Source organism: Ciconia boyciana, chromosome 6 (genome assembly GCF_034638445.1).
Source record: "Ciconia boyciana chromosome 6, ASM3463844v1, whole genome shotgun sequence".
In the NCBI taxonomy this organism is placed as follows: Eukaryota; Metazoa; Chordata; class Aves; order Ciconiiformes; family Ciconiidae; genus Ciconia; species Ciconia boyciana.
Genome location: NC_132939.1, coordinates 55,724,887 through 55,796,975, shown reverse-complemented (window position 1 = coordinate 55,796,975; position 72,089 = coordinate 55,724,887). Strand labels below are relative to the sequence as shown.

General features: G+C 40.8%; 1 protein-coding gene across 2 annotated transcripts; it reads right to left on the bottom strand.

Moving 5' to 3' along the window:
• Positions 1–16,315: 16,315 nt before the first annotated feature.
• TUNAR (transmembrane neural differentiation associated intracellular calcium regulator) lies at positions 16,316–45,306 on the bottom strand. 2 transcript variants are annotated; one of them, XM_072866259.1, is made up of 2 exons: positions 45,219–45,306; positions 16,316–16,531 (listed from the first exon to the last, which is right to left on the bottom strand). In XM_072866259.1, the coding sequence occupies exons 1-2, from the start codon at positions 45,255–45,257 to the stop codon at positions 16,346–16,348; spliced, it is 225 nt and encodes a 74-aa protein (XP_072722360.1). In that variant the 5' UTR covers positions 45,258–45,306; the 3' UTR covers positions 16,316–16,345. The 2 variants fall into 2 exon arrangements, with proteins under 2 accessions (XP_072722360.1, XP_072722361.1); XM_072866260.1 differs by lacking the exon at positions 45,219–45,306 and adding an exon at positions 17,674–17,700.
• Between the last annotated feature and the right edge of the window lie 26,783 nt (positions 45,307–72,089).

Here is a 72,089-nt window from a genome sequence, read left to right as displayed (position 1 = left end):
TATTAATAGCTGAAAGTAATGCTGTGGTTTACTGCAGGAGGATTTCCTCTCTCCCTCATGTCCCAGGCTCTACTACACAGGAAAGCCATGAGCTGCTTTCACCTTGCATGAGCAAACCGTATCTTCAGGGAACAGCTCTAATAACTTACCTTTCCAGAAGAGTCAGAGCCCTCTTCTCATGGGTAAACTGGGAAAAAATCCAGTGCCCTAAGATACAACTTTTCTCCTGATGAAAAAGCTAAATTCTATCAATTTTTTTCATCTGTTTGGACAAAATACATTGCTTTCTTCCTAATCCAAACAGCTCAATAGTCCTTTGTCTCAGATGTATCCCTGTGTAGATGAAGGAACAGGGAGGAACAGGGAAATTTCCCTTGCTCCCTCCTCAGCTGCCTCTGTAGACCTCCAGCTGCAAACCCCACATCACACTCCCAACCCTCCTGCTCCAAGACCACTCCTCTGTGTTTGTACATCATACAAGCTGGCTTTATACGTCTTGTTTTCCCCAGCACTCCTTACTGCCTCAGCATACAGGCTTCAACAGCATCTCAGCTCTGCCTCAGATGTAACTGCCCTTCCCCAGGATGCCCTTTCCAGGCAGGGTGTTTATGGGGCAGGTTCCCATTTCAGCAGTTGTCTCTCTGCAGCCAGGAGAGGGCCAGGGCCAGCACAGCAGGTCCCAAAGCTGAAGCATCTCTGGCTCTGCCCCAACCAGGAGCTTTGGCCTCGGACACGGGTGCAGGAGGGAGCTGTGCTACGGGACATATCATTTTCATTGCACAAAAGCTTCAGACTGTTGTCTCCAACTCGGACCACTTTTCAGGGCAGCCTCATTCACTGCAGTGTTCTTCAAAGGCTTCCCACTGCCAAAACAGTCATTGACATTGTAACAGCGTGACGCTATACCCAGCAAGGAGAATGACAAACAGATGTAGTCCCAGATGAAATACAAAGAAAAATTAAACGTGTATAAAAATAATTATGTGCTGCATAAAGACACGTGCAAACTGACATTCTACAGATGACTCATATTTCCCTGCTTTTTTCCAGTGTTTTTTTGAAGCCTGCTCTTAGTCATGTGAAGGAGAGCGTATTTGCTCACAGAGCCACGCTGCCTTCATTAAGAGCACTTGCCCTGATCCCAAATCCCCTTCACCACCAGCATGGCCACATCCGCTGTGACAGAGCACGTAAGATCTCAAGACCGCCTCACTAGATCTGCCTGTATCTTCCAGAGCTTTTCCAATCCCCTGAAACAAAAAACAGCTCAAAAAGCATACAGAATCACAAATAGGCAGATTTATTGGACAGCAGCTTCTTTACAGACTGCTGCAAATGTTCAATTAGATTAGCTGTGACCATGAAATCAGCTTGATCACCATCACTAGTTCTGTACGTAAAGACTAACACTGCTGGAAGAATGGGATTGTACCAGACAATAAACCAAAGTGATTTATTTTTTCTAAGCATCTTTACCAAAAAAATCTCAGAGGCCTCATTATAAGCGATACTGACACCCCCCACCCCTCAGCTCTTCCTCTATTGACCAAAGCATGTAAAGAAGGAATTTTAGACAGTCCTTGCAATGCAGCACTCATTGCAGTCACAGATCCGTGAATGCTGCTCTTCCTTTGGGGCTCACAGCAATTCACCCAGGGGCTCTGAGGGCTGCACTTCACTCCAAGAAGTCTTGGTAGCTATAGAGAGGGACAGCCCTCTCTATAGCTGTCCTGGTACTAAGTATCCCTCACTAGCCTTTTTGTTCCCAGCCAGAAAAGATCTACTAATAGGTAACTATATTATCATTGCATGGTGTGGATGTATTTCTGGCAAGCTTTAATAAAGGGAAGGAGCAGGACTGGTAGAAAGGGCAAGGCACGCCAAATATGCAATAGAAAACACCCCACAGCTGCTTTGACTGGGAAACGATGATGCTCAACAGCTGGGACCATTGGGGGCGCAAAAGGGACCAGAAGAGAAAATAGGACCCTGGGCAAGGAAGAGGTTTTCAATTTAAATCTGAGACACTTAAAGCATAGAGAGGTAGCAATGTTAAGCAAGACTGTTTAGCAGTGATTTTTGTAAGGAATTGACAGGGCTGATGTTATGAGCCAGGAAACCACGAGAAGGGAGTTGCAAAAAGGAGGAAGGGACTGAGAGGGAAATGAATGAGTGCTCAGGGACATTTGTTCCCTTCTTCTATTAGAGAGAAATACTTCTTTCAAGCAGTAATAACCTTCCTGCAAAGCAAATTGGACTGAACGCTTTAGTGCGGCTGCAGGATGCTGCCCTGCTCCAGAGAAGCACTTAAGCACATGCTTACTTTCAAGCTTATGGGCAGCCCAGAAAGCCAACAGGACCACACACTTTCTTGGAGAGAAACCTGAATATAAATGCTCTGCTGGATTCAGACCTGGGAGCTAGATTCTGCCTTCAGTTCCAGTCATGCAATTTCAGTAGGGGCTGGACTGACAGCTGGGAAACACCACCCTGCGTACATGTGAATATAATGAAACAAATTCTTATCAAAGGAAAGCCAATGAAGTGAACTAGTACATTTAACTTTTACATAATAAAGATATATTTTCCAAGGTAGTTTTCAAAGAGCCCCTGGATATAAGCTGTTCATCCTTCTGCTTCTGCCACTCCTTAGGAAATCATGGTTTCTAAAAAGTGCTTATTGCTTACAGGGATCTATACATTTTGTTCTGTGTAGCTTGAATTGATTGACACAAACTGACATATATTTTATTTGTACATCTGGACTTTTTCATTTCTTTTCTTAAAACTACTTCTTGGCAATGACATATCAACAACAACATTATCATGTAGGACTTGATGAATAAAAAGATGCACAGAAGGAAGAAACCATCTGGTTGAAAGTATATCCATCTTCTGTACAGGGGACAAGGACTATAAATAAAAACTTACTGATCTGAAAAGATATTGGAAAGTACTGGTCAGACTCTGTTTTACTGTTAGCCACACTTTGGTATATCCTCCTGCAAACCCAGCACAGGCTGATGGGGAAACAGTCTGCATGCTTATTGATTTCTTTATTTAGTTTCCAGGCAGTGGAATTACAGCACAACGATCATTGTTTTCAGACCCTTTGCTATATTCTGGGAAGGGACAAAAAGGCCTATAAAATTTTGCAGCTCATTTGGTCATTGCAGAGATGTCTCAGAACCAGAATGATTAGCTGGATCCCCTCTTTTCAAAGTAAGAAAAATTATAGTATTTTAATAACATAGGATTTTGATCCTCTTCAGGTTTTGTGACATCAAAGCAACACTACTTTTGCCATTGATTATGTTAGGACCTCTTTTTTTTCAGTACAAGCAATAACATTTGAATCAATTTAAATGACTAACCTCTTCTATTCTGATTATTCTTTTCATATATCATTATGTGTCTGAGATGATGGGAGTTTTCCAGCAATCACATGAAGAATTTGTGAGCAATCCAGCCACTGTGGGTGAAACACTCTATTATTGTAATTCGTACAATACCATGTCATGAAAGTGCTCACAAGTCAAATAAGATATAAGTGACTCCTGAAAGCTGAGCTGGACTTACAAATTATCCCTAAATGATGTGAGAACTCAAAACCAAACAGAAACAAATTTTAGTGAAGGGACGGCTCAGCTGGCTTCCCAGGCCTTTATCCTGTGGTCCTCCCACCCACACTGCCACATGGAGGTGGCAGGAGTCTGGGGAACACAAGGGTGCAGAAACCTGGTCCCTTTTCAAACTCTACCAAGGGGTAAGACAGCTCCTATGAGGGGCAGCTAAGGACTTTGGATTTGTCTAGTTTGGAGAAAAGGAGGCTGAGGGGCGACCTTATTGCTCTCTACAGCTTCCCAAGGAGGGGAAGCGGAGAGGGAGGTGCTGATCTCTTCTCCCTGGGATCCAGTGATAGGATGCGTGGGAATGGTTCAAAGCTGCGCGAGGGGAGGTTTAGACTGGACATTAGCAAGCATTTCTTTACCGAGAGGGTGGTCAAACACTGGAACAGGCTTCCTAGAGAGGTGGTTGATGCCCCAAGCTTGTCAGTGTTTAAGAGGCATTTGGACAATGCCCTTAATACCATGGTTTTGGACAGCCCTGAAGTGGTCAGGCAGTTGGACTAAATGATTGTTGTAGGTCCCTTCCAACTCAAGTGTTCTATTCCATTCCTATTCTATTCTATTCTATTCTATTCTATTCTATTCTATTCTATTCTATTCTATTCTATTCTATTCTATTCTATTCTATGTATAGGAAAATACACATACAGGAAAATATGGGGAGTGGGGGATTGCAGCATCACACAACAGCCTCAGAGGAGACAGCACGGTCCCCTTCAGGAAGACACTATTTCAGTCCACTTGAGTCAGAGCAGTGGTGACTGCTGGGGATGAGGGTGACACCAGATGCTGCCAAGGGCCCTTCAAAGCTACTGAGAGCCACTTCTCAAAAAAGATGTGTTTTGGGGAGGGACATTCAGGGGCACCTTAAGAAATCTCTGTCTGCTTTTCTGTTTTTTTTATTAGGCATTGGGGGTTTTTGCTTCTTCAGTATAACATTTAGAAAACACTGGCAAAGAAAGATGTGACATTTTTTTTCCTCTGAAATCATAACCCGGGCAGCATGAAATGGGAAGCTCCGGTACCAGTGGGTGACAGATAAGCTCCATGGAAGCATGAGGTGGCCACTGATCGCGGCAGGACTTTGGTGCTGAACAGAAGCCTTTCAAAGCCCAGATACACCCCAGCCATGGTCCCCTGATGCCCTGGCTTTTGCCATAGCCACTTGTACCACAGCAAAGCCAGATGAGCATGTAACTCAATTAGGATGGGAAAAATGTGCATGTTCCCCTCAGTCCCCGCGAGAGCACGAAGGACACCGTGGCCAACAGCTAGGGGCAGGGAAGAGGTGGCTGTGCGCTCGCAGGCTGAATTTTGTACCTCTGAAACTTTGTTACAGGGTTGTCAAAGACACACAGACATCTCACAGCCTCTTGCTTTCCACCTCACTTTAGTGCTTACAAAATATTTATGAGTGGGAAAAAAAAAAGCAAGCATTCATTGCTGAATACTCTGCTGATTCACATAGCAAGTTTTATAAGCCAAGCCTCAGCCTCCTGCAGCAGGCGCTCCCTGTTGCTGAGCAGTTTTGTTTGTCTGCAGGATGGCATCCCTAGGGTGGATCAAGGCTGCGGAGGGAGGCAGGGCTGAGGGCTCCAGCTGCCTGGACACAGGCTCTGGTTTGGACTCGGTATTTAGGGGTGGCCACCTCAGGAAGGAAACCGTGAAGCTGAGGTTAAAGCACAAGAGTTGTGGGGTTTGTGGCTGGCCCTGAGAGGTACCATCTCTCTTTGTGAAAGTAAGTGGAGAAATGGGAAAACATAACTGAAGAAATCAAAGAGCGTCAGGAATCTCTATTTGATACCTTCTACCACATACCCAAGGACTACTGATGATTGAGAGAGTTGGTCTGAACATTGTAATCCATTTAGTTTTCAGTGAGAAGGTGATAATTCAACAAAAAGGTTGGGGTTTTTTCTCCATAGAATTTATTTGATGCCTATGAAAATTCATTCAGGAAAAAGGTGGGCAAAGTATTTTTCATGGTTTAACCCCAGCCAGCAACTGAGCCCCACCCAGCCACTCACTCACTCCCCCCCCTGGTGGGATGGGGGAGAGAATCAGAAGAGTAAAAGTGAGAAAACTCATGGGCTGAGATAAAGACAGTTTAATAGGGAAAGCAAAAGCCACGCACGCAAGCAAAGCAAAACGAGGAATTCATTCACTCCTTCCCATGGGCAGGCAGGTGTTCAGCCATCTCCAGGAAAGCAGGGCTCCATCACACGTAACGGTTACTTGGGAAGACAAATGCCATCACTCTGAACATCCCCCGTTCCTTCTTCTTCCCCCAGCTTATATATTGCTGAGCATGACATATGGTATGGAATAGCCCTTTGGTCAGTTGGGGTCAGCTGTCCCGGCTGTGTCCCCTCCCAGCTCCTTGTGCCCCCCCAGCCCACTCGCTGGTGGGGTGGGGTGAGAAGCAGGAAAGGCCTTGATGCTGTGTAAGCACTGCTCAAGAATAATGGAAACATCCCTGTGTTATCAACACTGTTTCCAGCACAAATCCAAAACATAGCCCCATACTAGCTACTATGAAGAAAATTAACTCTATCCCAACCAAACCCAGCACATTCTCCACCCCTTATTCCATACCATTTACATCATGCTCAGGTCTCACACTATCCAGTACATTCTCATTACCCACACCACCCTTCCCATCCTTTGATATAATATGCAGATATCATTCCCTTAGTCTATGGACCACCCCTGTGAAATGTCTATAAAATGTCCATAAATGTCCACAAAATGTCCACAAAATTAGTTCATTTAGTCCATGGATTTGCACTCCGTCTGTTATGGTGGTCACTCAGGACAGGAGAGGTGGTGTGTTGCATAGAGTTACTGGGCACCAAAGCCAGCTCAGGTCAGGTCACTTCTGCACTTGCACTGCTTCTTGTAAGGCTTCTCCTCCATTGGTTCAGGTGGTTCCTGCTATAGTAATTCCTATAACATGCAACTCAAATAATGTGTTACAACAATTTAAAGGTATTTCCATTTTAATCTCCACCCCTGGTCCCTTTGGGCCAGGTTATAGGGTTTAAGATTGCAATGAACTCCTCCCCTTGCCCCTGCTTTGGCTTGGACTTATCCACAGACTGCAGTCCCTTAGGGGTGTACCTGCTCCAAGTGGAGACATCCATGAGACACAGTCTCTCCAGGGGTATACGTGCTGCAGCATAGACTTATCCATAGCCACAGTCGCTTTGAGGTGCACCTGTTCCAGCGTGGCCTTCTCCATGGGCCACAATGCCTTCAGAGATACACCTGCTCCTACGTGGCCTTACCCACAGCCACAGTCCCTTCAGAAGTAAACCTGCTCCAACACAGCCTCACCCATGGCTGCAGTCCCTCCAGTGGTGTACCTGCTCTGTCTTGGGCTTATCCATGGCCACACGCTTTGAGGTGCTCCAGCATGACTTAATGAACTGTCACTGATGCTTCAAGGTGTACCTGCTGCAGCATGGCCTTATCCATAGCCACAGATGCTTCGAGGTGTACCTTCTCCAGTGTGGACTTATACTTGGGCCACAATCTCTTCAGAGGTATACCTGCTGCGGCACAGACATAGCCATGGCCACAGATGCTTCAAGATGTACCTGCTCTGTCTTGGGCTTATCCATGGCCACAGATGCTTTGGGGTGTCCTGCTCTCGTGTGGACTCATCCGCAGGTCACAGTCCCTTTGACTCAAGTTCACACTGGAGTTCCAGCCTGTCCAGTACAGCAGCACAGAAACAGCAGTGGTGCCCTGGCCATCTGCCAACCCAGGCACATGGCCATTGCTGTTATCAAAATGTTCCCAGGCACAGCAGAGTAAGATGATAGGCAGTACAGCAAGCAGTGAAAACAAAAAGCAGCCACTAATGAGCACTAGACTTTAATATACAGTAAGGCAATATACAGAAGCCTGCCCATTAATAGCTAAACACCAGTAACAGCTATAAATTCAGTCTAGCACATTCCAATCAAATCTGTCATTATCTCGAGCACTTCGAGCCCCACGTTGGGTGCCAAAAAGGACTGTTGTGGTTTAACTCCAGCCAGTAACTGAGCCCCACCCAGCCACTCGCTCACTCCCCCCCCTGGTGGGATGGGGGAGAGAATCAGAAGAGTAAAAGTGAGAAAACTCATGGGCTGAGATAAAGACAGTTTAATAGGGAAAGCAAAAGCCACGCACGCAAGCAAAGCAAAACAAGGAATTCATTCACCACTTCCCATGGGCAGGCAGGTGTTCAGCCATCTCCAGGAGAGCAGGGCTCCATCACACCTAACAGTTACTTGGGAAGACAAACGCCATCACTCTGAACGTCCCCCCTTCCTTCTTCTTCCCCAGCTTTACATGTTGAGCATGACGTCATATGGTGTGGAACACCCCTTGGGTCAGTTGGGGTCAGCTGTCCCAGCTGTGTCCCCTCCCAGCTCCTTGTGCCCCCCCAGCCCACTCGCTGGTGGGGTGGGGTGAGAAGCAGGAAAGGCCTTGACCCTGTGTAAGCACTGCTCAGCAGTAACCAAAACACCCCTGTGTTATCAACACTGTTTCCAGCACAAATCCAAAACATAGCCCCATACTAGCTACTGTGAAGAAATTTAACTCTATCCCAACCAAAACCAGCACAGTATTATAGCTTTTTGGAACTGAGTTTTGATTTTAACCTGAAACAACTTTTCAGTCCGAAATTAATTTTCTGTTAAGAAAAGGAAAACAGCTAAAACAAAACATGTTTTAAACAAATTGCAACAAACAATTGTTTCTAAATGCCATTCTGTGACAATCTCTGAACTGCTGAGGGTCCTGCTTCAGCTCCGGTCGAAAACTATTTCAAAACATAACAAATACTCCATGGGTAGAAAAAGCATTTTCTCAGCACCTCTCATGATGAGCAGTCACAGCAGTGGGAGGAAAGCCCCAGGTTTGGGTGTTTGAACAGCCAAGGGTGGTGTTCTGTGTTGAGTCATGCTAGTGTTTGGCTACTACCTTGCTAATAGCTCTGGTGTTATTTTACGTCTTTACACCAATGGAACCAGGCGCATTAGTAATGGTGATATTTCAAATTTTGGAAAGTTAATTCCCTGACTATTATTGCCTTTCATCAAGTATAAAGTGCACCAGGCACTAGGTCTGTCAGGGTGCACCGAGGGCCTCTGTGCCATAGGAGAAGGTCAGCCAGGAGCTGAGCACCGTCTATGATCATCAGATTTTTTGGCTTGCTCTGTAAATTGCAAAGATGGTGCAATGCACTGCTTCAAGGAGCTTGACAGCTGAACTCTTTTTTCTAAAATCAAAAGAACCTAATCTTGTAGGACTGTCGTACTCAGCACAGTATCAGGGTCCCTTGGGACTGGCCATATGAACATGCTCGAGAAGTAAGACTGCCTGTTTTGTGTAAAAGGCCATATACTTCCTACCTAAACTTGTAGTGAGGTTTGCATAATTGTATGTTGCTCTAAGGATGTGGATATACTTCTCTTCTTGACCTTTAAAACAGGAGATCAGTATGTACTAGAAAGAGGCTTATAAAACTTGAAAAGCAACAAAGAGTGCAAAATCCATTTGCTAGCGTTTGCGCAGGTCAGTGAAACTGTACATAAATATTATTATACAATCAAATAGAAATATGATAAAGCCACTAATGAGTTAGTGTGTTGGCTGATGGTGAATCATATAAAGGAAAATGTAAAACATTCAGCACTGAGATTTTTTTGAATCAGTTTAGGGAAATGCCTAGTTTCTGATGGAAGATGTAGATTGAGTATTCGTCCATTGTCTTGATTCTTTCATTGGTTATATTAGACAGGCTTTAGCATCGTTCTCATCAATCATTCAGTCTCAAACAGATCAACTGAAAATAAGGTCAATGAGGCAAAGAGAAATAGCTCATTGTACAGGAAATTTAGTATTTTTCCCTGTCTGATTAGTTGCATTGTTGTTACAGATGGATTGTCAGCTAATTGTCAGCTAATGCCCCAAACCTGTAAATACATATTCATATGCCTATTAACTGTAAAGGAACTTAGCCCCTTAGTCTGAGTTATGTACATGCACAGTCTTAGCAGAGTGAGCATCTAAATTATGGCCTGGTGTGTATTATGCAATGTCAGCAGGGGTGCTAGAATGATAGTTGTGTGGTCTCACTTTTGAGTTTGAATCTGCCAAAAATGTATATGTCTGACATTGTCTTCTTTCAGCTAATGCAAACATTTCATATGCTTCTCTGTTTGCTAACACTTGTTTGAAAATGCACAGCTCTAAATGCTGAATCTTTGTCCCACAGAATTTCTTTAGGCTCCAGGAATAATGGTATCAAATTATTATAAAAATACTGCTAACAATGTGCACTGGATGCAAAGAAAACCACTGACTATATTTTCCTGCCCCCAATAATAAATTAATAAAACATTGACGATGTCATCTTCATTCTTTCCTTATGGATCCAATACCAACATTTTTGCATTAGCCATCTTTATGAAAGAAATAAGAACAGTATCTCCAAATCTAAATTGAATTGATTGGTAAGGGAAAAAAGGCAGCACATTAAAATTTGAAAACATATATAGTAAATTTTAATCCATATCTTAAATTGACAAAGACAGAATTATTTATAAAGCTTTTCTCATTAATTTTGCAGGAACTAAAGATGAGAAATCACTCCCCTGCTACACAAACATTTTATGACATTTACCCACCAACAATATCAATCCACCATAATACCATTGCTCCTCGAGAAGGTGATACTGCGGAAAGCAGCCAGCCTCCTCTGCACAAACTCGGCTCACAGTGGCTCCCATCTGGTGTCCCTTGCTAATGCTAGTCCATTAATACTCTGCTGCTGGAGACTGACAACGACTGAGGCTCTTGTTATGGCGAGACCTTCATGGTATCAAGGCCAGATTAAGATATCAGGGCCTTTAATCTATTCCTGAAGACCTGGCTCCAGGAGGCATTTGAGTATAACAAAGTCTCAGCATCGTAAAACAAGTCTTCCCGAGTCTGACTGGTGACTGAGCCTGCAGAGAACCCAGAGACCAGGCAATAAACTTGCATTTCCCAGGCTATGCAGGATGATGGGAGGGAGAAGCGTCTCCATCAGCACTCCAGGCAAGTGATCTGCTTGTTGTCAGCAAGAAATGGATGCTCCTGCTGCTATGTCTTGCAGTAGGGACTTGCCTCCCTATTCTAGGACATTAGGGAAGCCCAAAGCTGTTTTCCTCACTTGTGTGGAAGGAAGCTCTGCCACTGCCAAGAAGAGGGTCAGGAGTGGTGCATGGATCATCTTAAACTGAATTTTGTACTCAGAAGAAGGGATCCCAGTGCTGAGAGCGTAGCTAAGTACCTTCTATGAACAAGGCAGGATGTCCTTTCACTCTACAGAGCTTGACTTGGGATCCAGGCTTTGGTACAAACCCCTGCTGTAGGGGCCAGTTACAGCCCAAACCCACCCCCCTCGCAATCATGGATACTCTGCCAGTGAGAGACTACACATGGAGGATTGTGTGCCATGCGCATGGCACTGCACAGGCATATTTCAGGATGAACAGGCACCTTTCTTGGTAACAGCTACATTATGTAAAGTTATATCACCGGAAAAAGTTGCATGCTTTCAACCCTACAAATTGCCTTTCACCATCTGAGTCCCCAGGTGAAATGCAAATAAGCAAACCTAATGCTTAAGACAAGGAGAGTCTTATGGGATACCAGATGGTTCATATGTAGATAAATGCATATGGATGCATGTGGGATTTCAGCCTGGCATGGAGGTTTCCACGCTGAATGGGTTTTGTTTCTCTTGGATCAGTGGTGGGGAAGGAAAGCTACACTGAGCTTATAGGACCCTGTGGGAAGAGCCTCCAAAATGCACAGCCAGGCACGGAAGCAGTGCAGGTTCTGCAGGGTGTCTGCAGGGTATCTGCTGGAAATAAAGGTGAACAGCATTTTTTTGTTGTTGTTGACTGCATATTGTACTATTCCTTACATTTGTAAATCTTTGTAAATCTGTGCATTCTACTCCAAAGACAAAGCCTCTCAGTAAACAAGAGGTGCTTACATATATGTGCAGTGTGTACCTGGGCTGCCAAAAAGTACTCTTGGGAAGCAAGCCAGAGTCACTCGGAGGCCTGGTTGGTGTTTTCTTTGGAAGGTTGCTGCTGGAAATTGCTGCTGAAACATTTTCAATGAGGTTCTTTCTTTCAATTAGACATATTTCCTCCAGAAACTTTCCAAGGAACAGTAATATATTTTTCTCCAAAATACTGGCTAACCAGAAACAAAGTACTCCAGCCAAACTTCAAACTATTTAATTAGTAAATTCTGCAGTGCTGCCTCCCTGGAGTTTTAGTTCAGTTACTTTTTATCTCTGTTCCCCTCTCTGGGCCAAGTTCTCTACTTATGCCACAATGTACTCTGAAATGTCAATTCTCACTCAGAAATGATGAGGCCTTCTGACATGGATGAGACCTTGGGGCGTTTGAGGTGAGCTCCAGGATATAGATTAAATGGAAATATAAGACACTTGGACTTAAGCAATGCTTCATAGTAAAGTTTTATCACAATATAACTGAAGCTTGTTTTGTATTGGGATGTCTACTGAATCAAAATTTTACCTGTGAGCCAGGGGAGGGATGGGTCTGCGACTTCAACCAGCAAAGTATCCCTTAGATTATCAGACAATAACGTGAAAATGATTACTGACTGTCCTTAAAATACTAAAACTCTGCCCTATAGTAGACATTTACACCACAATAAACCAAAACAGCAGCTTCCAGACCCTCCCAGGCTGGGTACATGTAAAAACTGTCCTAAGGTGCAATGAGCCGCACACTGCTGCAGAGGTGCAGGCAGAAGGAGAAAAAGGTACATAATTGAAAAGCCTGCTCTGTCAGCCAGCACACAAGGAGATATATTCCTGTATGAAGACATGATTCCTGAGATGATGAATTTTCAGTGGCAGTTATAGGAACCGGAGATGAGAGCAGTAGCCTATCTTTCTTCTTTCTCCTCACTTTGTTGTGTGTATAATGTGATTTAAATAGTTTTATCTTCTTCTTTCTTGAAGTCTTCTATACCCACCAGACAACACACCAGACACTAGCGTGGAGAATGTCACCTTCCTGTCACCTCAGGAAAATATTTTTCATTCCCATAACACAAACCATCAAACTACATAGGATAATTTAAAAATACAACGGTAATCTTAGTTGACAGAAGCAAAAGGTGATGTTTTCATGTCTTATTAAGATATTGGATATTAATTTCCTTCACTCAAATACAAACATGAAAGTTCCTGTCACTAATGGAGTAATATTTTATTTTAAAAAATGTACTTTGGAAACTATTTGCATTACCTACAAGTCAAGCCAAAAATGAGACTATCAGCTTTTTCCTTGTCAAAGCAGATTTACCACTCAGCACCTGTAATGAGAAGTTTTATTCAACTATTTATACTGCAGTTACTGACTACGAGGTATCCATGATATATATGTTACCTAGTTGAATATTTCTTATAGGTGCATGCTGAAAACTGCTCACATAAAAAAGCACGAGGGTAATTTGGCTCCAGCTGGCATTCAGCCGAAAGCAGGCCTGCGTGCAGCTGCCTGGGTAGGCATACTTTCAGATCTTTGTATGAAACATTTCCCTTCCACAGTCATTCTTGAAAACCACTTTTCCCATATCAGTGTTCATGAATACCAAATAAAAAGGTAAAGAAATTGCCCTCGAAGGAAACCCTTCATTTTTATTTAAATGAATACTTAATGAATCTACTTAAGAAGTACTTGCCCCAGGATATTTCTAGAACTATCTGCGAACAGAAACCTGTAAAATTAAAATATTAAGTGTTAAACTCTTTATGGAATGGGCTAAACATTTCTTCCTATTTCAGGGTGCAATAAAAGCCCCATGGCAAAGTGTACAGCACACGGCTGCTGTCGGCACAGGGCGGTAGGCACCTGGACACACTGCCTACGCTAGGACTAACAGGTAAAGTACAGCACACCCACAGCTGGAAACTCTTCCCCGAACGGGTCTTCTGTTGGGAAAGGCAGAGTGAACACAGAGTCCTTAGTCTTTTTGATCCACCAGTTCAGCTTAAGCACGTTTGGGCTATTTGCAGTCCTGGTGAAGATGCTGGCCCATGTCTGAAGGAGTGCAACTGTGATGAGCAGCAAAAGTTGCTACTGTACTTTAGGGGGGTGGGGGTGTTATTGTTGTTGTACAATGCATAGCTTTAATTTGTAATATTAATAGAACTACTTAAAGAAATTTCATTCATTAAGCATCTTCATACCCACAAGAAGATGACAGGTATTATCATTTGATGCAGACAGAGGCAAAGAAATACCAGGCATCAGAGCTCATCTCTTGACTCAAACGCTGCCCTTTCCCAGGCTTCCCCTCTAGAAAGATGGGTATGAGCCTCAGGCAGATTGCTTCGGTGTTTGCTGGAGAAGGAGGAGAGGTTCAAGAGAAACATCTGCAGAGAGGATCCTGCCAGCGCAAGGGGCAGGCTGGAGTTAGCCAGGTGCCTGGAGTATGTGCAGGTGTGCTCTGGGACACGAGCGCCAATGCCATTGCCACACGCTGTGATCAGCAGTAGTTTAACCAGAAGACAAAATGCAGAGTGGAGGCAAACATATTTTAGCCATTTTTTTTCATTCAGGATGATCAAAAAAGCAGAGTTTGCTAATTCCTTAGAATTACAAAAAAATAACTATAAATTAAAAAACAAGACCAGCCTCACTCAGCTCCACTGAACTGTGCCACTGTTTCTCACCCTCTCCAAGACCTGCAGCTCTACCAGCACCGTCCAAACACAAATGTTTCCTCAACCACCCCGGCGTCTTTGGCACCCTCTTTCCGTGCCATTCTCTGCTTGTTGAAATCTCTGCTCATTTTCTCACCCTGTTGTGTTTTCATTAACATGAGATTATTTTTGCTCTTTTTTCCTTCAGTCTTCATATTGGATTCCATTTTAATTTATTTACTGACCTTTTCCCTTCTCCTAATGGTTTTGTTATTGACTGTGCGATGCCCCAAGAGACTAAACACCTCTGTTTTATGAGAGGTGCCCCTCAGGGTTTTCCAGGCTTGCTTTTATATCCTGCAATGAAATTCTGTATTTTTGAGACCAGTCCTAGCCCCTGGAAACTGGTGAAAAGCTCATTACTGATTCCAGAGGGACAGGACTGATCACTACAATCAATGAGACTCTAGGATCAAACTTATTACAGCTCCAGCTGACTTCAGTAGCAATCCCCCTTGTGCATCTGAGGACGCAATCCAAACCACAAGTCAGTAAACAATTAATTGACCTATTTTTTAAGAGGCTATGTCAGAGTTAATGGGCAACATACTTAGGCAGCTTGAGGCAGAATTGAGGTCTCATATTTTTAATGCTTCATATATTTATAGGTACTGAACTCTGAAGAAAAATGGTGATCATCATCATTGTACATTCCTGCCAAAAACACAAGTCAGAGAATTTCACTGCACAGACCTCAATTAAAGCACATGTCAGAGAAGCATAAAGGGTTAATTATCCTCACATTTAAAATATACTCTGTATTTACAGTCTGGATTTCGCTTAAGCCCCTCACTACAGGCTCTCTGAACTTCTCTTTTCAACTGCATAAGCCTCTGCTCGCTTTTCTCACTATAAGTACTTAGAGAGCATGACCAGATTCTGAAAGCCATAAATTCTGTGAATTTTGTAATATTTTGTGAGATGCCTCAATATTCCTTCCATTTGCTTTTTTTTAAAAAAAACTATAAATAGAGCCTGCTTTGTGCAACCAGTCTCCAAAGGTCACCTTACAATGTTTTGCTATTTCCTGTATTAAGCAGCAATGCTTTTCAGCTGACATTCCAACTTCAAGTCATGCATATGAGCATGATGTGAGCTTGCTTCAGAGTACAGTGAGAGGGCTGCAAACGAGACTGCTGCATAATTGCTGAGAAAAATAACATCCATTGTCAAAAAGGGCACTTCATCAAACAAAATTTAGCTGCATGAATACAAGTGTCTCCAAATATTTGGTTCATGCTAAAAATATAGCACATTTATTAAAAATATATATTTATAAACATTGGTATGAACAGACACAGATGTTAAGCAAATGAGAAAGGAAAAATAACCATGTAATGTATTTCTCCCAACATTTTATCAGGTTTAGGCAGACCTTGCTGAATGGAATTGGTTTTTTTCATGATCGCACCATATGTTCATCCTAAATAAAAAGCTTGTCAGATTCAATGTAAGTAAAAGCAAAAACCAAGAGGAAAAAAATCGTTTGACCTAATGGACACGTGATCTGTGCTATGATGCTATCTTTGAGTTCAATCTCTGTGAGTATACAGTATACATTTCTAATTGTATATAGTGTACAGTTTCTTTCTTTCTTTTTTTTTTTTTTTTTTTTAAATTGTGTTAAAACAATATATCCCTGGTGGATTTCTTCAAAGCTACAACTTACATAATTGCAGTCATTTTCGCCCAAACTGAAAGTAAGAGGGCAGGACAGAAGAGTTAAGCTTGTTACTGTGTGAGAAAGTCTTGTTAAATTAATTGTGCTTCAGCCTCCGCTGCCTGCAGGCAGTGCTTTTATGATGTGTTAATATAATACACAGTCAATTCTGATTAAACAACTTGTCAATAGTCAGCAATGTTTGTCATCACTCTTAATGGCCGTTTTATCTGGTCTATTTGCATGCCTTCTAGTTTACAACGTTGTGTAAATGTACACAAATATGATCACAATGAGGTTCAGAATTGTCCCAATAATTCCAAGCATTGCCAAGATGGTTTCTTCTTTGCTTTCCTTTTCTTGACCGCCTTTATCTTCTTCATTTCCACTAGTGATTACCATCTTGGTGGCCAGTTTCTTTATCCTCCCCTTCAGGATAACCTAGATTTAGGAAGAAAAACATCAAAACAGATTGTTAGTTTGTTTCCAAGCTCATATTAACAGTGGAGCCAATTGCAGAATTTTTGCCCTGTAACAATTCATATTAAGAATTCACTTTAAAAGGATTAATATTTTTACTAGCTATTTAGTAAATTGCTTAATTGAAATGATAGTTCAGCTAACCCATAGATTACTTATAACCCTCCATGACAACCTCTGCTTATGTGCCAGCAATCATTCATAACACGTATAACTCATTTGCAATGTTCTTCTAAAACTGGTTGGAATGTACCAACGAGGTGTGACTCCGCCGGTGTCAGTGGGGACTTTGCCTGCATCAGGACTGCAGGAGAGCATCTTATCAAGTTGCAGAGACCCTAGATTTACACTTCAGTACCAAGAAGCAAGAGGGTGAGGAAAAAAGAACTCGGAAGACCTCGTTTCTTTTTAATAGGAAAAAACACCAAAGACAAAGGCATTTTGTCTCCTGACAAGAAGGAAGACAGCAATGACTTCCCAATAAATAATTCAAAATAAAAGCAAAACCAAAATAACATCCATCTTGGCTTTCGTTTTCCTCTTTCTTAATGTACAATGAAAAGTTACTTGCAGTGCAGTGAGCTGAAATATATCGATATGTCTGTAGGGAGGATACAGCCATTTCCGAAGCAGCAGCCCCAGCCCCTGAACTGGTTAAAAAAGAAGGTTCTTCAAGTGCAGGACGAGCGCTGACTGCTGGCACTGCTGGAGCCACAAACAAAGCAGCTCTCTTGCTTGCTCTTCCAGCCAGGCGCCAAGACCTGGGTAAACATTTGATTGTTCAAATTAGAAATGGATAAATTCTATTTATCTGTGCTTATCTAACGCTGCAAATTCTGATCTCACGGGCAAACCGAAGTGCCCCAGAAAACTGAAAAAGGCTGGCTGGTTTCCCAAAGCAAACTGATCTGCCAACAGCTGGGTTCAAGCGATGCCCTGCTGTTGTCGCCCAAGCTGCAAACCCTATCCCGTGATATTTCTGCTGCAGGAAGCAGTGGTAAGATGTACTAAAAAATGCTCCCCAACGGCTCCTGCGTATAGGAGGGGTTTGGTTGGAGGAGAAAGGGGGTGCAGGTGCTTCCCTCATTCCTCCCTCCTCTAACCCATGGAGCAAACCCACTAGATCCCATGCAGCATGGATGTTCAGGGTGGGAAGGGCTCCCCAAGAACTGGCCACTGCCTGCAGAGGCACATGTCCCCTGCAGCAGGTATCACCAGAGGGGAGCCCTGACCTGCAGCTCCACCAAGCTCCTGGCCTGTGCAGCAAAAGGATGGAAAGGAGCAGGAGAGGTGAGGAAATCCTGTGACAGAGAGCCTGAGAGGAAAAACAGAGAATCCAGACAAAACAACATGTATTTTTTCACATCTGCAAGTAGTTCGTACATAGTTCGTGCCAAGCAAGTAGTTCGTGCCAGCAAGTAACTGCTGGCAACTTCCTAGAAAGGGCATCGCGGTTGAATCCCAGCAGGTACAAGCGATTAGTGGTAAGGCAGAAGCAGGGGTCTGCAGAGGTGCCACTTGCCTTTATACTTACAGTTGCATTAGCATTTACGTGTTTTGCCTTAGCGTCACCAAGTGATTCAGTGGAAAACAAGAACAAGGCAGGCAGTAACCTGAGGGTACCCACGGCAGACGCAAGTCAGCAGGAGCAAGGGGAAGCAGGGAGAGCAATAGTGCAGCAGACATCAGAGTGTGCTCATCCAGCAGGTCTTTGGGTAACCTGCCCCAGGAGAGCAAAACTTCAGAGGCACCAAGTATCTCCCAGGGCGTGCTGGCTCCTGCTACCCCGCTCCAGGTTCCCTTCCAGCCCTCAGAAACACCCTGGTCCCCACTGTTCCTCCAGCCACAGACACCTGCAAACTCCTCCCGCAGGACCTACCTCTTCTAGCAGCAGAAGGGCTTCGTCATATTTGCCACTGGCTGGTGTCCAGAGGAGGGCTTGGTTCAGCTTTGCAACTGGTGGGTGCCCTTCCTACCTTATTAATTGCTACCGTGCAGTCAGTGATATCTTAACAAGCGAATTGGCTCTAGTAAGTCACAGGAGAATTCCTACCAAAGCCATTTACATTAACCTCACAACCCAAGAGCATCCACTCCTTGTGGCATCAGACCACAAACCCACATCCCAAGCTATGACACGCAGTCATTACTTCACCCACAAAGCCATGAGTCATTTGGATATCGTGTTCTTTCGCCCTTCAGTAACTGGGAGGTTTTCCCTCTGGCCAAATGTTTACATTTCACTGTTTATTTGAAAAATCAAGTGGGATCACAAATACAATTTGATAAAATCCCAGACCTAGAATGCAAGGATTCAAGCGGAGGGTGAAGTCCCTGCTGGCTGGTTCCCACAAGAGCCGAGCACTCTTGATTCTGCACCTCTGGCTCCCACAGAAACATGGTCATACCCAAGCATCTTGTGGGCCAAACCCTTCTGGCTCTGAAAAAAGCCAGAGGAGGCACAATCGGTCCCTCTGCATCCCATGGTTTGAGAAGAGTTTCCCATTCACATCAACCTAAACCCACACAGAGCAGTGCAGAGCCCCAGCTGGGGTGGATTTGCACATGCACTGCATCCACTGACACTTTTAACTTAGGCATGGTGACCCTGCACCACATGCGCTAGACTATCCTTTTTCTAGGATTAATGTGAGCAGAGGCAGCATGGGGGCATCTGAACCCCTCTTATTAACAGCCCCAATCTTTTCTTGATAAATCCGAACTGTGCATCGTGAAGTTAAAGTGCCAAACTCCTTCCTGCAGGACACTGTAGATGCTAAAATTAACACAAATCTAAACAGTAGCTAAATAATTCACAAAAGAAAAAAAACATATCAAAGGCTATTAGATATAAAGACAAAGCCCCTGGCTTAGGAAATCCTTGAGTTGTAAATTTTTTGGAAGCTAAGAAAGTATGCTGGGGAAGTACCACCACACCCTTGCCTTGTTATTAAAGTCTTTCCCAGGCACCCATTACTGGTTACTGTGAGAGAGGGGGTCCCTGGGCTGCGCGATCTTTGATCTGAGGTTGTACAATCACTTTTCTCCTCTTTGCGAGGTCTAATTATTAGCAAGGAGATACTGAGTGGTTTCAAATCCAAACACTGCCAACGTAACTCAGACTGACAGATTATTTCTGTCCCACTAAGGGGCCTTAACTGAGGGAGAAGGTCCTCAGTGTGATGCAGTGAAATATGCATGGAGAAGCTGATGACCAGGGCTATGATGAACATGAAGGAACAGCAAGGAGGAAACAGCAGTTGCAAGTTTATACATGGGCTGATGCACAGGGTGATTTGCTGGAGGTCATCTCTGTTGCTCCAGTCATGCCTATGTGCCGCATTTGGCTCCTGCTATGATGCAGTCCAGGACTGCATGAACTGCATCCTTTTTGGATGAAACTGGACCCAAAGATGTGCTCCAGGAGCTCTTCTTGTGCTATAAAAACAATAAAAGAAATTTCAGTCCATGGGAGCAGGGGTCCAGACAAAAGCTGGTCTGAAGTAAAACCCCCAAAACACGTGTAGTGTGGACACTGGCACCATTAGTTTCCCTGGAGGGATTGCTCTAGCAGGTCCACACTGCTCACTGTTTTATACATCACCTAAACTATGAGAGAGAGAAAGCACAATGGGCTTGGTATTAAAAGGCATTTAACACTCAAACAGGACAAGACTGGGACCAAATACAATTATATTAGTACTTTGCCAAATATAGCACTGTTGAAATAAAGGTAAGCATTGACTTTGGACTGTGAGGAGACCAGAACCAAAATTACTTCTCCGCATTTAAGGACTGACCTTGGGAGAAGAGGAGCAGTCTCCTAATGGCAGACTCGAGCCTTTAACCTTCACAGATCTCATGCTCAGAGCGGTATTTTGGCTGGCTGGGGTTTGTGGGTGTTTTTTGCTACTGGGAAAATATTTGCTGTCAGTTTTAGTATAATTACCCCAATTAAGAAAATAGAAAAGTCTTCTGGCTTTCTGGGTACCTTTTTTCAGCCTTTATTATTCTCTTCTGGAAATAGATTTCATTTATTTGACATTGTTTCATATTTTTAAGATTCTTATGACACATTGCTCCTTTCATATTTTTCTGGTGGGACTTCATGCTTGTCAGAAACACTCCTTTTCCTTACCCAGAACTGCTGCTAGAACTGCTGAGATAGGAGGGATAGAGAGCACTAGATTTACCAGTTCTTTAATAACTATCTTTCTTATTTAATTACTACTTCATTAGGAAAGCGCTTTCCTGCCACATCAAAATTAATGTTTCCTACTTCATGTTGTAAGATTCATCATTAACCTAACATCAGCCTTTTGAAAAGATATGTATTCTGAAAAGCTATCCATGAAAAGCTATGTATTCCATGTATCCTGCATTGCACAGGGGAGAAAAGGACAGTTCAGTGGTTAGGACACTTCCTGCGCTAGTCATCTCCTTGCACTACTGCTGACTTCTTATACATCTATGGGAAATCCACTTAGTCCCTCTCTGCCTCAGTTTCTCATCTGTGGGATTCTTTGAAGAACTGCCCGGTCTATGTCAGAAAACGATCCATAACAGAAGTGATGCCCCACAAATAATTCCAAAAGAGCGAGATGCTAACATGAAAAATTTCAGATCCAACAGTGCTATAAAATACACCCACACCCACGTCTCCCCAAATCTGTGGGACCTGTTGCACATCGCTGTCTTTGCAAACAGTCCAGTGACCTAGGCAAAGCATTTCTAGCAAAAGGAGATAATCCCTACTCATCTCTTCACTCTCAGCGTGAGCAGTGACTGAGCTAAAGGCGATGGCTTAGCGGCAGGGCTTTGGAAAAGGCAGCAGCTAGTGCACGTTTGTGAATTTGCTGCAGTATGTTTGTCACATCAAAGATACAAAGCACATCCCTCGCAAAGTACCTGCCCTGACATATCTGTCAGCTTTTGAATATGCTGGCACCTTGACCTGCTCTTGAAAAAGTTTTGTAATCTTAAACCATTTCTCTCCTAAGTCATTATTTATGAGCTCCCCAAAGAGGCTGCGAGTGGAGGGCGCAGCCAGCAGGGGCGGAGGCCGGGGAAGTCAGAGGAGGGGAGGAGGTCCGGGCTCTGCCGGGGGCCCTCAGCGCTCCTCCGGGCCAGCCCGTGCCGTCAGCTGTTATCTGGCGCTTTGGAAAACAAGAATGAAAACTTCTGGGAAGCTCTCAGGGTCAGATGCTCAGCTGGCACCAAGCAGCCTCCCTCCCCTGAGTTCAGCTGAGCTACCTCTCTTTACACCGGCTGAGGATCTGACTCCTTTTATTCAATCTAGCTTGAATATCAGCGAGCACAAATTTTGTATTCTTAATCCATAATCACAGACAATCACCAGCCAAATTGTTTTGATATTTAAACTTGTTTACAGTCCCCAGGCTATTAGTTGTGGTGACACATTAGGAGATAAGAGAGCTTTAATTTTCTGAGGATAGTTCCACCCTCTGGGGATAAGAAACACAGAGCAGAAACTTGTTTTGATTAGCAAACTGAAGAGGGCACAGAAATCATACAAAGCGGACGGTGAGTTCAGATGCTGCTGGAGCTGACGCCTTCCCTTCCCTCACAAAGAAGTGCTCGAATTACCAAGCAGGGAGGAGAGGCTCCTCGAGGGTTTAGCCCCACTTGAACATCACAGCCAAGCAGAGTTTTGTCCCTTTCCTCCTAACAAGTTCTTTTAACCTCATTTTCCTCCAAGGGCAGACTTGGGACAGCTGGGTGCTCGGCTCAAGTCCTGGACAGCCCCCAGGCAAGATGCTGAGCAGGGCAGTTAAGCAGATACCGCACTGCTGCCAGTGGTCTCTGGGAGGAAGGCAAAGTTAGCACATGCATTTGTGCTCGTTAGCAGTCCTTTTCCTAAGGATTACATTGGCATATTCTTGTTTCTGTGATTGCTTTGTATCCACTCATGATCCTTGTGCCATTTGGACTGCGTATGTCCTCTCCTAAACTCCACTAACACAACGTGCTGTCAGCTATCAGTCAAGATCCTGCTCAGAGAAGTACTGGCGGGTGCAGGGACACGCATTTGCATTTATTTTTAGAGATGGATTTCATAGAACTGAAAGGCACCATATAAATGCAGGATAAGGCCAAGAGAAGCTCTGGGGCCATAAGAAGCTTCACTAAAAGCTCATTCAGACATAGCAGCTTGCACAGGCAGCGCACAGTATGTATGAATAGCAGATGAATTGAAATGGAATGAGCAGAAACTAATATACAGTAGAAATTAGAATACCTGAGAAAAGCAAAGACCTGCCATAATAGAAGGGAGAGGGGAGACAAGGAAAGGTGCCCAGGGAGAGGTCTTTCTCTAGAGAAAGGTCTTTCTCTAGAGGTCTTTCATTAGAGAAAAAGGATCAGAAAGAGCAGGAATGTGAGCCAGGTTCAATAACACTCCCCAGCAGTGAGCAGAGAGACCAGTGCCTAAAGCAAATGGATGTCTCAGCGGAGAGAGGACACAAGCACTTATGTAGTCCTCAAGCAGGAAAATAAACCCACGTCAGGCTGCTGCTATGCTGGCAGGTTTTAGTCAGTGGGAAATACATGCTATTTATAGCACTATAGCCAGGATATTTCCAAAGGTCTCAGCAATGTGAGACCTCCTCTAGAATAAAGGCAGGCACTCAGCAGCAAAGAGGTTATTCTGAGAGGGCAGAATTCAAATAAGTAATACATTACAGGGCTTATCCTGCTCCCCACCATGGGTCTGATCCAGTTTCTTCTGGCAGCTGTTTTTGTCCCCCAGGCAGCTCAGAACTCAGAGGAGGCAAAGGACTTGTACCCAGTTTTACAGTTTTACCTTCCTTCTCCTCATTTATGTCTCTGGGACCATGCCAACCCTGAAATGCTCAGGATACCCAAGCTATATTATAAAAAGACTGGATATTTTGAATACAAGTATCCCTTATCTTAGAAACAAAACTATGATCTGTAGCAGAATAATGATCCTTAAACACCAGAATATTACTACAGACTCTCCTTTACCTGCGCCTATGCAGACGGTGCTATCCATAGACTCATAAACAGCCTTTGGCTCCTCCACCTACAGCAAGGTCTCCCATACCAAGATTCATAAGGCTTCACGAGTCCTAGTTTGTGAAAAAAAACCAACCTGACTAAAATGAGAGTAAGTCACCCTTAACCCATAGCCCTCTCCCCTTTGATACGAGATGCACTATGAAGAACGAATTGTTATTGATCAAAATTATCAATCTATTTAAAACACAACTGGAAGCATTTACGATTCAAAGTCCAAATTTCACAAATCCAGAGATGATGAATTTTCTGGCTGGGCCCAAACGGTGGTGAAATTTCAGTATAATTCTTGTTGGTTTAGACTGGCCTATTTTGTGTTCACAATCCATTTTCCTGATACGCAGCACTGTGCTTGGTTGCTTGGTGCTAATGCTCAGAAGCAGAAGCGTTTGACTCTCTGTTGGTACTGCAGCACACACTTGCCATTTTTCTCCTTTTAAATACTCGGTATTTCTCTTCAGACCTTTTGAGTTGAAAGAGTATTTCCTTCCTCCCACTCTTCCCGAGATTAACTCCTGATACTCTCTATCAGCAAGAAGAGAAGAAGAATGACATGGTCTATGTTTATTTTGTTCGCATGAATCCCTCTGCAATGTGTGCAAATGCACTGGTTCTAAGAAAACTGATGATGTGTGTGCTCCATTTTCAGACAATTTACTGCTCTGCTGCAATGAACAGTTAGTGCTGAAAGATAAAAGTCTCATATTGTGGACACAATGATGGGGAACAGATCTCTTAGGCTCCCTCTTCCTCTAGTGTCTGCTGAGCCCTGTCCTGCAGAGCCCGAGGGGCTCCTGCCCCCGAAGCAGCAGCTGCAATGGGGGAGGAGAAGAAGAACCAAACACCAGCCCCGAACAGGTATTTTGTGTCTCACCGCTGCTCCTTTCCCATCAGTGGGGAAAGGACAGACAGAGCTAGCCAAAGTGGAGATTTCCCAGAACTGCCTTATAAAATGCCTAGTAAAGGCCAAACACGCTCCGGTGTTAATGGGCATAAAAGCAGCCAAATGGAGCCAGACCACAGTCCAGCTGATCAGGTGTCCCCTTGCCATTAGCTGATGCCAAAGATACAGAGCACAAGCATGTAGTAATGCTTACCCCACAGTACCTAACTAGAGTCCAGAAATGTGCAGGGCAAGGACTTGCTCCCCCAGAGGAAGCATCTTTGGGTTTAATGCCCCTTCATAGATTTGTTTTCTCTAAATTTGTCTAATTGCCGCTTGAACTCATGTTATTATTTTTTTTCTATACAGTGTCCTCTAGCAAGGAGCTCAAAAGATTATTAAGGGACATCTGAAAAAATATCTGCTTCTTATTTGAACCTGTTACTTGATTCTTCATTCTGCAATTTGAGAAACTGTGAGTAATTGGCTTTTATTCTGCAGGTCACCTAGAATGCTGTTAGTCTTTTACCATATCGCTGTAGTCATCTTTCTCCAAGACTGAAATAACCTGGTCTGTCTAGTTGTTCCTTGTACAGAAGCCATTCCATGCTTTTGGTTATCTTTCTTGCCTTTCTCTCTGCCTTTTCTAGTTATACTAGGGGGTTTTGGAGCAACAAAGGACAAAACCCTTCTGGACTTCTGGTATTAATGTGGAGTCTCTGTGCGCTACACCCTCTGAAGATGTATTGTCCTTACTCCAAAGATTTTATAATTTATACATACCAAAGTTGGTAGAAGGGACACCTTTCATTCAAAGAAAAAAATAAAAAAGGAAAAAAAAAGTTAACATCTCTCCCTCCCACATCCCAGAAATTGTGATAGAATAAAGATTTGAAGTTTGAAGTCAGGTTTGAAGTCAGAGTCAACTCCCTCTCTTACTCCTTTGCCCATCTTTCCTGAGCTTAAAAAAACAGAACAACAAAAAAACTCTACAGTGAGCGGACTTGGATGCTGGCATATTCAGATAAACAAACTCCAACTGTTAAAAACTTTAAAATTTGCATTTTTGCCCAGATAAAAGTAGCATTAGCTGAAATAAATACATGGAAGAATAAGATGTTAAAGTATCTCTTTCCATCATTTCAGACCTCAGCACCTCATTTTCTATTTCAAGGGCATCTTCAGGGTTCTCTTTTAGGAGCAAAAATCCATTGAAGGTCCCTGTAAAGGAAAAAATACAATAGCCAAGTCTCAGTGAAAGACAGGTCTCTCTTATCTGCCAGAAGGCGCATAACCTCTGTCATAAGCAATTTGAAGATCTGCCCTCACCACTGCATGTCGGAATGGAAACTGAGCTGTTCAGGAGACATTTAGGAAATATTGAGAGATAGAAAAGTGACACAAATTTGTATTAATATTTTGCTATATAATATCTCTAAATTCAGCCAAGGCCAGAAGATAATTTGGCCTGTAATGGATTAAACTGCCTTTACCTCAGAGGTGACCTCTCCTTACAAAACAAACGTGCACCAGAAGACCATCCAGAAGCTTGAGGAATATAACACTTGAACTTCTCTAGAAGAGAGCTATTAGTTTGTGGGTGCAACAACAATCTAAAAAACCTAAAATCTCCACTTTTACTTCCAGCTATATCTTTATTCCAAAAATTAATTACAGATAGATTAAGGGACACTGTAAATAATTCTAGCCAACTGAAACTTTCTGATTTAGGAAAGTTGCGTTCACGGTTTTTTATAACTTTTTAAAGTTGTAACCATTTGGTCTGAAATGATGCATGCCAGCCATTTGTCTCAGGGAAAATATTTTCTGGGAGAAAATTCACCCATTTTGCTGTTTATAGGAATGATGGTTGGAAACCAATTGTTGTTTTATCCATATAGAAACCTGGCAACCTTTTCTGTGAAATACTCAAGTATTTTCACTTTTGAAGCAAGGTCTGCATTCTCAATTTTATTGTAGCTGAGACGGCCTGATATAAGTGCTGAAGAAGGTCTTGTGAATCTGAAAATGTGTTCATTTTTAAGTGATCAGTTTTATAAAAGAAATTACCTCTATTATAATTTTTTCCCTGTTTAATTACTCTCTTAGCTCAAAGAATCTTTGCAGCACTTATAGGTTGAAATGTCATTGATGGTTGTCAATATGAAAATTTGAATAGCAAAAGATTTTCAGTTTGCTTTTCAAAAATAAATCCTTTGTTTGGTTTTTGTAATTAATTTGCAAAGACCAGTCAAAAAATTCCACAATTAAAGGTGATGCAGGATGAATTCAGCCTCCTTCTGTTCATGTGTTATCAGGTAGGTTTTAGCTAAGCACTATTCTGTCCACCAAATTCCAGCTTCAGTCAGAGCACAGTGCATTTACCATAGAAGAGGAGAACAAAAAGCTTTTGCTTGTAGGATGCTTCAATTTTTTTGCAGAAATTAAAAGGTGGCAGGAGAGCCTGAGAAGAGGAGCAGCAGTCTTTTGTCTGCAGGCGTGAGATGTTGCCCTGAGGAATGGGACAACTCATTCACACCACGTTTTTCAAAGCTGCTCCCCTGTTCTGTGTACTTCATTTTCTGGGAGCCTGCCGTGGCCCTGGAGGCTTGAGTAGCTGAAAGTGGTGAGTACTGGCCATTGCAGTGGAAGCCAACAAGAGCTGCAGTATGTGCTGCCACGTACTCTAAAAAAATTACATCAGGCACCCACAATTATGGATACTTGTAATCTTACTCTTTTTTGCCTTCGGTTACCACCTGTACTAGGGAGTAATGATACCCAGAATTGCTATTAAGATGCTGTAAACAGAAATAAGTCAACGTTTGCACATGGCAAGGACCTGCACGGTGGAACATCCTGGAATGCCCCAGCAGGAAATAATTTTGCCTTCACAGCAGAGTCTGAGCTATGCATTGAACAGTGAAAGAAAATCAAGTATTGAACTCACAAACTGTGTCATCTTTTATGCGCACCAAGCGAGACTCAGATCCTGAGCAAAAATAGTCTGTGACTGATGCACCTGTGCAAGGTGGCAAATTAATGGAGTAGAGACAATTTTACTTGCAGCATTTCTTAGCTTCAAGTGCTGAGCTGTGCAACCTTGATAATGTTCTTTTCACATACTGTTTTGTCTGTAATTATTACCTATATCAGCCCAAATTTAAAAATAGAGCATTTCTCTATTGAATGCCTCTTTTAGGACACAGTTACAGCTGACTCTTAAAGGTGCCAATAACCTGCAACTCACGCTGAAGGCTACTGGCACCATGACAGCAACACCATCCAAACTCTGAAAATTTCAAAGCCTCTTTCAAAGTCCTGGGATGAGCATTCAAAAATGGAGGCAGCCGAAAATCCCTTGCTGCTTTTAAAATATTAGACTTAATAAGATAAAATAACAGAGAATTTGAGGGAAGAAGTTAGTTTCTAAAACAAAGTTATCAAAGTAGGATAACACTCCAGGCAACCAACTCCCACACCTTTTATCATCATCATTAGTCATTTATATTGCAGCAGCATGCAGCAACCCCTGCTGATGTCTGGGCTAGAAACCAGACACAGATAGCGAGAACGATACCTAGCCCAAGCAGCTTACAAAATTACAACAGTACGAAGTATGGGAAGGCGGGGGAAAAAACAGAAGGTTGAAGAGTTGCTGAAGGTCGATTTGCACAAACCCAGCACAGCCAGGAGAGCCAGGCCTTCAATCCACAGGAGCAGATGCTCCTCTGGCTTGTGCTCAGAGCAAGCACAGCATGCGGGAGAGGCAGCAGCTCCACTTGCACAGGTCCCATGCTCCTGGGGAAATGAGCTGGCTGTGCAGGGAGCAGCGCATTTGGGAAAACACATGAGCGAGAGAGGTGACACCTCTCCTTTTCAGGGCTTGGGGTAGAGTTCGGTGGCACAGCACAGAAATGGGATTTGGGAGTGAAAAGGTCGTGATTAACTCATCAAATGCCCTGGCAAGGCCATCAGGATGGGCAGTGAAGAAAGGAGTATGGGAACAGTTGGATTTGCTAACCCCTGTGCACTGGCGCATTGCTGTAACAAGTGCTCGCTGTTGCCAGTTGTGGACATCAGAGTCACAGAATGGCTGAGGTTGGAAGGGCCTTCTGGAGGTCGCCTGGTCCAACCCCCTTGCTCAAGCAAGGCCACCTACAGCCAGTTGCCCAGGACCATGCCCAGACAGCTTTTCAATATCGCCAAGGATGGAGACTCCACGACCTCTCTGGGCAGCCTGTGCCAGTGCTCGGTCACCCTCACAGCAACGTGCTTCCTGATGTTCAAAGGTTTCCATTCTTCAGCAAAGGATGTCACCTTGCATATGGAGCAAAGCCATTTGGATTTTTTTTTCCTATAGCTTATTCCTATTCTCTTTAAAAAGATATAAATGATGTGGCTATAGATCTGGAGAGATTATTTGCATATGTCTTCCAACTCTATACAGTATGCCTAACAACCCATGTTCTTTCTCTGTCTGCAGTGGGTATTGGACTATATAAGGAACACATTTTGATAGCTAATGTAATGCAACATACACATCATGTTGCCTCAAGGTCATGGTAAATTGTGTCTGTTTATATGATGCATTTTGACATACTCTAATGTAGTGCCAGTAATTTGAAACAATGCCCATATAAAATGTGAATAAGACCAAGAGCATAGCCACAAACCTGGAAATATTTCACTACTTTCTTATATTAAGAGTATTCAGTAGCATATTGGTAATTCTTCTTAAGGATTTAGGGAGAGGAATGTATATTTTGTTACATTTTTCTTCAATGGACACCAAGCCAAATTCCGTTCACAAAACCTTGAGTAATATTACTGTTAAAAGGAAAGCTAATCTGGATTTATGCCCCCAGAACAGAGAGCCAAATTTAACTCTGATTTTTTTTAACATATAATGGATTCTTTAAAAATATTGCTTGCAATAAAGAGGCTGCTAATAATAAATAAAATATTCATAGTATTTGAATTATGCAAAATGGGTCACTGAAAATGATTGCATGTAAGTCCCAGAGCCCTTATAGCACACAGGGAGAGCACTGAGTCCCACTGAACTGGTGTGATAAGTAAATGAATAGCAACACGCCTAGAAACAGTAGGTTGGTAATGTTTCTTTCAACTTAATTTTCAAAACAAAGTGTTTATCTGTTATGAATTGTTGCCCAAGATATTCTGCATGTTCACGCAGACCTATTTTCTATTCTAGCAGCTGCCACACCATCCCTATAGGACTGATGCTTTCTCAGTTAAGATACTTTGCTCACATTTGTAAAGTATCCATTTGGCAGCCCTGCAGTGGAACAATGTTCTTCAGGCTCTGGTGAGAGGAAGGACTTTCCTCATGAAGCAAAATTGGGAAATAAGAACTAATCATAGAAGAAATATTCAGATATTGCCAGTTCACAACATTTAAGGAAATTCTAATAGATAGAAAAAAAATGAAGATCCTGCATGAATCACATAATTTAAAAAAATAATAAAAAAAAATGAAAAGAAAAAAAGACACTTGAGCCAAACTTCTCCAAAGGCCACTTGAGGGCTAATTTAAAAGGCTGAACTAAATATTAGTTCAGGTTAACCTGAAAATTCTGATAGGAATCACTCATACTCTAAGAAAAGTTCTGGATTTGTTTTACTACCTAGGAAAGAAATGGAAGACTGCTTGATGGGCAAAACTCAGTGCTGGTTCAATTCTGGACTGAGAAATGATACCTTCAAGGGAATACTCACAGACCCTGGTAAACATAATTAACCTGTTCAATGACACCATAGCATTCCTAGGTATTATGATTTCAGAACCTATCTGTAATGTAAATTAAACAGGCAGTTGTACTGATTAATGTTAGATGTGAAAGGAATAAGACTATATGATTGAAAAATTGAATGTGCAAAGTGCTTTAAAATACAGTGTCACTCTACCACCCATCCAGAAAACTGGAGGCAGAGCAAGATGAAAAATTTTATCTAAATTCATGAAGCTGCTCATTGAAGCTCCAGAGAACCGAACTCTTTTTCTCGGTTTCCAGATCAGTACCCTATTCTTTGGACCACATTGTCCCTCTGGACCATCTGGTTTAAACTGATGCAGCTCAGCTTCAGTTTATACCAGTTGAAGTCTTGCAGCATAAGCTTTTTAACAAGTCACTTTGCAGTACCAACAATTTAATTCAGCTTAACAGAAACATAGAAATAGAAACAGTAAAATGTCTTTTGACCTTTGCTGTTGGCTACAATCAAAACCATGCAACAAAAAGAGCAGAGAGGAAATGTAGGACATACGCTCAAGATGATGAAAAAAATGTTTGGGCGTGTAACGCAGTACATTGAAGAAAACACTCAAGAACAATTCATCCTGCTGAAAATATTATTCCCATAAGGCTGCAAGGGTCAGTGTCATCTTAAATTATGCACTGTACAAGTACCAGCCATAGAAGACCCACGCACAGGCCCTACACTCTTGGGCAGGAGGTCACTAAACACTAGCAATTGATCTATGGCTCTAGAGGCTCCAAGGAAGGACAAAAAACCCCAAATAAAATGTGCAGATTTCCTTTTTTTGCTATTATACCTACTATTTTGCTAAAGAAGAAGATGAATAAAGCATTAATAATGACACTGTCCTGTCAATTTGGTGTTAATCAATGCCAATGATGAATGAAAATAAATTAACACAACTCAGAAAAACATCCTTAAATTAAATTCCTCTCCATTTCCTCCTGATACAGAAGCAACCTTCCAAAGATTTCTATTTGTTTGAAGTCATTTTTCTCCAAAGACTTCCCAGCTGGTTAATTGCATTCACACAAGCCTGTCTAACTTAAGAACTCAAGCTGAGTCCTATTTTGCTTATCCTATCAGTCCTTAGCTTCTCCCAAACATCATGGACACATGTAACATATCTGACCCTTGATCTCTTCACAGCGTTAGGACTTTGTCTCACCCTCTAAATGACTCTTTTTTACACTGAAGCTGGAAGCCATGTTGCACATGCCACGGCTCTGACAAGGGACATCCTTTTGTCGCCCAAATAATTTTTCTGTTGAGTTTGGCATGGACATTGCCTCAGTCAGACCACAGACCTGGCTCTGCATCTCTGGAAGCCTCTCCAGTTGCAACCTGACATTTGAACCACACTTTTCAGTTCCTTGGATCTCCAGGTGCCAAGCAGACTTCAATAATTCACATAGAAACTCTGCACAGTGACTGGTGACTGAAATGCAGCCAGCTCTTGAGTGAAGCACAGGCAGTTACAAACCAAAGAGCCATGCCAAACAGTCCAGAGGAGAGGAAGGGATGAAGATTTTTTTCTGAAGAGAAAGCGTATGGCAAATTTATATAGGGAAATATCTTATTCCATGAATCAAGATGTAACATTTCTTTGCCAAAAAACTGGAGAGCCTAAAAGCTCATAACTCTACATTAGCACAGCAATTATATTAGCTTTCCTGTATTTTAAAAACCCAAGACAAAATTTTAATGCTTCTAACTTTGCTTTTTAAATAGAAAGTGAGAGTTACACTAGACAAACTCCAATTTAAAATCTCAGCAGGGCTGACAGCTGTGTTGAAGAAGAAAGCTTTTTCATGGTACAAGCTTGTGGGTTGATTTTAATAATGGACATTTTCTTTCCATAGATCCAATATTTATATTCTTTTTGTTATTTGAAAACCTGTCTGGGGAAACACAAATCTGCCTGCATCATAATTACACTTGCCTACATTTCATGCCTATAACCAGACTAGGACCTATGGCAGCAGCTATAGGAAAACTGGACAATCTATTTTGCATGGGTTAGTAAAAGAGACTCCAGTCATTTTTCCAAAAGTATAATCTATTTTATGGAGAAGAAATTAATTCTTGCAAATTTTCAGGAAGCTAAGGTTTGTCCAGGAGCATTTTTTGGCTTATTTCTGAAAGAAAACATTCAGAGGACTCCTGAGTCTGTCTTCCCAAGATCATGACTCTCTCTCTTCCAGTTGCTCCAAATTCCTTCTTTTCTGCCAGTCCTTTCTTCACTGGAGCTTGCTTGGAGGGTGTAAGCCAAAGCAGGAGCTGCTCACTGGCAGGGAGTGGTTGTAGGTAGCTTGCAGAGCAAAGCAGTGCTGCTGCAGCTCACTGTGCTCAGGGGGGAAAGGAAGATGGATGTGGGCTGGTGGAGTCCTTCCAAGAAAAAGCTTAGGGTTGTACAACTCATAGCTACATTCAAACCCCCACAAATAATCCAAGAATCAGGCTTTTTATGGAAACCCACTGGCAGTGTTTTACTTGGACTACAAATGTCAAAAGCATATCTGTAGTGATGCACTGCTGCAGGCTGGCCTTGGGAAACCCTTCATAAAAATCTGTCAGTGGGGCTGGGTAACTTCCCTCCTCTGACGAAGTCATCTGTTCCGGTCACAGCTACACTCTCTGCGCTCTCCCTGGGGCTAAAGTAAGCATTACTGAGGAGAAAATGTGCATGACTTACAAATGCACAGCACTTCACCACATGCAGGTATTTGCAAATAATTAAGGACAGAATAGCTTTCTCATAGATACCCGCGTGTACAGCATGCTCTACCAGCGTGATGACTGTGCCACCCTCCATACACTTCACAACCAGTGAAGAACAGATTCTTCCACACCACACTTGCAATAGCATTTTTGCTGTATGCTGTTGCCTATCGCAGGAAGGATGGCTCAGTGGCCAAAGTACCAAGTGGGGACTGGGCAGTTAGGGCCTCTGGGGTCCCGGGGGGCACCTCCATGAGCATGGGGACACCCTTGGCAGTTGGGAAGTTGGTCAGTATGAACAATCCTGGCTCTGAGAAATGGTGTCTCTGTCCTCCCCGCTCATTAGCACTCTCTTCCCAGGTACATGCTGCTGGGAGGATGCTGTGCAGAGCTACCAAACATTTCACTAAAGCACATGATTTTCCCCTTGTCAAAGCACTGTATGGGCTGCCTTGTCCCTCACTGTTGCCAGGTGGTGATTGCTAACCAGGAAAACAGGGATTTGCAAAAATAACTGCTCTTCATAGATGGTACATTGCCCTCTCTCAAGAGCCATAAGCCCTCTGTTAGCGCAAGCTTCCTTCTGTTTTCTCATTCCTGACTTCTTGTAAATGCTAATTTTGGGTTTTTTTCTGTGCCATTTTGCTGTCAAAATGATAAACACTGGAATATTACTAGGCATCTCATCAAAGGAAGATTTACAGATGTTTGGTCTTCATTATTTTGTTATAATTTTACACATTTTTTTTTAACAGCACAGTAAACAAGGTATTTAAAACCTCCCAAACATGGCTTATAAATTCCTCCTGTTCCAACTTGCAGTCATTTATAACTGACATCAGCTGTATCTCTACAGCAGTTACAGGACTGCTGCACACATAACCGTGCCCAAGGTAGCTCCAACACAGCCAGGTGGGAGCAGAAGTCTCCTAGAAAGCACAAGGGCCTGCACCCCCTGTGAGGAGCAGCTACCTGAAACCACAGCCACAGTCCTGCTACATCCATTAGATGCACCCCAAAGCCAACACCCTACCGTCTTTCCTCTGCCTACTACTTAATCCAGTTAGATCAATGCCAGCCGGGTGCATTTATACTCGTACTATTGTTCAGTATGAGTGCAAACACCCTAATTGGAGATATGAAGTCATTTTACGAGGAAGAAGAATAAATCAGTTCCTTTCATTGTCAATCATTTTCACAGAGTTTTGTGGATGACAAACAGGCTGTTTGAGTGAAACTAAACAAGACGTGTGCTAAATCTCGGAGGTACCCAGTTGCAGAGCAGCTCTGCTAATACCAGTAGAGATCTGCGTGCAAAGGCACTGTGCAGAGACATGGAGATATGCCCTGAACATTTGCTGAAGCCCAAAGTATGTGGCAGATAAATGTCTGAAGCAGGAAAAGAATGGAAAGAAAGTTTCAGGTAAAGAAACAAATTGCAAAGCCACAGTCTGTTCATATTGTCTACCACAGCAACTTGTACTGGTGGTGATGATGAAACCAGCCAACGGTGTGATCCAGCTGCGGCAGAAATGAGTGGCACAATTCTCGCTGACTCCACCAGGTACTGGATTAGCCTCTGAAAGCAAAAGTTGCCCAGACAAGCAATAGTGGCAGAAACAAAAAATACTTTTTCATAACTTAGTCACCCAAATTGCTAACATATGTATTGACCCCGTATCCCTGTTAGTCTCTGAAAATGACCCATATAGTAAGCTATCAGCTCCAGCAGCCTCAAAGAAGAGGAACATGTGACAACAAAGATTCACAGAAATTCCTTTTCTTTTGGCTGTCCTACTCTCATTTAGTAACGGCTTGTACCAAGAACAGCCCCTGCCTCATGCTGCAGCATTGCTTTCTAGATTAGGTAAAGAAAAGCATAGAGACATCAGCAAAGATCAGTAGCAAATGATCTTCACTGCAAAAAGCATTAAAGGTAATGAAAGTATTAATAATTCATACCAAAAATCAACATAAAAATCCACATGTAATGCTGAGAACTGGGATCAGGGATGTGGTAAAGCAGCCAGTGAAACCAGTTACTCACCTTTTGGCCACCTTTTGTTGTTCTATGTGCTTGCAGAGTTAGTTATGGAAGTTGCATTCGCTTAGAATTTAATTCTCTAGAAGAGGTTGTTTCTCTTACTGTTTGTACAGTACCTACCACTGTCAAGCCCTGATCTCAATAACTGATAATAGCTGCAATCTGTGATAAGCACAGGACAAAAAGGCTCCCAGATTTCAAGCACACCCTCCTCTTGGGTACGGTTCATATTCTCGGAGGGGCTCGTGCTGAGCCTCACAGCCGTTCTGAGCATCTGCAGCTCCTGCAGGAGCAGCAGGGCCAAATCCTGCCAATGGCTCACACAAGCAGCTTCTGCTGCTGCCTCTTGCCCCCAGCCAAGCAGAGCACCGAGCCCTCCTCAGCCCCATTGCTTTCCATGTGTCCTTCAGGACCTGAATTGCACATGTGCTATAATAGATCCAAGAGGTTTCCTTTGAGCTCATGGTCCTGCACAAGCACAAATAGATGTATTTATTGTATTCTAGGTTATGTGAAAAAGCATCAGCCTTGCATATTTGTGCTGTATCACCCAATCAGTAAGCTAGAAGAAGTAGGGCCAAATCCTGAGAGGGTTAAGCCAGTCAAGCTACATCAGCGACCGTCTGAAAGCATAGATGTTGTTGGCGTATATCTTAAACTGTCAGGAGGAGCAGCCAGTGAGCAATGCAGTACTTGACCTGTCAGCATGATACAGATCATTTACATAGCTTTTTACAAACATTAACAGATTAATCCTCACCTTGGGACACACAAGCAAGGTTCAGTAACCCTGATGAACAGACCTGGAAACTGACTCACACAGTGATTGTAACCTGATTTCCAGGAGAAGCTAGCATCTTTACATCTTATAAAAGCACAGGAGGGATGGGACTTCATACCTCCAGACCAGGAGTGTGAAACCTCCAGAAAAAGAAGTGTGAAACAGATAGCAGCTTTGGCCCAGCCATTTGTATCTGTGGGGAACTGAGGCTATGGGGATTTTCTTAGGTGGAGATTTCGTGGCTCCTCTTCAATTCACACCAGCTGTGACAATCCCACATAAGATGGTAGCTCTCACCCCAGCACAGACACAAGCACCTTCACATGCAAAGCACTGCATTTCACACCCCAAGTGTAAAGCAAGTCAAGCAGCTGAAGTGGAAAAGTCCTACTTGGTTGCAATTTCATTACCCAAACAGCTATCCAAAGCATCTCAACTCATTGCATTTCAGTGGGATCTATTTCTAAAAGCAGTAGCAGCCATCATATACTAACACACGGGTGAAAGTTGAGTCCTGTGCGCAAGGCTGGGGCTTTGCATTGAGAAGTGGTAAGGATCCGCGATGGATATGGCCCACAAGACCATACTCACAGAGCTCACAGACCAAGAGAGAAAGTGGGACATGGCCATGGCCCATGAGGCCATGCTGGCTCTTTCATTTAACCACTTGGGAGATACCATTTGTGCACACAGCATTTATGCAGCTGAGGGGTCTGTTCTTAGCAGTATCACCAAGGGCTCAGGAGTTGTCCATAAGCCACAGGGGACTGGGAGATCAGGTCCCTGGAGAGGCAGGAGAGGGAGTGATCTCACAGCTGTGTCGCTTTGCAGGAGGGGCATGCATGTGTGCACTGAAGGGGTGAGAGGCTCAGTGCATGCACGCATGCAATGGACAGATGTACCCAGATACGCTGTCATGGAGGTTAGCGACGTGTTTCCACATGGACTGGGATAGCCACAAAAAGGGTCAAGGGAAGATACATCTGTACAGGCATCTGCTAGACATATGTGGGCAAGGAGTACATGCCACCAGATTCTTAAGATATATAGTAATTCATGTGTTGTAACTTAGTAAAAATGTTTGGGATTTATCCCTAAAGCACTGATGCCACAAAGGTCTCCTCTGTTTTATGAAGGAAACTGCTTATTGATCCTGTCTGTTTGCATCATATTCACACTGTACTACTCCTGTGCTTAACCTGTGGGAATCCAGAAAGGTTGTTTCTCTCTTCACACGCGACTTGACTTCTGCAGGGAGATGCTGCACCTCCATGTGAGGCTCCAGAGAAGGGCCGTGGGTAGGAACAGGTTGCCAGGTAGGGAGCACTAGTTTCTGATGTTAAAATCCCTGTGATGCCCGTTTGGTGTGCCGCCTTCATGTACTCACAAATCTACTAAAAGCCAAACGAGAGATCACAAATGAATTTGGAGACAGATTCAGCAAAACTATTGTAGGATTCTCTCTGTAACATTAGGCATGGTCTACTTACTTTTTTTTTTTCAAAGGAATATAAGGCTTTAGTGATGCTTTTGATCTATCTCCTCTTGTGAAACATTGCAGATGTGACTTGTGATCTTTTACTAGCTTACTACAATTCAGTGAGGAGGACTGGAATTTATTTTGTGGTGAGCATGACTGGACAGAGCAGATGCTCTGTGGGCCCTTTCTGCATTAAATATCCATTGCATGGTTTTCAGGGTGGGGACAACCACTAGACCCAAAGATACCAGTGATCCCTTACAATTCCATTAGAAAGCACATGAACAGATGCAGAATCTGAGGGATAACAATTAGGAACAGAAGTAACAGACCAACCCTTCCTCAATCAGCTCTGATGTGCTAGTGACATTAAAACCATATTACAGGGTACCTCACATTGCACACTCAGGATGATCCCAGTGACATGACACATTGCACCACTCTGAGCATTATACGAAGTCATGTCAAAGATGCTGTTCCCTTTATACCGAGTTAACAATATCTCAGAGTGGCTCCAAAGGAGTGGGTACAATGTAGATTGTCACACATTTCTGTGGCAGTGTTTTGAGAGTGCATCCAGCTGTGCCAAGCTCCAGAGCATTTCAGTGCAACATAAAGCATTTGCTATGGAACGAAAACACAGGAATCCAAAACAAATGGATATGACATCAGTAAAATGGATGACTCTTCCTAAGGAAAGTTTTGTTTTCTAGCTTTGAAGAATACAAATAGAGAACAAGTACTATGTTCATCAGCACAGAAACAATACTATCCTAAGGGCCATTGTGGTCATCCTTTAAGAGCCACTTTCAAGAATGCTTTAAAAGCCCTTCCAAAATCCTACCTTCTCCTGCTAAGTATTTTGTACTGCTTCTATATGCAGTGAAAAGTTACGTTTCCTGTGAACACCTGAACAAAAACCTTTCAACCAGTTCTTGGTTTAAGGCACAAAGTAAAGAAGAAATTCCAACAACACACAGGTCACAGGCCTTAATAAACAGTCTTGCCATCTGCTTTCTCATCCAAAATGTTAAATGGTTTTGTTTTCAAACATCAGACTTGCCTTCCTTAAAGGAAAGTTTCTGGTACTCTTAACATAGTTAGGTAACATCTCACTTTACAGACAGTATTGGGATGTGTCAAAATTAAGTCCGCATTTTTCTTATCAAATATATCACAGTTTCACATGGAGGAGAAAGTGATGCTTTTCTATATCTAAAGACATACACATAAAATGATAAGTCCCAAATTTTCAGAAGTCAGAAGTTAAGAATACGCACTGCATTAATATCCCCATTAAATGAGTAACAAACTATTAAAGCATGATTTATATTCACAAACACCACATTGTTTTCTACTCACACCACTCTTTTCTGTCTAGGTTGGTTGAAAACTGGCACAGGCATTCCTCCACCCTGTTTTCTCATAAAGAGATGTACCAGACATCACTTACCCTTTTTGCAATTTCTTATTTCATCAAAGCTTACTGATCTCTTTGGCTCATCAACTTTTCTCCGGGCCTTTTGTTTCTGAGGCTCTTACCATGAATGAAATTCATTATTTATGTTCATGGACTTCAGTGGTTCTCCAGTGTTTCTTAGCCAACTAAAAACCACCTTACCTGTCAAAGTTCAATAATTACCCTACTATAATCATTAGATTTACTTTCCTGATCTATTAATGTTGTAGAAAATAGACAAATATTATAAACCCCATGCTCAGATCCTCAAAGTTATTTGGATTCCTTAGCCCCCCTGGTTTAAAAAAGAACTAGGCGCCATATGGTACATTAAGTTCTTAAACACCAGCATGTGTTTGAACACTTGTATGCATTCTAATATCCAAGGTTCCATGGAAAACTTGCCAGCTTAACTGGAAAAGCCTTTCAGAACATCTTTTATGGTATTTACAGATAACATTAAGTCTAGTTTAGGATGGAGGGCTGCGGCAGGCTGGGGACAACCCTGTGCACCATCACTGCTGATGAAAATAGAGTTCGGGTGATCCTCGTGGCTGCCCTGAGCTCTGTGTGTTGGAGAAGAGTATTTTGAAGCAAGTTATGTAATTGCTCACTATAATAGAGTATGTATTGACTAAGGCATTCCTTTCTAACCCTTTTCTATTGTAAGCCAGTAAAAAGTACATGTCAGAAAAAATAAAAGAGCATACTTGATGCAGTAAGGAGCATTTTAAGTTCTCTTCTTAACATTTCTCAGGAATAAAACACAAGTGAGACGAGGTTTCCAATGGAAGTACTGCTTTTAATCAGACTTTCATACTCTTCTACATTAAACATCATTGGGTAATTGCGTAAGTATGGTACCTGTCAGCATCCAGAGATGTGTCACACCTGGAGCTGTATAAGTAGACCAGAGTGAGGCAGATACCCTTTAAGCTTCTGGGATATTCTGCTGCAGAACTCATTCCAGAACTCTGGCATATTTGCAAAGAGCTTTTTTTCCTTCTTGACATGTACAAAATTTTCCTGGGTTTGTATTAAGATGCCAAGGCAGATTTTTTCACCAACTTCTGATATAATTTTAGCAGCTAAGTACTTTTTGTACAAACCATCTTTCCTTTTTCATAAAGAGGATAAAAGGCCGAAAGATTACCTTAGGCAGAGGAGGCATACTGAGGTTAATAAGAATCACTTTTAGGTACCATATTCTCTGTGTCATCTTTTTGCGCACAAGTACTGGATTCATAATGACCTGTGTGAATTCTAGATAGCAAACCATCAGTCTTTTTATGTTTTAACTGGATTTTTTTCTGTGATTAAATTTCATTCATTTACCAAGAGCCCTCAAAACCATTACATACCCCTGCAGCTATCCCTAAACCCTGACAGCATAAACAGATACACATGTACATCCCCCAGAACCTGTATGGCATGTTTAGGATATTTCTGTTTAGTAATTTTCTGTTTAATCTAGGATATACTTCCCCTGTGTAGTAAAGCAATTACATAATTAATGGTTACATTCAAACAGAATGGCTCGGGAGAGAAAAAAGAATTTTTAGGACAACTGTGCCAGACTGGGAAGGAAGTACGCATCAATAATTCCCTTTCGCATTTGATACTTCAACTAGTATTAACTGAAAAGTCCAAATGCAAGTCATTAAGCAAAAAAATGAATAAAAAGAAGAACAACCTTGCAGGGACAGTGATGAACTGAGAATAAGGACAGTTGGGTTCAATTCCGAACTCTTCCCTTGCCAGTATAGCTTTGGGCAGTTTCTTTGTTCCTCAGTTCCTTATCTATTTAATAAGGATATTAATACTCGATTAATTCTACTCCTTGCCTGCATGCTTTTTGAAGGCCTTTTGAAGGTTTTTGTAGTAGAAACTACTACTTCTGGTATCTGTAAAACTCTCAGCAAAATGGAGGCCTGCTTTTTGTTGAAGACACAAGAAGAATTAAAGGAGGGAATCACAATCAGAGTTTACATCTACCATAGACCTGGTAAGAACTGCTGTTCAGTTTCAGCAATACGGGGCTATACAATAGGTAGTGCTAAACATGGCCCTTCAGAGAGTTTCTAAAGAGCTGACCTGTGAGAGCCAATAAATATTGGGACAGCTATAACAGATCTAATTAAAAAATATATAACAAAACATTTCCCTGTAAAAAAAAAATTATATTTTAAAAGCGTTGCAAATTTTCACTGAGAAAAACAGATAAACAGATGGCAGTACAATCTCTTAACAAATGAAAGTCTGATTAAAAATGTTAAAATGAAACATTGTGTCATTTTGGAATCAGTATTTCCATACACACGGATTTTTAGAACTTTTCATTTTTGAAAAACATTATGCCTTTTCAATTTTTTATCCTGGTTTATGAAAAACACAGATGCTGATCTAATGAAATTTCTTGTCAGATAAATATTCTTTCTGTGGCTATTTATGTTTAAACAACAAAAGTTTAAGACTCATTTGGTTTTGTTTTGGGGTTGTCCTAGTTTCGGCTGGGATAGAGTTAATTTTCTTCCTAGTAGCTGGTATAGTGCTGTGTTTTGGATTTTAGTATGAGAATAATGTTGATAACACACTGATATTTTCATTGTTGCTAAGTGGTGTTTACACTGGTCAAGGACTTTTCAGCTTCCCATGCTCTGCCAGGTGCGCAAGAAGCTGGGAGGGGGCACAGCCAGGATAGTTGATCCCAACTGCCCAAAGGGCTATTCCATACCACATGACGTCATGCTCAGTATATAAACTGGGGGAGTTGGCCGGGGGCAGCAATCACTGCTCGGGCACTGGCTGGGTGTCGGTCAGCGAGTGGTTGTATCACTGTTTGTTTTTTTTTTCCCCTGGGTTTTGTTCCTCTCTCGCTCCCTTGTTGTTTTCCTTTTCATTACAATTTATTATTATTATTATTATTATTATTATTTTTGTTCCAATTATTAAACTGTTCTTATCTCAACCCACGAGTTTTCTTACTTTCGCTCTTCCGATTCTCTCCCCCATCCCACCAGAGCGGGGAGGGTGAGCGAGCGGCTGGGTGGTACTTAATTGCCGACTGGGGCTAAACCACAACAGGGTTTTTTGCAGGCCTTTCGAAAATCAGGTTTTTGCTGGATCTTGAATCAAGACAGCTCAAGGCATTCCAAGTACAGGAACTGCTTATGTGTTGTATTATTAAAGTACATTTTTCTTGATTAGAAATAGTTGCTGCAAGTGTGGAAAGTATTTCCAATGTTCAGTATAACTTCCCTAGTAATGCAGATGGTTCAAGCTCTAATTCACACAGTTTATCTAAAGAAACAGTTCAATGGACTGAAATGAAATACATTTTTTTTCAGCATCAGACCTTTATTGAATAGTATCTTAAAAGAGAAGGAAATTACTAATTTTACTTGCTTTGGAATTGACAGACAAAGCCAAATACAGCTGTTGTGCAAATGTTTAAAGTAAATGATTAAAAATGTCACTAGAGAGTTCTAAGTCACAGTAAATCATTGACAGAAATGTCTGCTAAAGACAACGAACATCCTGTATGGTACAAAACCTTCCCTCTCAAAATCACACACTCTTTAGAAAATATTCCACTTTTCTTGCTACGTGTATGTTGCTATTATAGGGATAAAAGAAACAAATGGACCTATTGCTGCATTAGTGAACTGGATATATTTTAAAGGTTGCTATGCTTCCTTTTTCTAATATTTTTCTTTCTTCCATAATGCATAACCTAGCGCAAAAAAAATTCCTATGCACTGTTTTCTGAAAAGGAACTGTTCTTTACAAATTACAATGAAGGAAATATTACTTGCTATGTAATACATATCCTAATAATATAGACGTTTATAAGCACACAAAATTGCACAGGGAAAGAAAATCCAGGTGATTTTATGCTTCCTATTTCAGTATATATCTATATTCTGTAGGAAGTTTACTATCATTATGACTTCGTATTGTGTTTCTATACCCTAAAGATAAATATGTTCCTGGATCAAGTAAAGAGCTAAACATCATGTATTAACTTAAAAATGAACATATTTAATGTAGTAGAAAGCTTGGTAAGTATCCTTGAACCTAATAATAGTGAGTACTTTTATAAGATCAGTGATATTTTAAAGGAATTCTTTTTTTTTTTTTCCCTTGATGAGCTGCCAGAAGAATTGACAATACCTAGTAGCAATGTTAATACTGTCACAAAAATAAATAAGGCAAGAATGATTCCAGTAAGAATACACTTCTTTTGGATTTGGAGACCACTAATAAAAGTAAACTTTTGCATACTCTGATAATTCTTCACTAACAATGTATCTGTACAGTTGCATGATCTTTAAGAATGTAATTAACCTATTTTTCTTGTCCTAATTACAAGGCAAAAGGATTCACATGGGTAAAAGGAAAAATTATTTCATTTAGAAGGGAAATACAAATTATGCCCAAAGCCTAATAAATTTGTTGCCATGACAATCAAAGAGCCTGGTCTTATAAAACCTTTCATAATGTATTCACATGAGTAGTTCTTACTCATACGAGTTGTCCCATTGATTGAAATAGAACTGATGATGTGAGGAGAGATTTGCAGTGGGAAACTTGAATTTAGGATGCAGTCCTTGTTCACATAAAGAGCTGAGGGGACTACTTCCACAAGTAAGAGCTTCTTTCAACAGTGAAGATTGCAAGATGACGTTTATGGGTTGTGTTGTCCTTCCTCAGTTTTCCTTATTGGTTCTTATACTAGTCCAACGTTTTAGATGGTAAAATACACAAAAAATCTACTTCAACACACACGTATGCATATTTTGAACCTGTACTCCTAAAATCAAGTCTGGCTCCTCTGAACGCTACTGAAAAATTGTCACACTACAGGAATGTGTTTGTATCATCTCTTTCCTTTTACTGCAGTGATTTGAAAAAGCTGTATTACCATTCTCTCTCTCTAAAAACTGTCTTATGGAGTCATTCATCATATAAGGAGGAGATGTATTGGGAACTACCACAAAATTCCATCTTTTGAATAGGATTTCAGCTCTGATTCTTGTTCATGAGTCCTGGTGTGGCCTGGCCCAGCCTTTTTGCTTTGGCTCTTTGCATCCCTCTCATCCTCAAAACATGCTACCAGGAACCCATCATCTCCATACCCAGCTGGACAGCCGGTGACAACCGCCACAGAAACCTGGTCCATTTCTAAGCCCACCAAAAGCAATGGGATTTGCAAGGGGTTACCCTCAGAGTGGGGGCAGGCCCTTACCACAGTTTGTTCCTCAAGGGGCACTCCACTTTCCCTCTTCCAAACTCAGTGATCAACCAGAACACATAGGAAAATATGTATGTTTCACATCACCACTTTCATCTTTTACTTCTACCCTAATTTCTGAAACAGAGAACCAAGTAAACCAGGCTTTCTGGAAAACCAACCTGTTCTTCCATCTCAGTACACTCACTATATAAGTCCTGATCTGCTTGGCCATTTCCTGATAATGACCCTAAATTTTGGTAAGTCGGGTAGTTAGTTAATAACATCACCTTGCACTCCCCTAGCACTTTTCATCCAGGAAGATGAAAGCACATTACAGCTGTTAATGAAAAATACCTTGCAACATCCACTGAATCCATTTATAATAATTCTCAACACCGCGCTAATACATGACAAAAATTACTTGATATGAGAACATCTCGTACTGGGTTTTCTTATTTTATGACTTGGGTCATCAAGAGTAACATTGTCATAATTCACAGTGGTCATTTTTTGGCTTTCTGATGTGTGTAAAAGCATCTGTCTCCCAGTGTATCTAAAACAGCATCCAAGTCTGCATATGATATTTGTTTCCCATGGGAAATAAAATAAAGTAAATCTTTCGTACCTGCAGATCTTGCAGACATTCAAAACCCTTCTGTAGCTTTTATTTACTCAGATAATACTTATTCAGAACTACTCCTACTTTGATACAGGATTTCTTTTACCTTCTATTTTTGCCTTCTAGTGGTCAGTGCATGACTGAGGTGCAGGAAGGTATAGCACCATGACCCCAGAGAGACAGAGTGAGAGAAAGAGGAGGCAGGAGGAGGGAAATGGAGGGAGGGAAAAAGAGAGAGAAATGTCAAAGCAAATTCTTAAACATCCTCTTTAGCATGGAAATATGTACAAATATGTACAATACAACTGATGTTCTAGTCCAAGTGCAAATGACAGCACAGGTGTGCACACACACACACACACGCGCATACACGCTGTCACAAAGCAAGGCAGAAAGACAGAAATGATCTTACAAAGCTGCTGCAGTAATCAGAACACTTGCTCCTGGAAACAACCATACAAACAAATGTTCTTTTACTAGCTTTCTACATTTTTTCAGTTTTCATTTGATTATTACTATTATTTTTACCCCTCACCATAACAGAAATATGATTATTATTAAAAGGAAGGAAAAAGGCCTTACCATGCAGTGCATCAGGAAGAGATGAGAAGCACAGAGCATGCTGCAGAGATTAAGCTCAGCATGGCATTCAGATATCCTTTGGAGTTGAAGAAAATTGTCCAACCCATTCTTCCTAACAAAGCGGACAAGTTTTCTCTAGGCTTGAATTTTTCACCAGAAGTCAGATCCTTACAGTGCATTATATTTTCTTCTTCAGGAGATATATTTCCTCCAGTTAAGTTTCAGCTCTGCAATGCCATTTCCAATCAGCTCGAAGAAGTTCTTCATTCCCAGATTCGTGGTGTCATCAGAGGGGCTCCAAAGAAAATCAAAGAAAGAAGAAAAGAAAATAATACCTTACCGAAGCCCTGAAATTACTAGGTAGAAAAGGAGAAGGAAAACAAAAAAAACAACCACCCCTCATTTATTCTATCATTTATGTGTTTCACAACAATCAGTACTATCTCTTTGGTCTCATATATGCAGTGCTGATTACCTGTAATAAAGGAAGAGGCAAAAACTTTCCCAATTCACACATGATTCATTTTCATTATTGCTGTTCAACTGTGCACTACCAAACAACCCTTCTCATCCTGAGGACTCTTTAAAACCATCTGAAAAAAAATCAGCTGTCCCTGTCCCTTCCCAAAGAACGTGAATATTAGAATTTCTAGAAAAGTGTTGGAGAAAGCTTGACAAATAGCCCAAAAATACAAATTAGATCTAAAAGCAAAACCCTCAAAGCAGGAGAGTTCTTGAGCAAGAAGATACCTTGCCTGAAGGATTTGGGGACACACGCACTAAGCCATCATAGGGAAGGAGAAAGGGATAAAGAACTGTGGCTAATGGGGGGTTTGGAGAGGATGGGGTGGGACTGACTGGGTGTCAGGCGGGAGCGGGATCCTGAGTCACCCTCAGCCTCCTGCCTTCTCGCTGACAGCAGCTCGGGCTTCCCCTGCACTTTCTGCAAAGCATATTAATTGATTCTTGTTGCTGAGCAACTAACTCTGGGGAGCCACATCGACGGCTCCGGCACAGCTTCAGCAGCAGCAGCAGGGAGAGGGGACGGTCTCCCCCACCTCCCTCCTCCTCCCGGGGTTCGCTCACCCTCCCCAGGATGCTCTCAGCTGCCCTGCTGGGGAGCTTGGCGAGGAAAAGGAAAAAGCCCCCATTAGTGCAGCAGGGAGAGGAGGTGGGTTGCTCCCCCCACCCTGCGCAGCACTGGCAGGACTCAGGCGAGCAGCCCTGCTTCACGCTGACAGCACTGCTGCAGCCCCAAAGGGCATCCTCCACCCCACCGCCCTACCGCGTGGGGTGCCCGGGCCAGCCGTGGGAAACCCACCCAGGCACGAGGAGAGGTAGGCGAGCCAGGGTGGTGCAGTTCCCTTCTGAAAAGTGAAGCTGGGTTAACCCTCTGGTTCTCCAGGCATGCTGCAAAGATGTCACTAAAATGACAAGCAACTCCCATGGTTATGCCAACTCATGGGTTCAAAAGTGAGCTTCCAGTTGAAGCTGTGGCCACTTAAGTTCCGTTCCTGCAATAATGGGGTAGATGTATTACTTATTTCCGACCTCTTCGTCATGTTGCACTTCAGACAGAGCAGACGCTTCTCTGGCTGAAAGGGCACACAGTAAACTAAGGCCACCATCCAGAGGAATTGCCTGGATGTCTTTGTCAGAGACTGCAAAATGGAGCTCTCTGATGTAACCTTGGCATTGCTTTAACCAATGTTGTGTTTAAGTTCCTTATAAGAGAGAAGCAGCAATGAGGCCATTGAGTTTTGCCCCATAAAAGAAATGGGATAACTGGAGCTGGCTCCAAAAGGCTCCTCCTGGAGCGCCTCAACCAATGGCCCCGTAGGAACGACACAGAGGATCTCTGCAAGGTTGATGCCAAGTGGATGGACCCTGAATAGGGTCTGACCACAGCAATTTGTGGCAGGGCTTCCACTGACTTCTGTGACTCTAGAGCCTCGAAAAAATCTCCAAAACAACACAGTGTCTGAAACAAGACATTTCCCTTGTGCTCTCATTTTGGATAAATCTTTAGTCAGATCATGGCATTTGTTCAGCACTGACTAAGCTGTCTTTCCGTTGCACAGGTAAGATGTAAGAAATGAAAGGACCTCAAGATTTCTCTCCCTGTGACCTGGCAGTAAGTGCAATATCAGATCTTGGCCAAACTGCTCACGCGTGATTACTGTCAAAGACCTGAGCTAGATCAGCTCTTTATTTCTGTTAGTGATAGGACAAGTTAAAGGGCAAGGCCCTGAGAACTGCCTTAGCTTGCATTCACATAAATAAACAGAATTACCTAATTCTCCCCTTGAAAAACTCCAACCTATATTTTGTGTGTACTGTCTAAATGGCAAATACAGGGTCTTTGCGAAAAGGCGACAGGTTATCTTAAGCAAAAGAGTAACTTTTCTGAGAGTAGCTTAGCCCCACCACACTCTGCTTTCATGCTTTATAAACAAAGATTTGCAGTTTAGCCTCATTTTCTTAGCAAAGCCACACGCTTCATGTATATTCAAAGCTCAGGAAGGACCGTTAGATCAGGTTAGCAGATCTGCTATATGAAAAAGATAGCAGAACATATTCAGTTCATCCAATACATCTATTGATATGAACGTATACTGGGTATTCCTAATCCCCTAAGTACAGCATACAGAGAAATATGGGAACTTCAGTATTGATTTAGTAGATGAAAGTCATTTAGCCTCCTATTAACCACAGAATACAGCAGGATATTTCTAAGGAAGAGATCCTGTAGTTCATCTACTCTATGAAAATGTGTCTCCTGAGGTCTTCTAACATACTACACATAGGTTAAACATACTAAACCCATACATAATAAGCATAGACTGTTCTTGATTTATATGGTCACCAATTTATGTAATTAATTTGGTATCATTGATTCTCCCTTTATATCTTCTTCTGACTCTTTAGACATTTCTTTTGACTCTCTCTCATAGTACCTCATCTTTGTTCCTGGATAGGAATAAGTCCAACAAGGTTTCCTCTAGCAGTGGTTGACCCAAATAGTGTCTTTTGTTGTGTGTCACTGCTCATATATGACATTTCTTCCTTTAGCCCACAAGTTTACATGCTTGCAACAAAGTGCTGAAGAACGACAAAAAAAAAGGGTTCAAAGGGAGCTGACCCACCTCTGTCTCACAGCAGGATCACACACGTGCTAGTCCTGGGCTTTCTAACCAGTGCTTACAAGTCTCCTTTCTGGAGACTTCATGCTTTTACAAGGCAATATATTCCAGTGCCGCACTACTGTAACTACAAAAAGGGTATTTCTAAGCTCCATTGCTGCGAAGTTAAACACACTATTTCTTGTCCTATTCACAATGATCAAGGAAAAGATCTCCTCCATTCCTTGTTGCAGCTACCTTTTATGTATATAAAATTCATTATATCTCTTCTCAGTCTCTTCCATTTCTAGATTAAAAACTTATCTGAGCCCTTACTCTTCTGTCACTTTTTAGAAGATGGTTTATCACACACTGACCTCTGGATCATAAGAGTACAGAAAACTGAGTGTGACATTACATGTGTACAGGGATGCACATTAATGTATGCAAAAGTAAAAGGTACCAAAGAGACAGTGTCTCGTTTAGGAAGTGAGTCACATAACATAGGAACAGGGAAACAAGGGGAGACTGCTTCTTCTAGCTGTGATAATAAGGTTAAATAGTGTTTCAATATTCCTTTTTTCTTTTCTGAATGAAATGGGCTGAAAGAAAAGAGGAGATTAAATACAGCTAGGTTGCGTGTGCCTGTCAATGGGTCCTTCCAACCTGTGGAAGAAAATGGTTCAATTTAAGGCCATAGGGGAAAAAAGTACTTTTTTTGTATAAGACCACTTTGAATTTGTATAAGGATTTATGAAATACTAGATAGAAGAGGGAAGCTAGCACAAGATCTCAGGTAGACAGTACATGAAAAATATAGAAATAGATAGAGAAAAGATTAGGGGGGAGTAAGTGCTTGGGAGTGATGAAAGGCTGGAAAATGTATGAACGTTTAGACTAAGAGAACAAAGAGAGGTGGAGAGATTTCCCAAATTCTTACAAAGAAATTGTTAAGTCTACATGAACATATTTCGCTATACACATAGTAAAGAAAGATTTGTTTCAACATGATAAGCTATAGTTGTTTTATCTTTTCCATTTTTACCCCTTTACATTCATGCCAGTGCCTGTTTTTATCCTCAGCAATACAATCTTTAAAAAGTGTGACAAACAAATTATTAATATCTTAATGTGCCTTGTTTTGTACTTTATTTTTACAAGGAGGAATACCAACAGTGTTGAAGCTCTCTGTATTGGAGCAAATAACATAAAAAGTGCTAGGGAAAGGCAGTTGAAGGGCAAAGCAATAAAACAAAACAACCATAGAAAGGAAGCAGGTCAACAACTGGTGATTTCAAAATCAAAGCAAACTGTTTGGCACGTAAGAAGGAGCCATCAGATGATTAAAAGAAACCATAGGAGAGGTAGGTTTGGAGATGTCAACATTTGGGCAATTTTTTTTTTTCTTTTAGAAAGTGCAAAGCTGCTTAGATAAAATTCAGTCTCTTACAGAAAGCAAGTATAGCATCTCTCTTTCGCTTACACAAGGCTTGAATTTAATCTCATATAAATGCTTTTTATTATGCATTGAAAAGGCTGATGAATGCACGTGTTCCGTTTCTATTCCATTTTCTATTTATCTTTTCTCTTCCCACCTTTCTTTCCTTTCAATAGTAGCATTATCCTCTTTGAGAAAATGAGTGTCCTGTGAGCCTAAGGACCAGTGCAAGCTAGGACCCAGTCAGCCCTCATCCCCTGGGGGAACGATACAACTGGTGTCCCACCAAAACCATGTTGGTTACTGCAGCCAAATCAGACCAGCAGCATCCGTCCATGTTCAAGCCCTGTAGCCGGATAGGGCCCATACTGCGAGACCTTGGGCATCAAAATAATGGGGAGATGCAACGAGCCATGGCAACTGGTTGGGCAGAAGCCCATTTCAGATCTTAGACTGGCTCCTCTGTGTTGCTGAGACCCGATAACAAGAGAAAGTTCCCAGGAAGACAAATGGGAAGACCCTTCTGTCAGTATGTTCTAGTCCTGGGTGTAGGAAAGGACCAAGTGGAAGGATGACGTTTCAAGAAGGTGAGTGAGGGCTGCAGCCAGTGCGAAGTGGTGGCCCAGGCTAGGGAAACGGTGCCTTTCTCTGGCTGGGTGTGGATGCCTGGGCTGCAGGGAGGAAGGGCAGTGAGGGCGGACAGGCTTCTTACTGTGCTGAGCAAGTACTGTCCCCTACCTAGCCTGAAGCAGAGCAGAGGCCCCTGGGGACTTGGAAGATGTGGGCAGAGGCTGTCAGGCTTTAAGAAGTTGAAGCAGAAAAATCTCCCAGGAATCTCTCTGCAAGTGTCAGGATCAGGGGAGACAAGGGAGCTGGAAGCAGAGGTGTGCCAGCATTGTTCCTTGGGTGCTCAAACCGCCTCAGCAGCCACTGTCACCAGGAGATGCCTTCCCACAGGGCAGCGCAGAGGGCCACCCATGTGGGCTCCGAACTGAGTGACAGGGGAAACCTCCTCCCCAGGTCACTCAGCTGCCTGCCACAGTATCGCCTGGCCACCAGAAGCAAATGAAATAGCTTGTTTACCAAAACATTGGCCTTTGTCCCAATCGTAGTTTAATACTTGATAGAGATCATCACTTTATTCCTTGCAAGCTGCACCTTTCCCAGTAGCTGCCATTTGAGAACTAAATTAAACTTTTAAAAGCAGTATTGTATGTAAAGGATACAGTAATTTTAACATAAATAGAAAGATATGCACAGATCATGGAAATAATTTAAAGTATGAAATAAAAGGTATAATTCAATTATCAGCCAAATTTTAATTAAAAACCTGTGAAAATAATTTGCAAAGAAGTTTTCTGGATATGTTTCTCATTTTGACCTTTCAATATCCTGTGTCTCAATTATTATTCAGTCAATTACAGCACAAGCAACTAAATTGATTTCTTGCGGTTTTAGTTTAAATGCCATAATACATGCATGAGAGTCTGAGCTTCAGTGAGTGCATTTCCAGATCATCATCAGCAATTAACTGGAAAATCTAACCATAAGAAATAGACCTTCATTAAAAAAAAATATCCAAAAGCATGACAGAGGATGTATATATAGTCCCATCTATCTGCAGTATACTTAACATCCCTAAAAACTATTCTAACATACTTTAAATATAATATTACCATAATAATTATTTTCAATATTCTACATGGCAACTGGTCTCATTCTTTTCTAGTTTCCATCAGTGCAAATCAGACTAGGATATCATAGCTGTCAAAAACTTGCAACAATAAGAAAATAGTACAACCAGTGGTAAGTAAAGCCAGTAAAATGCAAAATATTTTAGATTTGTTGTTTTCTTTCTTTTTAAATAAATGCTGCTTTACTACAACTTAACCACTAACTGACTAAGGAATGATAAAAGGTTACAACTTGTGGTTACTAATTGTTGGGCTTGCTCATACTTTGACAAGTCAGTCTGAAATAAATTTTAATAATCTGATTCAAATTTCATTTATAGAAAAGTAAAGCTCCTACATTCACTGATTTCAATGAAATTGTCATTAATTTACATCAGTGTAGCAAGTAATAATAGATACACAGTAATAACTATCCATTGCAGAGTTAGCTTCAGTTTAAATTCACTATGTACCGGTAACGTAGCACTGCTTCTCTTACGTTACCCTAACACTAAAAATAGCATTTCAATATAGCTGTATCAAAAATGTATGCACAAAAATGTGACTCCCTGGCTAGTAGCACAGCCATATTCACTGCAGAAAATACATACACTAAGTATCTTTTTTCTTTAGAAAAAGAAAACCTGGTTTGAAATTAACTTCTTAGCACACAAATGGAACATAAAGGAATAATTTCAACTTATTTTTAAAAGGGATATCTTGACCTAAAATGCCGTTTTATATAAGCAAGATGGAGTGGCAGTTTCATTTTTGGGGGGGTCATCAATATTGAACACAAGTTACAGACCAAAGCGAGTGGTCTGATCCTACTCCGCTGACCTAGGTAGCAAAATGCTGCCTGGTTTCTATGGGAAGAGGACTGGGCTCTGTTCTTAGAAGGCTAGCACAGTCTCCGGTAAAAACTGCTTAGCCTGTTGCACCAAACGGAGACAGACTTGCACCTCTAATGCTGCTTGAATAAACTAGTTCCATGTGTACATTAAACCACTCTGGAAGACAGGTACTATTTCCTGAGAGGCCATGATGTGTTTGCAGTGTCTGTGTTCAATCTGGAATCTCATTAGAAAAACAGTAATCTTGCTGTACAGCCGTGTAGTAAGATAGGACATGCAACGCATCAATTCATTGAATCCCAAGGGTGATCATCTGCCTGAAATCCTTTTCTAGATAAGCATGTTCACACACAGTAAAAAAAGCTCCCAAGCAGCAACAGTTATTACTGCTGAATAAATATTCACATTATTTCTCAACAGGCAATATACCCACCGGGCAAAAAAAATAATAGTATGCTAATGAAAGATTAGACAGGCACTGGCTAAATTAGTCCTACTACAGTTTTGTTAAGCTCTTGGGTGTGTATTACATGACATTACTATTTAACAGCATAGAACAAAAATTCCTTTATTTCTCCCCTCCTTTTTTTATTTCTTTCTTCTTCTTTTTTTTTTTCTTTAATAGAAGAGGTGGAGATTTCCTTTCCTGGGTTAACTTCCAAGCATTAAGTAACATAACCTGAATATTCATATGATTCACACCTAGAGCGCTTAATTACTGCACTACACACAGGACACTGCTAGAATGAATACTGCACAGCGGCTAAAGTAGTCCTAAACATTATTAAAAACTCTGAAATGCAGACTGCGAGTGTTGGTATGACACTGCATGGTACTTGAATAAATGCACTTTGAGGAATTTGACAGAAGCCAGATTTAAGTAACTGTTGGCATTTCTATTCTCAATACCGTCGTTCTCCAGAATCCCAGTATTTTGACAGGTAAAGCCTTTCAAAACATGCCTGTTTATTCTTTGCTTCACAAAAGACTCATCAGCTTGTTTGGTTTGGTTTTCTGTTCGCCACTAGCAGAGGTATCTTTGTAAACAGCTTTCTGGTGAAAGTCACTGTGAACAGCTCAGCAAGCCCCTGAAGTGCGATGGAGAATGCCCCTTAGCTGGGGGGAAAGCAAACTCCATCAGCAATCTTCTGTCAGGCTCTTTTAAATCCTTCCTAATTACTCATTCCATTGATTACTATTTTGAAAACTTTACAGCTGAATAACACACAGGTATTTAGAAGGATTCCTCAGAGCCAAAAGATAAAAGCAAAATATACAAATATAGATCCACAAGGTATTCTGAGATATCCCTTTTAAAAAAAACCAAAACCAAAAACAAAAACTGGCCTAAACATGTTATCCTTTTAGAGTATATCTATTTCTTAAATATTCCATTTGGTTTTAGGCTTTTCCTTGATGCTGGTCTCTGTTTAATTAGTTAATCACAGTGTTTGCACATCTTGAATGCTTTGTTTTAATGTCTCACTCCCTTTTGTGGATTGATCTGCTGTGAGATTTTAATGAGAGCCGTTTCTCATGTTTTTATGCAGAATTATTGTACAGAGGAGAAAGTGATAATAACTCAGTCTTCTGTTAATTACACATCTAATTATTCTTAGAAGTTTATTTATAATTATGTCTGCCAGCAGGCTTTGTTTCAATTATCATAGCGGGATTGGAAATGAAGCTTAAATTAATTGCTTTCAGTAAACAATCATATTTTAAAACAAAAAATAAAAATGAATATTTATATTTTAGCCCAAAATAGTCTCTTCTCTGATAGTCATTCTTGTAAACAAAAATCTTAGAGAACCATGTAAAATCTTTGCCCTTCAATAATAATAATACTTAAAGCTAGCAAATGTCCTCAGAGGACAACAAAAAACGTCATTAAGACAAAAACTATTTATGGTCAAAGGGTCTTCTTTTTTCTAAATGGTAATCAGGGCTTTTATGTTAAAAGTCTTCAAATAGGAAGCCTCACCTCTAGAGGCACAGCAGTGCCATTACTCAAAGAGAATAAGTGTTCTTTCAAGGGTGAAAGGGAAAGAAATATCTGGTTTTGATGCTGTTAGATTCCCACTTGCGAGCTAGGAAACCCCTTGTTTACCACAGTATTTCTACAATGTTGCAGAACTCATCTGAAATGTAAGCTGCTCAAAGGTCTCAGTTCAGGAAATCATGTTTTCAGGAAAAAATTGTTCAACAAAAATCATCTTTAGAAAGTACAACCTTATATATATTATTGCATCTATCATATAGAATAATATTGTTTTAACCAGAGTAATCAATCTAGAAGTAATTATAAGATGACAGAAAGAAACTTAGACACAGATATTTCACTACGTACAAAGGATTGACACACAGATCCTCTTCCAACAGTATGTAAATGTATACAATAGTTACATATGTTAAGGATTAATTTGGAATGAGATTCAGGTCTCGGCTATGGAAAACAATAATATTGCACAGAAATATTTCAGTTTATAGGTAGTGGATTTGTAACCTGACAGACAACGTGCAATACTGCATGTTTAAGATTTAAGAAATACAGTTTGCCTTCATAATGAACACATTTCCCTTCGACACCAGTCTCCTGCAAGCCCCTGCTCCCTTACTAAAATGAACACTGGAAGAGAAGCCTGTGAGACTTACCTGTTTGCCTTACAGGAGATGAAGAAGTTTAAAGCATCGAAGTTCTCATGACAATCAGCCACTAGAATTTAGCTTACGTGGAAATAATTACATTCTTCCATCTTTTAGCTTTCTCAGTAAGTGAAAGCTGGTGATGGATGCCAGCAGCCTTGTTAAAATATCACTGTAATCCGTTCAAGCTCGGGAGATTGCTTAGAAAACCAAGTCATAAACAAGCAGTGTCTGTAGCTTCACGAGCAGCTCAGCATTTTCCAAGCGTGTACACGTCTTCCTTTTCCAATACTGTACTTTACAGAGCACTCTACCTATCTTGAGTAGAAGGAATATAGTTGTTGAAAGTAAATTCTGTGGGAACAAAAGTGGTTTACATGTTTAAGCTTTCTTACATCAAATAGTTATGATTTTAGGAAAGGAGACAGCCTTTAGGTTTTTTGGTTGTTGCTCTTTCCTCTTAAAAAAAAAAAAAAAAAGAAGCTTCAAATAGAGAAGCAAGAAGCAAAGAAGAGGATATAGCAGTTCAAGAAGCAGCAGGCAAGGATGGGTGTCTTGTGATTGCTTTGAGTTAATACTCCTCAGGGGGAGATGAAAAAAGCACAAATACAGCAAAATCTGTCTTGCAGAGTAAAAATCTGTTGTATAAGCCAGTCTCTGGCAAAGTAAAACAGCATGTGCATTTACTCCATTAATTTCTAGCATGCTGGAGTGCAAAGGATATTAGAAGCTTTCTGTTTATTAGAGGCAAACAGGTAGGAAGAGGGAAAGAAAATTCAGTATATGTAACTACTGTAATTCTTTCTGCTCCCCTGAGAAACGTTATCAGATAGCTCCAAAATCTATCAGGTATGTGTAGGTGAAAGCAGCATTTATCAGTACCACAGAACATTTTATCATTACCAATATTGTCTGGAGCATATGTGGAGAATGAACATTTAATAATGCGGCATCCCCTAGATACAAATAAACACATTCATGACTGCTCTTTCTATAGCCTAAACACACCAGGTCTTTGGACTCTGTGGAAAATATGACTATGAAGGCTGTTACAAGAATCATTAGTGCTGAACACTTTGAAATAACTCACCCAATTGGAATAACTGGCACCAAGCAATGGGAACTTCTGCCTAAAAACCCTAATTCAAACCCCACTGAAGCCCGTGAAAATAGATTTTGAGAGGCTGTGGATGAGAACCTTTGCCAGCTGGCTCCTGTGTCCCTGGGCATCGCTACACAGCTAGACCACAAAGTCACCAAAAACGTTTTGGAAGGAGCTGGTTAAAACCCTGCTCTGACCTGAAGCTCTCCTGGATGTAACAGCGCGATGCTGGGTCTGAATTTGCTCAGATAATGTATGCAGCACAAATACATGCCTGTTCCCTTCAGGGCCAAAAAGAAAACATTCCATTTATTTGTACGATGAGTCCAGTCACAGACCAAAATGCCACTGAGCCAAATGCTATTCAAGCATAAAACAAAGAAACTCACCAGCTGCATGAATGTACAGTCCAGCTGTCACCTTCCATACTTTCCACACACAGTGCCCACCTGCAGTGCCACCAAATCTTGCAGAACAGAGGATTCTTGAATTTAAACCCTTCTAATTATTAACACTGCCATACTTTGGGTTGGTTTTTTCCCCATAGCAGAGCTTGATCTAGCCCTTTCCAATCAGTGAACATCACATTTTGAAAAAATAAAATTAAAATTAACCCCTATTTTCATTATCTCAGAGGATAGAGAGGCTGGAGCCAATGTGCCTCTGTGTGATACACTGAAAATATGAAAAAAGGAAAAAACAAATTGTCATGTTTCACATTTGAGCTCTGAGGAACTGCACACACCAGATACGGCAAATCCCACATCCCTGGCACAGAAGAAATTGATAGCTCAGGGCTTTGCCTGAAAAAGCTGTAGCACTAAGTTCAGTTTGCATAGTCCTTTCTTTGTCATATTAACAATTCTGTATTTTGCTGCGATCCAAGTATCCTAAGCTTATATGTGCATGGAAAACTGCCTGCCCTTTGCTAATGCCTTGGCTACTGATCTTCGTGTAGGGGAAGCATTTGCTCATATGTCCCTAGGTATTAGATATGCTGGCAAGTCCCTCTCTATATCTGATGCCCAGGTGGAACGCAAGCACTCTTCCTGGATGCTCAGCAGCCCCACTGCCTCTGGAAAAGCCACAGATAGGAAGGTGGGAACACAGGTTTTTGAGCATTGCAGAGGAAATCCCAGTCTACCACTCAGTCCAGCAACTTTCAGTGACATCTTGAGTTGCATCAACTCCACTCGGACCCTTCTGCGCCCCTAAGAAAATTTCTCTCTTCCTTGTCAACTCTGCAATTTGTCTGGGTGTTTGCTCCTTTCAGGAGTCCTCCCACTAGCACAGGGCTGCTCTCCAGCCAAGCCTTTGACAGAGCATCACATGCAGTACTCCTGCAATAAAAAGCAGTAAAACAGTTGCACCATCTATCACAGCATAAGCAGCAATTCCACCCAAAAAGAAACCGCTGCTGCTACTGATGCAGCATGCAGTGCTTTCTGCATGGTAACATTTCCAGTATTTCCCACTACGGTAGACTGATACCACAGATGAAAACTTACCCCCAACACTGTCACTGCAACAAAGTCTCCGGTGTTAATGGCACAAATCTCAGTGCACATCCTGTTTTCAACTCACATTTGACTTCTAAACACGCTTATCATGCATTCTGTCTTTTTAGTATGCCCAGGCATTTTGGGTTCCCAGCCTGAGAAATTTTTGAAGAGGTCTGATGTTGAATGGACTTTTGAAAGGCTGGACCATTTTAACATCGGGCAGTAGGAGAAAAAAATAGAAAAGGAGATACAAGATATCAGTAGCTTCTTTCAGAAACAAGAGGCCAGTGGCCATGAAATTTGTCACTATCTTGTTAAGCATCAAGAACTTAAATGTTTTAACACTACAAAGCACACCTGCCTCTAGAAATTATTTTGAATGTCTGAATTACCCCTCTTCCGTCAGGTTCAATAATCCTTGTGTAAAAATGCTTGCCTTATATTTTGTACAATATACTTCCAGCACTCAAAGATACATTTTAGGGATAGAGGTCAATGTGCATATGTCCCAAAGCTAAGATATTAATAACACTAGAGGATCTATAGTTCTCCATGAGACATGGCATTTCAGCTACTGACTGTAAAAACTTGAATTTGTTCCAAGGGTTGTTTTTGCACAGGAAGGTGACACTACCCTTGTGGAGGGCTTATGGGTATACCCTCTCATCCTGGGAGAGACTGAGTGTCCCAGGAAGGACTCTGAGCATCTTCAGCTCCTTTTGAAAGTCAGCAGGAACTGAGTGAGGGTATACAGCCCCTCGAGGAGAGAGGATCCTAGCAAGCATGATATAATGCTGTATTGTGTCATTTAGATTTTCCCACATACTAACCTAGCATGGAAAAAAGCCTTTGACAGACTGGGATCAATTCATTTTAGATAATACATGCAACTCCCTGAGCACCAAAGACCTCCAAATATACTTTTTCCTTGTATCCTGCTCAGAGATCCTTGCCAAAGCAATTCTCTCTACACATCTTGGCAAGTTATTTTCACTAAATAATATATCCTGCAGAATTTCCTTGGTGAAATGTAATCAAATGGCAAAATAGTCCCAAGACCTAAAAGAAAATGCTAAAAAAACATAACAACTACTAAAAGTTAGCACTGTCCAGGGTGCGGAGTCTTGTAAGAAAAAACAATAAACAAGGAACACAGAGATAAACAGAGGTGGAAACTGGTGTCTTTAACCATTATGTTACTTTTATTTCTAACCAGAAACATAAATCCTGATGCACTCTGTGCATATCCATATTCATATCTGGAATAAATTTATTTGTCCTTAACGAACAAGTCCCTATACATAAGAATGAGGAAGTTGAGTCAGCACGCTTAAGATTCAGTTTTGGCTCAAGTTCAGCCATATTTTGAAATAACTGTTTGTGATCGCTTCTAGTAATAGCAACAGCAGCAAGAAATTCAAGAACTGTGTGTAGTTTTGATTAAGCTCGACTGCTTGCTAAAACATTTCCTTTATGTCAGATACAAAATCAGTTCTAGCACTGCAGAGCTGGACAGGTTGCCATTGGGCTATCTTGAGAGAGACCCCTAGAGATCAAAGTATATTATGTTCCCTGCAAACGAGTAGAACATGTATGTAAACACATCAAGATCATGCCAATGCATGTGTCAACATGAATCTAAACTGACAAACAACTTTTTATTTATTGTCCTATGCTCAGTGTTCAAGTGCACAAATATTTAAGCCAAGCTTGAGAAAGAGGCAGCATTTTTTCATCATCCAGAAAGAGACAGAAACCCCTTCATCAAAGGAAAATGACTCTGATCTTCCAGCTGCTTTAAGAGAAGGTTGCAACACATTTCTTGCAGACATCATGCATGTGATGAATGGGGGGATACTGTAATAAGCTGTCAGGATACATGAATATAATGCCAGTTTTTTCCTTAGACTTTTATGAACTGTATAGGGTTCAAGAGTGCATCACACTCTGAAGTGAGCTAGGTCCATCAGCTCCTGAAAAAAAACTCTGAAGTCCTCAATTACCCCTCAGCCTCCTAAAGATAAAAGATAAATTACAAAATGGAGGTGGAACAGAAAGAAGAAAGATGATTGAAGGCCAACACAAGGATAAAAGTAGTGGTGGAAAGGCTTTAGGCAAAGAAGAAATAGAAATGTCAGGGGGAAAAAAGCTGAAGGAAGAGGGTTAGAGAGAACAGAGGTACAGACTGAGGAGGGCAATGTGTGATAGCACTGAAACACATGCAAAAGGACAAAGGTGTGAAGCAAACAGCCTGGAATCCTGGTAGAAATTGCCTGGAATCAGGTAAGAAGGAAGAAGATTCCCCAAACTGCAATTTGATCATGTCATGGAATTAACTACCTGGATCAAATTCTCTTCTGATTTACTCTCCAGGAACCAATCACTGGCAATAATTGAAAAAAGAAGGTGAACATTATCCTAATTTGGTTGTTTGCCTTTTTAAACAGTTCTAGACAATCGTTCAGGACTAAGATTTTACTGAAGAGTTTATCTGAAAGCATTTCTTTCAGTTCTTTAGTGTTTGCTACATGACATATAGGTGCCTGGAATCTGGATACTTGGAAGCAAATTAATTTCTCACTGAGTACTCAGGGGTGTTCTTGCAAACTGAGCTGGAGCAATTTCAGAAAATACTGCCCCACCCTTTCAATACCTTTCATAAATTAAAAGTCACCACCAACAAGTTTCAAAGGAGCAGTTTAAGCTTTGCAGTTTTGCATTGTATTGATATGGATTAAGTATGCTCTTATGGGTGGTTACTGTGTCTCAGCTGACCAGAATGGCAATTTCCAGCTCATAGCTGGTAAGCAAAAGTTGAGAGCAGTAGCTTTTTACCTTCTTTTGACCCACAAAAAACATACCAATGTATGTTTTTTCCTGCTTCAGGTTTAATATCATACATTGTTTTCCACCAAGTGCTGCTCATTCAAGGCCTAGTGAGTGTCAGTGCTGCCCACCTAGAATCCCAAAGGGATCACAACCCTGGATGTAATGGCAACAAAGTGAGGGACAAAAAGAGTGTTTTAAAAAACATAGGCTTATAGGATAATTCAGGTTGGAAGGGACTTCAGGAGGTCATCCACTCAACATTTGACTTTGACCCAGTTTTGTCTGCTTGCCAGAAGCACCCACCTTTCTCTTAAGCATAGCTGTAGCAACAGGCTTTTCTTAGCGTACATGTCTTGAACAGACATGACAGATTTTGTTGCTCTTTTCAATTTTTCTCTAATTTCATACCTTCAAGAAAAGACAGTGCTTAGATGTTACGAATGTATTATAATCATTCTCACCGTATGCTAGCCTGTAAGCTTGATAAACCACAGACAAAAAATCCACTAAATAAACTGCTGATACTTTGTATCAGTTGCTGGTTTGATACATGCATTGCATGGGAAAGATTTTTGGGTTTGTGAAAAAAGACCACATACGAAAGATTCAGCCCAGTCATCCATTCATGACAACATTTGCATTACCTGTGACCACAGCCTGTGACCACAGTCCTTTCCTGAGCACTTTGAACAGTATGTGCAGTAACATTTTTTAAACTCCATTTGAACAAAAAATAAAGTATGTTTGCATCTCACATGACTCTAACTCAACAGAACCATCATATATCAACCAAGCTACACATAAAGAGGAATATAATATCACAATGAGTCTGTAGTCCTGTTTCTAATTAACATGGCTTAACCAGACACAATGAGCAGTCTCACTGTGTAAGCACACTCCTGTGACTGTCATATAAAAAATAACCTGGAAAGGTTAAAAGGATTTCAGTCCAAAAACCTTGTTATTTTCTCATCATCATAGCTCAATTTCATTTCAACTTGCAGCGTTTGAAGGGAGCAGTTGAGAGCAGTATTTGAAGACCAAGAGCTAGTATCATCATTACCCATATGCAAAACAGACATAATATTTACTTCCCACAAAGACATTGTGATGCTTTCATTATAATTAGTAAAATGCTTTGCAATCCACAGATGGAAAACACTGTCTAAAGTCAAACAATTCTTATTCATAAGAAAGCTTTTGCTTTTCAGTCCACTTCTAGACTGCCATTCACATGTTTTGCTCTTTGTTATTCCTACAGAATGCTCTGCTGCTTGGTCTTTAGTTTGTACTTTTATCCTTATCCTTGAAAGCAGATTACACTGGGTTCTGGCATAATGCTTTGCACATTTGCCCTACTGAATATCAAAGAGCCCCGCCATTTTATGAAGTTATTAGGAAGCAAAATTTCAATTTTGTAAATGCTAGTATCATTCACATTACAAAATAGCTTTTTGCAATCTTAGCTCTGCATTCTTTAACTAACAATTCCCACTGAAGAGTAACACTGCTTGACTTTATTCTACCAGATTTCTTGTATAGTTATTCTATTTTTTTAAGAATATCTCTTTTGTTTATCCAACAACAATAAAATACAGAACCTTAAGATGGTCAATGAATAAATAAGTAGTATTGTTACCCATACCTGTACTGTACCAGCACTTTGTCAAGAGAAACCATCCTGAATCTTCTGTCCTGAGGCTTTAAAGCAAAAGTCACAATAACTTGTGCTCATGAAAGATCCTGTGGCTTTTCCCATAAGCTTCAGGTGACAACTGCAGAACTTTGGACAAAATCCAACTCAGGAAATTGCCTTCTAACTACATCAAATAATTTCTACAGCTTTGACTGAGTAATGTATTTTTTCCCACTCTCCATCTTAAGCTCCTGTTGCTGGGCAGCCGTCAGTAACGTGAACATTTTACCCAAGAGTTGTTTTGAATTCCAAACACACCCAAATAGTTAAATTTCACAAAGTATTTTAGCAACTGGGTTCAAAGGAGCCATAAAAGCTCAAGCTTTTCTATTTGCCATCTTATGTTAAAGAAATAACTTCTTGCGCCAGCACAGTATTTTTCTAAACTCTATCTAACTTTACAATTGGTAATTTTGTATTCTTTTTTATTTATTTTTCTCCTACAAATGATGAAAAATAATTTCTTCTTTAAGCTATCTTGTTAGAGTCTGATTGTGAATTCTTAGCATGAGGAAAGAAAAGACCTGTTTCTTCGTTTTTAACACAGCAGACCTAATGAATAAAACAATGTTTTTAGTTGATTACCATAAACCTAAATTATCTAGAGAAGGACAATGGTCAAAGCCTAGATACTTTTAGCTGCTTGAAAATGCAAGGAGAGCTCCTGAATTAGCTTGTAATGCCATTACGAGCCTGAAATTTATGGGAAACATTAGGACCAAGGTTCTGTGTATATTATGGATGAAGGTTTTGGAAAAACTTAACTCAGCAAAGCCACCAGAGAGCACCATCCAGGTCTGCTGTCCCACAGCAATTTCATAGTTGAACATTGTCTGCCTCTCTCCATCAGCAGACCCTGGGCAGTGACCCCTTCTGAGGAGGCCCCTCATCTCGGCCAGCTCTGTTCCGGTAGCTTGAACAGGGTGAGGCTTATTGTCAGTGAAGGGGGTTTGGCCATCTGTCTTGGTGCACAAGGAGTGTCATGCTGAATCACTTTTAATAGATTTGTTTTGCAGACACATGCCTAGACCTGCTGGAAATCTCAAACAGTTCCATAAATGTTGAATGACTTTGTACTAGAAGATATATATTTTAAAGCTACACCTTTTTAAAAAACATCCTGTTTCCACATTTACTTGTGAGTTTTCCTTTATCTTATAATAATACTGGATGAAAAAGATCTTTACCTTCTGTGAAGAAAATATCACCTCCTGTGAAGACAAAGCTATTAAGGTTCTTTAGGTCTGTGTAGGCTTATTTCCTTCTAACTGAGTACATTTTTGTCCACAGTTAGTTTTAGATAATAATATTATTCTCTGTGAAGTATTTCAAATGAGATATTGAGTACTTATTCTATCAAACAGCTGCTATAAAATAGTCTTAAAATGGAAGATTAAGATCCCAAAAGTCAGTCAGTGACAGTATTATAATTGCATATACAATCTTAATACAGCCATGGGCATATGCAGTTTTGAATACCATTTTCATATACTATTTCCTCAAAATAGCATCTCCTTATAATCTTAAAAGTACATGTGAAACTCAGCATGAAATAAAGGCCAGATAATATTTTCACAGATAAACTACAGGAAAGAGAATAAAATTTGTCCACACATTTTGAAATCCTGGGTATTTAATAAACTACAGCTTCTAATATGTGCAGGTGATTTGGGGATTGGGGCGGGGGGGGGCAGAGGGGTACTTTTTTTGTTTAAATGGGGTAATTATTATATATTAGAGGAGTGATAATCTATGAGGAAGGTCCCACTTACTAGGAAGCATTAGCCCCTAAATGCAACCCTAATATGATACACAGTAAATTGCACACTAAGCAGTCCTCTTCTCTGAGGTTATCAGGAACTATAGTATACTAGCTGATAATGCATGTTATTTCATTAACCTTCAATATTCAAGTTTGGTTTTTTTTCTTTGCAACTTTAATGCTCTTCTAACACTTTGTTTTATTTTTTTTATGTAATATATTGTACACATGCTCATGAAGATGAAGAGAACCAACTAGCAATATTTTCACAAAAATATATTTTGTTTCATAGACTGTGGAATAATTTAACAAGTATGCATACACACCAGGAACAATTACCTAGTTCTGCAATATATTTCATCTATTACATTGTATTTCTCTTTCTAAACACCTACTGTACAAACTTCCCCCAACTGATTCTCATAAAATACAATAGCATTGCCTGGGTGATCATTACGAAGAGTTATATTTCTGATTTAAACTGTGTCAAGCTGAATAAAATAAGGAAATTCTGTTCTCATTTATACTTGAATGCAAAATTTGCTTAATAAATTATTATTTAGTGGAATTCCACAAAGTATTTGTAATGAAACCCAGAACAAGAAGAGAACACTCAGTCATATCAAATTTACAGAAAGGTTTTCTCTAATGTGCCCATTTCTTAGAATGCTGTTCATCCCACAGTCTTTACACTTTCAAGTATGCATATATCATAAGTTACAGTGGTATTCATAACTAAACACAAGAAAATTGATTTTTTTTCACCCTTTTTCTTTTGTTACCATTTTTTTCAGCTTTTTCCTTCAGCAAGATATTTAAAACTTCAACTTTTTCTGCTCTCAGAACTTATTTATTCTTGTCTCTCCTCAGTGAAGTTATAGGGCTAATTTATATGCAGCAAACACATAAAAATTCCACAAGAATCTGCATAAATATTTCTCTATCCTTTTATATAATATGTCATTGTTACAGTACTTGATTTCTCTACAGTTTTAACAAAATACATGTTCTATCCTTCTTAATAAATCATGAGAGAATACCTATTAGATAAGAAGCAAGAAAAGGTGTGAAAAGTTTAAAATGCTGATATGTCTTTCCTAAGCAAAAAAAAAAGAATAACTCTTTTAAAAAAGAATCCCTTCAATCCATCTAACAATCTTAGAGCCATATTATGCATAGTCCAACTCAACACACAATGCAGATGCTTTTGCTCATCAAAAACTTGAAAGCTGCATGGTTTTCCACCAGAAGGGCATGTTATAAAGAATAAGGCAAGCAAATTTCATTTTAGTAGTTTTGTTGGCCTATGCTGGAGAAAGTTATAACCAATGCATCATATTTTTTCCTCAAGTCTGATATTTCCTATGCCCTCAAAAACTATCTGGGCTTTTGCATAAAAAGGAAAAAAAAAAAAAAAGACAAGAAAAAATAAAGGATAAAAAAAAATGAAGGAGAAGAAATATTAATTGCTTAACTTCAGGAAATATAAAAACTTCTAAATTATTGTAAAGTAGGGCAGGTACACGAAAAGCACTTTTGGGATATTTTTCTGTCTCACCTGGGAATTGACTTTTAGTTTTCCAGTTTCAATTTTAAAATCTAGGGATGAAATTCTTTCTATTTCCCCCTAGTGACCACTTTCATTGAAACAGGAATTCATTCAGATTTATTGTGAAGTAGCAGAACAGGAGATGACCCCTTAAGGCAGCCGCTCATTCCTCTTGTAGCCAATTATGTAATTCCTGAATTTGATTTCCAGTGCATATGAGGCACAAGATGTGCTTTAGGTAAAAAGAACAGGGACAAAGATTAAACAGAGAGGAGGGATGTATTCAAGTGTTCTACAATGAAATTTCCAAAGGTGTTTTCAGTTTTGGTATCTGCTTTTCTGTGAACACGCTTTTTGAGATCAACATCTGTGAATGCAAGTGAGACTTATAATTTTCATCCTGTTAGGATGGGTTTTAAGCAACATGAACCAATTACTTCCACAGAAAAAGGCAAATACCTATTTGAAAGGCACTTCCGTCTGTCTGAGGTGATGCTTTTGCAGGCATTGGAAATTTTGCTCCAGTTGTATGACCTTTGAGAATGTTGCCCTATTTTTTCATTCTTTGATGTTGACAATTTATATCTCAGAGTAGAAGAATAAAAAAACAATTCTAAGCAAAGCATTGCCAGAGTTTTCTGCCTGTCCCTTTTCCTTCCTATTATAGACCCAAATGTCATTTTAAAAAAAAAAACCAAAAACCAAAAAACAAAATAGGCTTTTAGAAGAAAACAAAGGTATTCTTTCTCTTTTAATAGCAAGAAGATACCTTTAGTAATTGCCATATGGAATAAGGGAATACGAACGATTGTGTGTTCAGGACTACTGTCATTACTAAAGCTAATCTCTGTCTGGATTCGGTGGGAAATATCTTTGAGATCAGCTCACTGAATTTAAAAAAAGAATCTTCCTCTATACTTCTTCACACAATCCCATGATGTTGTGTTATCTATGCAATGTGCAAACCCATAAGCCCAGACATCAGCACTGGGTGTGAATACCTTTTTCAAAGCCATGGTAAGTGCTATTTCCTAGGTCATTCTTTTCTGATAAACCAACAATTCCCGAGACTTCCAGTCAACAGGTCACCCTCAGACCTAAGAATTTCTCCCTAGGCACCAGACCCTCTTTTCAGGAAAATTTATTTGAAACAGTACAGAGGTAATATAGAACGAAACTCACCTTCGCACAACTCAGCAGACCTTTCCTGATCACATTTGAGATCCAGAAGACACATCTGGAAGACAATCTTCGCCCTTCGCTAAAGAAGTTAACTCAGAACTAAAGTATCAGTAATTCAGTTACGTAGGTTTTTCTTGTTTTGGTTTGGTTTTGTACTAACCAGGAAACAGTAACTCCAGGTTGAACACAGAATTCTCTGTCCTTCCAACCCTCACTGCATTCAGTTTGCCTACAGCCTGAATACATCTTCAGCTACTAGTGAACAAAAAAGTGATGTATCCACATGCATCTTTCCCTGTCTCTTGTCAGGTGCTCCAGTGAAAACAGAATTATAGGAAGTACTTAACAGAAGACCCTTTTGTAGTGAACTCATTATCTTCTGAAATGTCTTTATTTCAGTGCAACTTCCTTTCCATTCACATGATTTGTATTTCCTGTCACAGTCTAAGGCACTTCTATATTATTTCCATTTCATAAATCCATCATATGAGATAGGTTTAAGAAAGTCAATAATATTATATTTTTTTTTCTCCATTCATCCTTAGAAAGAACATTTTGTTTGAACTTCTACATTAGTGATGAAAAAATTGACTGCAGTTGTGCAGAAGAACCTGGTTATTAAAATCTGAATTAATCATATACAAGGGAAATCCTCATCGCCTTTTAATGTAGTATCCACAGCATCTGATAAGCGATTCTCTTTTTTCTGGGTTTTGTCTTTGCTCTCATAATCTTAGGGGTTTTCTGTCTGAAATACTACTATTTATGGTCTATGAACTATCCTGGATATAACACTTAAAGTAATAATTACATGGGTCAGAAAAGGTGTCACAAATATTTTGTGAGTTCTTACATTCAAATCAAAACTCAACTGCAGATTTTAAGAAAAGACTTGCATACTTTTTCTTCCTTTTCAAGGGGAAAATAGAGGTCATTCTGTGCTGGAGAAACCATATTGAAGTCATTGGAGTTATACCAACAGATAATTTGACTCAGAAGGTATCAGCGGTTGAATGCTGCAATACGGCCCAATTTAATTATTTAGCAGACATAAGTCTATATATCTTGTTCAGCTCTTGCTGAAAAGTAAAACAAGGACATGTTTCTTTGTGTATCAAGGGTATACCAATATTCTTCTGAATCCCAGGAGATGGAGGAATAAAGATCTGCTAAAATGTTGAAGGTAAAAGGATGCTGTCATGTTTTGGGTCTGGTCACAAAGTCCAGGTGGATGAGGCATTTCCTGGGCAACCAGCAAAAACATGAAGAGCACAGGACCGGTTTGTGGTGGAACTCTTTCATCATCCAGACAACCACTGGAAAAGGAAGGTAGCAGGAACATATTGGCAGCAAAGTCTTGAAATGTCCTGGTGACATTTTTGTTTCTATAAAAGGTGAAGAAAGCAAGTAAAGGAAAAGGTCTTCTGGCTGTCTTTCTGGCCAGCCTGGAAGAACTGGTTGAGAATGCGCAGATGCAAAGTAACTTGTCTGAGAGTGACCATGAAATAGATGACAGAACTAACTGTCCTCAGACGGTTAGAAAGGAGAACACAAACATCATAAATCATGGAGCTTAGGACAATAAACACTGGGAGGTGGAAGTGCCAGATTTTTGCATAATGTCAATACAAAGAGGAAAAGGAATTGGGGAGAGCTGGTAGTGCTGTTAAAAACAAACAAACAAAAACCACAAAAAAAGGACAAGTTATAGGTGCAAAATATCCTGAACTAGAGTATCAACAGTCTAGGTGTCGTTGTTTAACCCGGCGGGCAGCTAAACAACACACAGCCATTCCCTCACTCCCCCCCTGCAGTGGGATGGGGGGGGAGAGTCGGGAAAAAAAGTAAGATTCGTGGGTTGAGATAAAGACAGTTTAATAGGACAGAAAAGGAAGGGAAAATAATAATAATAATAATAATAATTAAAAATTACAACATTATATTAATGGTTGGTTCATGTTGTTATAATAACTGTTATAATTGGTTCATATTGTTTAAAATAATAATAATGTTAAAAAATAAATGACAATATAAGTGATGCACAATGCAATTGCTCACCACCCGCTGACTGATGCCCAGCCAGTTCCCAAGCAGTGGCCCCCTGGCCAGCTTTCCCCTAGTTTGTATATACTGAGAATGACATAGGGTACGGAATATCCCTTTGGCCAGTTTGGGTCAGCTGTCTTGGCTGTGCCTCATCCCAGCTTCTTGTGCATCTCCAGCCTTCTCAGTCAGTAGAGCATGGGAAGCTGAAAAGTCCTTGACTAGTGTAAGCACTGCTTAGCAACAACGAAAACATCAGTGTGTTATCAACATTACTTTCATACTAAATCCAAAACACAGCACTATACCAGCTACTAGGAAGAAAACTAACTCTATCCCAGCTGAAACCAAGACACTAGGGATAAAATCAGAAAAGCAAAATGACTTGTGAGAAAATGAACAATAGGAGAAAATACTCCATATATTTACATTATTAGTAGTAGAAGATTAAGAAAAATGTTGGTCTATTCCTCGGCAGGAATCTTGAGAAGGTCACAGTGTTAATGACATCTTTGCTTCTGTCTTCACTAAAAACATCAACTATGATCGTACAGCTAACAAAATTAGCAGCAGAGACAGAAAGATAAGTAATAAAACCAAACCAGTGACAAGCAGATTGGAAAATAGGTAAATTAGGGGTTTTAAGATAAGATAGGCTCACTGAAAATTCTCTGTGTGTATTTTCCTTCAGCCAGATTTTTGTCCCAGGGCTGATAAATGATGATCTTTTGAAAATTTGTCAAAGTTTTCAAAAGTAAGCAAGGCTCCACAAAAGTAAGGCTCCACAAAACTGGGAAAAGGCCACTCCTACATCTATGTAAAAAAAAAAAAAAAAAAAGAAAAGAGAGGAGGACAGGAAAGAGGAGAGAAAACCACTCGGCTTAATTTCAGTTCCAGAAAAATCCTGGAACAAATAGTCAAACAAATCATTCACAAACACCTAAAAGACAGCAAAGACATAGGTGGCTGCCAACACGGACCTTTCAATATCAAATCATACTAAATTAATTCAATTCTTTGTATGGGAAAATGATCAGTCTTGTTAAGATGTAACAGTGGAAAATAAGTAGACAAAAATAACCATAATAAGTCAAAATTAAATTTCACTGAGCTGAGTATCCTTTCTCTGACAGAAGCCACTAGCAGGTGTCAGTGAAGAACATGAAAATATATGATAAGTGTATGCTTAACTTTCCTGTGGTAGGCTGTCCTGGTTTCAACAAATATACAGCTTAATGACTTTCAGAGCTGGAAGTTGTATCAACAACTATGTTGGGCTATTCCATTCAAAATGAAAGGATATTTTAAATAAAATTCTGCAGAATCTCCTACTATACCATATTTTCACAAATAACTTACATGACATTATAGATAGAATATATTTATTAAATATGGGGATCATACCAAAATGGGAGAAGTTTCAAGCACTGAAAGGCCTAGGACTAAAACTCCAAATAATCTTGACAGGTTAGAGAACTCTCCTGCAAAACCAGGATTCATACTGGGAGAAACAAAAATGTAAAGTTATACACTTAGATTACGCTACACAAATAGAGGATAGGGAATGACAGATCTGTGCAGCTGTGAAAGGTCTGAGGATTACAGCAGATCAGATCTGAGCACGTGCCAATAACATTGCCAACGGCAAACATGCTGCCTAAATGAAAGGCTGTCTGCAAAAGCTGATGCAGCATCCACTGGAGTACGTTTTCGGTTACAAGCACTGCTCCTCAAGAATAGTCTAGGCCTTCTGGAAGAAGTTAAGAGAGAGAGAGAATTCAAGAAAATATTGTTCAAGAAAAGCTGAAGGGGTCATTTAATCTAATGAAGACAAACCTGAAAGGAGATTTAACAGTTTTCAGATGTACAAAGGGTAGCAGTAAGGAAGAGACTAAGCAATTCTCCATGATCGCTAGGGACAAAGTAAGACATTTCACACTTAAATACCAACAAGGAATACTTAAAGCCAGGTACTAGAAAAACTTTTGTATGACTAGAATTGTCCACAAAAACAGCTCAGTCTCCATCACTGAGATATATCAAGGAAAAAGTTAGGCAAACACCTATCAAAAAAGGGTTAGGCAAAAAAGAAACAGCTTCAGGTAAGGGGGGTGGCATCCTGAGTCGCTTCCTGCTTTATTTTCTGTGAACTTCTAAGCTTGTTTTCTCTATATTTCTTGATAAAGGCAAATATCTACTAGAACAAGTCACCAATGGATGTAGCAGATTCTCAGTTACTTCTAGTTGCATTTGAAGATACAAGTCCTTCCTGTGAAATATACTGCCTTGCACCAGATGATTATTTGTCTTTATACAGAAATTATTGATTAATGGTTTTTCTTCTGAAGGACTTTAAACTACATGGCTCTAATGGTTTCTTCTGGCCTTAGCATTTGGGAAACTACAAATAGATTAACTCAAATATTCACTCAGTGTACTATCAAAGATACTACTGAATTTTTCTTTCACAATGTTGCACTGCAATGCTATACACAAGGCTCTGAAAGGACAAGAAGCAGTGATCTCAAACTGAAATAGAAGAAATTCCATTCAAACTTCAGAAGAAAACTCTTTTACTCTAGCAGTGGCCGAATACTGCAACACATTGCCCAGAGATGCTATGGAGCCTCCATCCTTGGAGATATTCAAAACCCTGAGCAACCTGCTGTAGCTGACCCTGCTTTGAGCAGGGATTTGGACTGCAGTGTCTCCAGAGGCCCCTTCTAACCTCGACCTCCTGTGACTCTGTGAGATCCTGTGAATCCTACCTTGCAACTACATTAAATGCATCTAATACAGATCAATCAAGTGAAAACTTTGAAGCATTCAAGAATCAAAGCAAAAAAACCCATGTGAAGAGCATTTTCTCTCCTGTTGTGGTCCATATGGATTTTTTTTTTCTGCTGCATCCTAATTATTTTCATTCCAACTGGATGGTTTTTCTAATGAAAATTAGTCTGTTTTCTGCTGTCAGGAGTGTGGGAAATGGATCTGGTGAAAGCTAAGCTACAGGCTTTGCAAGATGCCACCCTACATGTATGCGATAAGCAGTGATGCAAAAAAGTATAAGAAGGCTTGGCAAAAAGGGGAATACGATGAGATGCTCCACATGAATTAGAAGTTATAAAGACCAATTTAGCACAATATTTTAGAATAGATAATATGAAATTACAAATGAGAAAAACAGAAGTTCGCAATGGAATATGCTTGTCCTGGTTTGGGCTGGGATAGAGTTAATTTTCTTCCTAGTAGCTGGTATAGTGCCGTGTTTTGGATTTTAGTATGAGAATAATGTTGATAACACGCTGATATTTTCATTGTTGCTAAGTGGTGTTTACACTGGTCAAGGACTTTTCAGCTTCCCATGCTCTGCCAGGTGCGCAAGAAGCTGAGAGGGGGCACAGCCAGGATAGTTGATCCCAACTGCCCAAAGGGCTATTCCGTACCATATGACGTCATGCTCAGTATATAAA

Coding starts and splice junctions, on each gene's coding strand:
- TUNAR (XM_072866259.1), bottom strand. CDS start 45,257: ATGCTCTGTGCTTCTCATCTCTTCCTGATGCACTGCATG. Junction 16,532..45,218: donor TCTTCCTGATGCACTGCATG/GTAAGGCCTTTT, acceptor TCCTAAATCTAG/GTTATCCTGAAGGGGAGGAT.